This window comes from Bidens hawaiensis, unplaced genomic scaffold (genome assembly GCF_021521415.1).
Source record: "Bidens hawaiensis isolate Kalapana, Puna unplaced genomic scaffold, B.hawaiensis_p1.1 tig00004618_1, whole genome shotgun sequence".
Classification (NCBI taxonomy): domain Eukaryota; kingdom Viridiplantae; phylum Streptophyta; class Magnoliopsida; order Asterales; family Asteraceae; genus Bidens; species Bidens hawaiensis.
In genome coordinates this window covers 309,405-381,493 of record NW_027491282.1, presented here as the reverse complement: position 1 = coordinate 381,493, position 72,089 = coordinate 309,405, and the positions used below count along the sequence as shown (strand labels likewise).

At 37.2% G+C, this 72,089-nt stretch overlaps 4 protein-coding genes and 1 pseudogene across 5 annotated transcripts; 2 read left to right on the top strand and 3 right to left on the bottom strand.

Annotated features, from left to right (window-relative positions):
• The first annotated feature begins 5,897 nt into the window (after positions 1–5,897).
• Positions 5,898–7,852, top strand: LOC143627281 (SUMO-conjugating enzyme UBC9-like). The gene is made up of 4 exons (XM_077097137.1): positions 5,898–6,066; positions 7,096–7,223; positions 7,354–7,458; positions 7,552–7,852. Exons 1-4 carry the CDS (start codon positions 5,997–5,999, stop codon positions 7,693–7,695), a joined length of 447 nt encoding a protein of 148 aa, XP_076953252.1. The 5' UTR covers positions 5,898–5,996; the 3' UTR covers positions 7,696–7,852.
• Positions 7,853–11,017: 3,165 nt separating this feature from the next.
• On the bottom strand, positions 11,018–13,971 carry LOC143627215 (zeaxanthin epoxidase, chloroplastic-like). The gene is made up of 5 exons (XM_077097093.1): positions 13,517–13,971; positions 12,002–12,066; positions 11,853–11,913; positions 11,621–11,767; positions 11,018–11,376 (listed from the first exon to the last, which is right to left on the bottom strand). The coding sequence occupies exons 1-5, from the start codon at positions 13,779–13,781 to the stop codon at positions 11,243–11,245; spliced, it is 672 nt and encodes a 223-aa protein (XP_076953208.1). The 5' UTR covers positions 13,782–13,971; the 3' UTR covers positions 11,018–11,242.
• Positions 13,972–15,029: 1,058 nt separating this feature from the next.
• LOC143627278 (protein SPA1-RELATED 2-like) lies at positions 15,030–23,006 on the bottom strand (annotated as a pseudogene). The gene is made up of 9 exons (XR_013152566.1): positions 21,692–23,006; positions 20,395–21,369; positions 20,154–20,311; positions 18,498–19,158; positions 18,284–18,430; positions 17,101–17,418; positions 16,965–17,024; positions 16,801–16,892; positions 15,030–15,264 (listed from the first exon to the last, which is right to left on the bottom strand). The product of XR_013152566.1 is annotated as a protein SPA1-RELATED 2-like (transcript).
• Positions 23,007–56,573: 33,567 nt separating this feature from the next.
• On the top strand, positions 56,574–58,614 carry LOC143627277 (uncharacterized). The gene is made up of 2 exons (XM_077097136.1): positions 56,574–56,689; positions 56,779–58,614. Exons 1-2 carry the CDS (start codon positions 56,596–56,598, stop codon positions 58,458–58,460), a joined length of 1,776 nt encoding a protein of 591 aa, XP_076953251.1. The 5' UTR covers positions 56,574–56,595; the 3' UTR covers positions 58,461–58,614.
• Positions 58,615–62,838: 4,224 nt separating this feature from the next.
• On the bottom strand, positions 62,839–65,691 carry LOC143627214 (mitochondrial adenine nucleotide transporter ADNT1-like). The gene is made up of 8 exons (XM_077097092.1): positions 65,415–65,691; positions 64,448–64,496; positions 64,191–64,354; positions 64,069–64,106; positions 63,889–64,001; positions 63,683–63,804; positions 63,266–63,602; positions 62,839–63,176 (listed from the first exon to the last, which is right to left on the bottom strand). Exons 1-8 carry the CDS (start codon positions 65,567–65,569, stop codon positions 63,093–63,095), a joined length of 1,062 nt encoding a protein of 353 aa, XP_076953207.1. The 5' UTR covers positions 65,570–65,691; the 3' UTR covers positions 62,839–63,092.
• Positions 65,692–72,089: the final 6,398 nt, after the last annotated feature.

Below are 72,089 nucleotides of genomic sequence, written 5' to 3'. Positions count from 1 at the left end.
CCAAACACCCCTTAAGAGAGCTACCATATTGGGGCGTTTTCCAACAAGTTTATGAGCCAGAAAAACATCCTCACCTACTATGGTCAAGGCGTTTTCACCATTTTTGTCCTTGCATGTTTTTGCCATGACAACGTTCGGTGGGAAGGGGTTGGTCAAAGGATCAATCATAGCACTTCCTTTTTTAATATTTATTTTTTTGTTTTGTTAACTTAAATAATATTTAATCATTATAAGAGGCTTCAACGGTCCCCTACGCATAAAACTGCATAAAGCCCTCTTGTATACGTGGCGTTGATGACTTGACGTGGAATGAAAAATGAGTGTTTTTAGCACCTTCATTACGGATGCCCTTAAAAACAAGAAAACACAACTGTGCCCTAATAAAGAGATGTACGGCCATCTCAAAAGTCTCTAGCATCTTCAATCTTAATGAAGAGGTAGGTCCCAGCAGAGCCCAGTTGGACCCGCAAGACTCACCTCGAAGAGGGACGTCTGCGCAGTTGAACTCGCAAGACTCACCTTAGAGGGACGTCTGCGCAAAGACCAACTGGATCCGCATGACCAACCATGCTCAGAGATGACGTCCTTACACGCAGTACGCAAGCTGTTCCCGCAGGAAAAGCCTCCCAATGGTGACGTACTCCGCCTGTTCCCGCAGCTGCGGATACTAGCCATCAGGGAAGGCTACCCGCACTAACAGCAAGGCTACACGCACAAGGCCTTAACTCTCAAATAATTCAGTAATGTCACCTGAAGAGGGAATGAGCAAGCCGGGAATACTCCCGCCCAAAGCCGGGAATTCTCCCGCCCAAATGAGCCAGTCCGTACGCTACTGGAGGACCTTTTGTACTATACCTGCCAAGGTATGGACAAAAGATATGACCAAAGCTGCGACAGCTCACTGACAACAGTACGGCGAGCAGCACGCTCTAGTACTTAATGTCACTATCAGCCGCTGCCTACTCACCAACCCTTGTCGTGGCACGTACATAGCCTGCAGTTGGTGGAAAAGGAATAGTACACAGCCGGTCATGTCACTATCAGCCGCTGCCTACCCACCAACCACCAGCACGGCACGTGCGTAGCCCACAGTTGGTAGAAAAGGAATATTATACAGCCGGCTGTACCTTCTTGGACACCTACCTTCGGCTATAAATACTCCAACACCTTGGAACGGTATCATCATCTTATATCTTCATATATTATCTGATATCTGCTCTAGTCATTTCTCTTAATATACACTTATATTTAAGAGCAATCTAGTCTGATTCTCACGCCGGAGGGTGGTCACAAGGAGGTACCCCCCCTTCTCAGTGACGAGCTCACGGTGTCTGTTTTGCAGGTCATCAGAAGAAAAACATCTTTGCCGGACCTAACCCTCGTGGGAAACATCTATTTAACCCCCAGATTATCCGTAATCTGCCGGGGTCACTTAGTGTTTCTTCATTGGCGCCATCCGTGCATAAAAGCTAGAACTTAATTCTTTTTCAGTTTTTTCAAAACTTCTGGAAAGATGGTTAAAGTTACTCCGGTCCCAAGGCCAGCGAGTGACCAAGAAACCCCGGTAACCACAACCCCAGCTACTGGGGGGAACACCGGCGAGTATACAAATTTTACGAACACTACCCCGGTTACCCAAGCCGGGGCAAGTGCAGTAAATTTTACGAACGCTACCCCGGTTACCCGAGCCGGGGCAAGTGCAGTAAACAATCATCCCCTGGGATTCATTGATACCCAGGTGGAAAGACAACAGACGAGGCTCCCCCGCCAAACACTTGAACAAGTTAAAGCGTGGGCGGAAGCACGTCAGAAGGAATTCCAAGCTGAGTTGGACGAACGCTTACGTTCCATCTAACAGGCTGACGAATTTGGAAGCACTCGACAACAGCTCAACATGAGCAGTGAGTGCGAGTACTTGGGACGATGATCGGGAGGAATCCGACACCGACGCAAACCCTCGCCATAGGGCGAAAGGGAAGCGTAAGGAAACGAACTTCCAACCGAGAAGGAATTTCGAAGAAACCTTCAAACCAAGGAACGCGGGGGGAAACCCACGTGACTTCTCCAAAACCTTTAGACCAACTGCTGCAAATGCGGGAACGTCCAAGTTTGCAAGGGACATTGCGGAAGCAATCGCCCCGAGAAGTGCCAAACAGATGTCCAACATCGGCACTTATGATGGTATATCCGACCCAGACGATCATTTGAACATATTCATAGCGGGGGCAACCGTCAGCAATTGGACGGAACCCACGTGGTGTTATATGTTCCAGATGACGCTGGTTGGAGCAGCCAAAGCATGGTTTGACCGTCTACCGGTCCACCACATCTACGATTGGGCGGACTTCCAGCAGAAGTTCAGCCAACACTTCAGTCAACAAAGAAAGTATACCGAAGAGCAATGGACGATCCTCAACTGCATTCGAGAGGAAGATGAGTCTTTACTAGACTTCATCACGCGCTTGAATTCAAAGAAGCTAAGTCTGGGCACTATTAGCGAAGATCTTGTTCGCGCTGCTTTCATCCAGGGCGCGAAGGACCCAGAGCTCATCCGCACCTTAACGGGTAAAGACGGCATGCCATCCACGTGGGATGCCATCATGACAGCAGCTAAACGCTTCGCGGAAACGGAAAAGCAACTGGGTAGAGATCTTCCCCAGAGCACAAACCTCTACACCCAGAAAACAAGAGAAAACAACGTCCTCACCGCCCGACTAAACAAAAAGAGGAAGCTAGGCATTTGGCAGTCAAGGGTAAACTTTGACACCTCATCCAGCTCTCGCCCTCGGTTAGGCGGAAAGGATAACATGCAGTCGTCGAACCGGAACTCCAGATGGACGCCACTCACCAAAAGCGTCACCGAGATATTCGCCACCGAGAGAGGCTCCCATTGCCAGAGGCTCCAATTATCCGACAGCGTCCAAACGCTGATCAAAGCAAATTCTGTGACTTCCACAGGACAAGAGGCCACACCACCGAGGAATGCTTAGACTTGAAGGACATCGTCGAAGCATTTGTCAGAGATGGGAAACTCACGCACCTCGTGGCGTAATGAACGCTGAGCAGGCTAATGCGTGTAGAACCCCAGTTGGGGAAAACACGAATGAAACTGCAGCTTCAATGTTGGAGACTACATACTGCGTAAACAACGAGATTCCGAACCAGGTGAATATCGGCTCGAAAGGCTCGATGACACCCCCATCCCAAGAACATGGAATGGAGCTCAATTACGCAAATGTTACATGTAGATCAATTCCAAACTTATATAAAGAAACGGCCTGGAGCCACTTCTAATGGAAATGATTCTCCTTTATCACATTGTGTTGATCGCTTTACATATATACTTATGAACTTTCCGGACGGATATGCCGGTATTCACCGCATAAATATGGAAAGAAGTCGTTGCGTGTGGACGGCGGCAAAACCCGCATAAACACAAAAAACGGCAAAAGTTTCTAAGGAAAAGATGAGGAAAACCTTCACGCAGGTCAGTTATAGGTAAAGTTTGGTCATCCTACTAAATGAAAGTGACGGTCCTACCCGCACAACCATGATAGAGGAAACTGAACATTAACCTATTGACAACCGCGTGTCGAAAGGTTAACTTATTCAAAACACTGGGAAAATTGCTAAGTTAAACTAAAATATGCATGAGCAAGTCATATAACGTTTATAACGCAAGTCAAAAAGATTCAAAAGTAAGCGGGACTATACCCCCTTACCTTGGCAACCAAGTAACTATAAGACAGGTGCGGGTACAGTGTCAAGGCAAAACCCTTCACATACTTAGCACCCGCAGGGAATTGAAGCCAAGAATACCTTGGAAGTAAAGTAACTATAAGACGAGTGCGGGTACAGTGTCAAGGCAAAACCCTTCACATACTTAGCACTCGCAGGGAATTAAAACCAAGAAGGATCTTCTGGGCCATGCTTGCGGAAACGGAAATAACATCCCCGCATAGCGGGAACGTTGAGAACTAGATTGTTTGAAGCTCCAAGATGGAATTGGTTGTTTAACATAATTGATCACTATGTTTAAAACTACCAAAACCTCATGGAGAATCTACACAAGTGGAACTCAACGCTCCTGACTTGCGAGGAGGTTACAGACCTACCCGCATCATACCCAAAGATCAAGCAGAAAAGTCGGGAATTTCTGCACGTGACATTAGGACTTCCGCGGGAAGAATCCCCATGGAAAACCTTAAAACTAAACCCCTTTTCAAAACCCCTTGCTTAAGTCCAAAAGTTCACCTCACTTATTAACAATTCATGAGAAGAACATTGGACTGGGGGGACTTGAAGAGGTAGGTCCCAGCAGAGCCCAGTTGGACCCGCAAGACTCACCTCGAAGAGGGACGTCTGCGCAGTTGAACTCGCAAGACTCACCTTAGAGGGACGTCTGCGCAAAGACCAACTGGATCCGCAGGACCAACCATGCTCAGAGATGACGTCCTTACGCGCAGTACGCAAGCTGTTCCCGCAGGAAAAGCCTCCCAATGGTGACGTACTCCGCCTGTTCCCGCAGCTGCGGATACTAGCCATCAGGGAAGGCTACCCGCACTAACAGCAAGGCTACACGCACAAGGCACTAACTCTCAAATAATTCAGTAATGTCACCTGAAGAGGGAATGAGCAAGCCGGAAATACTCCCGCCCAAAGCCGGGAATTCTCCCGCCCAAATGAGCCAGTCCGTACGCTACTGGAGGACCTTTTGTACTATACCTGCCAAGGTATGGACAAAAGATATGACCAAAGCTGCGACAGCTCACTGACAACAGTACGACGAGCAGCACGCTCTAGTACTTAATGTCACTATCAGCCGCTGCCTACTCACCAACCCTTGTCGTGGCACGTACATAGCCTGCAGTTGGTGGAAAAGGAATAGTACACAGCCGGCCATGTCACTATCAGCCGCTGCCTACCCACCAACCACCAGCACGGCACGTGCGTAGCCCACAGTTGGTAGAAAAGGAATATTATACAGCCGGCTGTACCTTCTTGGACACCTACATTCGGCTATAAATACTCCAACACCTTGGAACGGTATCATCATCTTATATCTTCATATATTATCTGATATCTGCTCTAGTCATTTCTCTTAATATACACTTATATTTAAGAGCAATCTAGTCTGATTCTCACGCCGGAGGGTGGTCACAAAGAGGTACCCCCCCTTCTCAGTGACGAGCTCACGGTGTCTGTTTTGCAGGTCATCAGAAGAAAAACATCTTTGCCGGACCTAACCCTCGTGGGAAACATCTATTTAACCCCCAGATTATCCGTAATCTGCCGGGGTCACTTAGTGTTTCTTCACTTAATTAAATCTAAAACATGTACTCAACTAACCGTCTAACCGGAATCAGACCCACGCAACCTCCATAAACCTTGTGACAAGGTAAAGTACATGTTTAGAGTTTAAAAGGTAAAGTACATAAATTAGTTCCAACGGTCAAGTGGACATTTAAGGGTTTATTTTTTTTATATGGCTATTTTTTATGTCACACATATAGAAGATACCAAGTGGCATGAAAATATTATTGACTGACGGAATCCTAATCTTAATAATAAATACTTCCTCCTTCCCAATTTAATGTCGTAGTTTGATTTTTCAACTATTTCTTTTACAATTTTGATCGTAAATATTTTTATTCGTGTTATATAATTCTTAATGAAAATTATATGAATGAATTGAGTTTTAAATGTATTTTACATTGATATAATTTTCATCTAAGTATTATATGCACGAACAAAAATATTTACGGTCAAAGTTGCAAAAGAAAAACTTGAAAAGTCAAAATATGACATTTAAATTGGGACGGAGGAAGAAATAAATAATAACAAGAGGGGAGGTAATTTCCTCTTATTATTATTATTATTATTATTATTATTCTCTCTTTGATACGTAACGTAATACGTAGCTGTTACTTACGTCATTGGATTGGATTGGATTGAATTGAATTGAAGTTAGGGTTTGTAATTGTAATTGATCTTGGATGGCTTCAAAGCGGATCTTGAAGGAACTCAAGGATCTTCAGAAAGATCCTCCAACCTCTTGCAGTGCAGGTACCATCTAATCTATTAACATCCTCATTTTTTATATTTTATATATTTTTATTAGATCTTGTATTGTATGTGTTTAGGTTTATATGCCTTTTATTTGGGGAAACCTTTAATTAGTTTGTGGAAATTGTGCTGCAAACTTGAGCTGAGCTTTGGCTGGTTTAAGGCTTTTATTAAATTAAAATATATTTAAAAAGAATTACAAAACACATATATAAATTATCTAATAATTAAATAAATAATAAATGAGAGCCGCGTGAAAGGACAACTCACTAGCCAAGCTCGAGCTTTAGAAAATGAGCTCTGTAGTCAGGGCTCGGCCATGTAGATCATGAATATTTGTTGAGGTCTAACATACTGATTGTGTTGTCATAGTAGATGGATCAGCTTTATATAGGATTATTATTGAGTTAAAAATCTGTTTTTTCTTCTACTTTATATATCTCACAGAATAATATATACATACTGTTGTTTTCTGTGAAGTTTTTGTCGAAAGGGTAATAATTCTAGTGAGTGGTTTGAAACATGTTATGAGGGAGGGTGTTTGGTTTGCTAGCTAAAAAAAATAGCTTCTGTAATTTGTATTAACAAAAAACCGTCTCCGAGATGATTTTAGATAACACAGTTTCATACCCATAATAAGCCTAGTAAGGACTTATTCAAAACTGTTAGGATAAACCAACCCAACATAACCGTATGCCATGCATTCGATACTCGCTTCTTTTGTTGTTCTTGTTCGCCACTTCATTAATGGTTTAATCAGGTACACAGAGTCTGTAGATGTGTGTCCAAACTCCAAACTGCAAATGTGTACCGTCGTTGTGTGTGTGTTTGCATATGACCTGTTGGTTATTTTCTTATATGATTTGTTGAGGTTAAAAAGTAATCCAAATTGGCCGTATGCCACGCAACCGATGGAACAGTTTCGTGCAAGCATTTATCTGTATATATGTAGATGTTCATTGTATTTCAATGCAAGAAACCATCAATTCTTCATTTTATTTACCCAAAGTTTGTTGCTTATATTTTTAGGCCCAGTGGCGGAAGACATGTTTCACTGGCAAGCAACAATCATGGGTCCTCCCGATAGTCCTTATTCCGGTGGGGTCTTCCTAGTTACTATCCATTTTCCGCCAGACTATCCTTTTAAGCCACCTAAGGTAACCGTTATTAATAAGTTTTTATGAAGAGCCCATGTTTTATGCTAAATATTTTCTTCAGCTATACTTCATATCTTGTTCCATTCGGTTTGCTGCTTAACAGACACACGTTTTTGATAAACTTGTTTAGGTAGCTTTCAGGACGAAAGTTTTCCACCCGAACATCAACAGCAATGGCAGCATTTGTCTTGATATTCTCAAAGAACAGTGGAGCCCAGCTCTTACCATTTCCAAGGTTCGTGTTTTACTAAAGTTAAAATCAGACCATTATTGTAACAACCATTTTTTTTTGTAAGCAAACTTAATTTTTGTAATTTTTTATTTTTAGGTATTGTTGTCAATATGCTCCCTATTGACGGACCCGAACCCAGACGACCCTTTGGTGCCCGAGATTGCTCACATGTACAAAACTGACCGGAACAAGTATGAGACGACTGCCCGAAGCTGGACTCAAAAGTATGCAATGGGCTAATTGTGCTGCCTAAGGTATGAGGTATTATGAGGAAGGGCTTTGTAATTGTTATTATTCATGAAAATTGCGGAGTCGATGAAAACTGTGAATTATGTGTTTAATTGTAAGATAGACTTGGAAAAGGAAAAATGTCCTGTCCTCTTGTGATTTAATTTTCTATAAAAACTGTTAATGAATTGGTTTGCCTGATTTATACAAAGCATATCATTTTGTGAAATTTGCAAAACTAATCTTTTATGTATTAACAAATCTAATTTAAAAAGTATTTATATATGATAACATTTTTATGTTTTTGTTATTTTTAATTATTTTATTGCTTTATTATGTATTTTATTTTATATCTTGTAATAAGTTTTAAAATACATAAAAATAAAAATTTATTTTTACAAATATTGTTTAAAACAAGTTTTAAAAAAAGATTCAAGTTGATAGCATTTTTACATAAAAAAAGCATTCAGAAAATAAGTTTGGTGTAATGGTCTAAGCCCTGGCGCAAAAGTATGGACCTGCTACGCCATGTATAGATCTACATCGTTAAGATGGAAATCTATAGTGTCTGGTGTATGGATTTGCTACATCATGTATTGATGGGTAATTTTAAAAAAAATGGCAAGTCATTTTGTCAGCGTTTGGTCATTTTCTTGATTTCCCCTTTTTGTTAGTCTCTTGTAGCAGTGTAGCGCCTCTCAGAGTAAAAACTCCAATTATTTGGGTTCGGATGAGGCGCACACCACAAGCAGATCTAGATTCTTAGATACGATGATCCAATGTGCGATCTTGTTAATTTCTTGCTTTGTCTATTTGTTATTATTAACTCGCAATATTTCATAGAAAATATTTGGATGTTTATATTACAGGGTCCAACAAATGATAATCTAACATGATCTGAAAGTATTTCTTTCTATTAATTTTGCAAACCTATATTCATTCTCAAACTCATTTACAAACCTTATTATTTATCTAGTTAATATCTGATAGATAGAAAGATAGATATATTAACTTTCGTTCTAACTATGATCATGATATTTATATATAGATCCTCTATGTGATTCTTTTCGGTATAGCGTAATGTTCATCGTGTTTGATAGAGAACGTTACGTCGGCATCAACCTGTTTCTTTATTAAGTTAGATGGTTGACAAAGTAAGCATCTTCAAATTATGATGCCACATATAACCGTTCGAGTACTACATGCTAGTTTATAGAAAAGATAGGACGAAATAACCGTTTGATTCTTCATGTTCAAAAACACATCATGGTGAAGAGTGTTAGGTATAGTGATCTACACACACGAAAGCAATACACGTTCATGAGGATTTTTGACGTGGTTCAATCTAAACTCGTCTACATTCATGGTGACAACTAGGTATTCTTTATTGAGTGATAACGATTACAAGTATATAACGTGAAATATATAGAAACAAGAGTATGTTTGCAACTTATTAAACAAGAAAATTAAACGGAGTTCAGTTTTTTTTAACGGATGTCCAATGAAAACAAATAGTGTGAAAGGTAAGACCGGTGACAACTATTTTATGAGGTGAAATTATTATCGGTCAACCGCAAAAAGATGAGATTATTAAAATTCAAATTGCTTATAAAAGGGTAATTTGGTAAAACAGCAACCAAGTAATCATTTGTCTCCACTCTCCTGGATTTGAGTTCTTCTATTAACTTTTGTATGGTTAAGTTTGTCTTAGAATGTGATATGAATTGAATGGTAAGTAATGTGCTAGATTAGTTTATGTGGATGAGACTGTGTGGACAAATTAGACCAATAGATTGGTATGATCAAATTTACACCAAGGAATTTATGCTAACATGATTATGTGAATTTGTTTCGGTAATCAATTATATACATGAAATCTTGTCAACGGGTCATATGGATATATATATCTAGACTAGTATGTATAGTGAATACTAGTTAGTTGACTGCGCGATGCAGCGGTGTAATCGCAAACGCAACCGGTGTTAAATAGTACGTTTGTAACCCCACAACGGTATGTGCATAATCCAAAGGTTATATGCATTTAACGTGGCTTCGGATGTGTAACCAGTGCCAGTAAATGCGCCACATAATGCATATACGCGAGAAACCCGGTATGTATAAACAATGTTATCCACGTAATTGATGCTTGAACGCGCGTAACTGGTGGCGACAAGCAAGAAGCAAAGATGAAATGCACAGTAATTTCAAAACCCAGTCTGTTTTGACGGACTTGTTCCGACCCGAAAACGTTTTAACCCGAATCCCGTTTTGACATAACCCTTTCGATCTAAACTCATCCCGACATGAACTAAATTAACCCTTTATGTATTAACCTGTTCCAGCCCTAATCCTTTCCAACACCATTAGCCGAACCTGCCCGACCCGTTGTCGATAATAACTAATCACGTAACATGTTAGTTTTTTAAATATTAATAATACTATACCCAAATTAAAGAGAACAAAATTCTCGTTTTTTGGTGTAATTTTTTAGAAAAAATATTAACGTGTGAAAAAGTTACGGTCGTTAAAAAATCGCGGGGTAGGTGGTTTATAATTAGGGGGAAATGTGTAACTATTTAATATATTAACAAAACTTGATTGAAGTTGAAAGACCATTATTGTATATTATATTAAAATACGCAAAGACTATTTTACCCTTACATTTTTAAATTTATATGCATTGTAACTTGTACTAAAAGCAACAAGAGTGGTACCTTTTAAAATTTAAAAGGTCCCTCACTCCTATATTATATATAGTATAGATATAGATTACATGAATAAATAAAGGTCAGGGATATTTTGTAGCGGTTTTATTTTAATTAGTAAGAGCTTTCTAAGCTCGTCCTCAATTATATCCATATAATTACATTAAAGATTAATACATTTTCTCTATCTTGTTCAATTAGATAATATATTTATACCTTTATCATTATCTTTTCTTCCTTCTTATTCCTTCTCCATTCACAGTCATTTTTGGAAATATTATAAAATAATACGGTGCGAACAGTGTAACTCCAAATTTAACTTTATCATATAACATGTTTTCTCTCCTCTACTCACAACCACTCATAATCATACCATATAATTTTATGGAAGTCACATATTTATAGTAAAGAGCAGGCCACCCCAAACACCATCCTGGGCTTGGTGCGCATTTAGAGCACGGTTTCAATTCAGGCACAAAAGTTTTAATTTTATATATATAACAAATATTAAAAACATTAAGAAGTGAAATTGGGTCAAAAATATGAAAAATGACTTAGTAATTTTGCAATTAGTTTGTTTATGTTTAACTGGGCCAAAAAAATCTTAATTTTTTTTATACAATGCTCATTTTATAGTCGTCTTGGGCACTCGAAATCTCAAAGACAGCCATGGAAAAGAGTGGACCAACCGGTACAGTGTGGCAATGAACATTACCAAAAACAAAAGGTTGATCATGGATTCAATGCATCCAAAAAATACCCTTTTGATTAATCACCCAATGCCCGTAATTTGACTTATGCTATGCTGACATTACCGAAAACAAAAGGAAAAACCGTATATCAACTTAAACATTTTAACTTGTGCTCTCCACAACATTGCTAGCATCTCCGGTTTCTGATTCAGTCTCGGGCTCAGATTCGCTTATATTTGCAACAGGTTTCACGTTTTTAAGCTTCGAAACACGAAAGATGGCTAGATTGGTGTCACCTGCAACAATATTCCAAAATCATAATTACTTTAGTAAATACATACAATATACAAATTTAAAAATAATTTTTTATGTTTTCATAACCAGACCGGTCATTCAAACCAGCCTACCAGTTTCAAAAGCCAAATGACGTCATAAATAACTTAAAAAAATATATGAAACTATTTTATCTATTGATATGGATTTGCAATGCCAACAATATACAAAATGTGATAGTAATGATAGCAGGGATGAAAACCGTACCGAATGTAATGTATCTCCCTGGGGGAACAATGGCGGGCACGCCAGGTGTAAGCCGTTTTTCATCGATGAATGTACCATTCGTGCTGTCCAAATCTGTTACAAAAAGAGCACCTCCCTTCTTTTGAAATCGAGCATGTGTACCCGATACTACAATGATACCAACATGATATATATCAACAAAAAAGACTAGACTGCGACTTGTGAGCCATTTTAGTTATGATTAAATAATTACCTGTTGCGACCGGGATAACTATATCGGCTTTCTCAGGAACGCGTCCAACAGTCGCCTCATCCTAGTTCATGCCCACAAACTTTGCAGTAAGAAAGAAGTTGCATTTTTTTTAAATTAAAATTAGAAGTAAGTCTAAATAAACAACTTACAGATGCTATCTCAAATGCAGTTGGCATAGCAACCTTGAAACCTATGTGTTTTGAATCTCCATCACCTAAACCGTTTAATATAGAATCAGTTTTAAGTAGAGAACTATAGGCGACACCGTAGGCTTGTGGACGATAACCCAATAAATAATTTGCATGATTGAAATAAAATAAGACAACCTTCGGTGCACCGGTGTAGGATGTAACCGGGTGAGCTAGCAGTTAATTATGTTAAACTAGCTTGAGACCCGTGTACTACACGGATAATTGATTAAAATATTATATTTAATAATTAACCAAAGGAAAATTGGTGTTATATAATCCCAACTTAACTATGTCATGTTGGCAAATAACAATCTCAACTTCACACTAGGCTGGTAGTAGTTCCAAGTCCCAACTAAAGGTGTATTTTTTTTCCAACGGTCCACAACTAATAGATTGTTAGCTCCGTTAGTTTGTTGCTTATGTTGAAAAAAAAAATGCACATATTGCCACATAATGGCATGCCCAGTTGGAACTGTGACATGCCAATAGGTCATAGTTATGATTATTTAAAACCAATTTTCATAAAAAGATTGCCACATTGATGTTTATTGACAAGTAGGCGTGCCACACAAGCATCAGACTAATGGATGGTTAACTCCGTTAGTCGCGGACCAATGGTAATAATTGCATCTTTAGTTGGGACCGCCACCAGCCAAGAGTGAAGTTGGGACTGACATAGTTGAGTTTATTTAAAATAAATTTTCCATAAGCAAAATATAAAAAACAATAAACTTATCATACATTTTTAAGAGACAGTCGTTGTACAATAGTGTCTAAAACAATTATATTAAATTAGTAACCACCAAGTACAACCGCGTATCTACATTCAAAAACCCAAAATATTTTGGTTACCTGACTCAATTCAACAGAAGGAAAATTCTATGATTCGGCCTAAGAGTTTGATAGCTTGACTTAATTCAGCAAAAAGAAAATTCGTTTACACGACACAGTAAAAAATCCTCTTGAGTGATACATGAGAACCAAAAATTATGACTAGTTAAAAATATCCGTGGTTCGTCACTGTTAAGAATCACATAAACATTTGTATTTTTTTAACTGTGGTACGTAAGATAATTATTTAACTGCATAACTGCTTGTCTTTCTCTAACTATTGTCAAAACGTCACGTACAAATGCGTATGCGGTTGCCTTGTCATACTTAAAATGGCAATCAAATGAAAATCAAATTAAACAAACCTACATGAATCTCAAACCATTAAAACACCCAGTTGGGCAACATAAACAAGGCAAGTTGGATTTTAATGACCCCACCTTAAAAAATAGTTGTCATCGGTCCCACCTTTCACACTAAATGTTTTCATTGGACCGCCGTTAAAAAAAGCTTTATATATCTAAAACCGTTTTCTGAGTTAAGATTATTATCGGCCAAATGCAAAAATGTGTGATTATTAAAACCGAATTTGCCAATAAAGAAAAATATTATATATCTAAAGAAGCATGTAAAATTACTTACCCACAGGCTCAAGAAGCCATAATATATCTTCATCATCAGTTGCATTGCTTTGACCAGCTACTGAAGCCTTTACTGAACCTCCAACTCTCTTCTGTGAAAATATTATCAGCTTATCATGAACACAATACTGTAGTAGTTTGACTGATGGTTGGGTTGAGATGAAACTTGGTCTTCGGTGGATCAATGACTGGTTAAATTTTGATTTGAGAGAATGGTTTTTCAAGTTGAGAGATGAAACAGAGTGAGATGTGATGATTGTTTCCATTTTTGTTCAGTTGCAATTTTGATCAAGACTTTTAAGTTAAAGGCTAGAATGAACCAGTTAGAAGAACAAGAACATAAAGTATGTGATTGAAATCTTGGTAGTTATGTGTGGCAGAGAGTTATTGGTGTGGTGACGTGGATTTTGGATAATAATCATGATTTAATATTGGCCCATGTTGTTGGTTATATAGTTTTAAATAATACTAGCTATATGACTTGTATTACGTGAAAATTTGTTTTATACAACCCGTAGTATGTGTTTTAAAATAAATGTTTTAAAAATGTTTCATGTATATGTTTCGAACAAATGTTTCATGTATGTGTTTTAAAAAGTTATGAAATAATGACCAATAATATTGTTTCAATAAAATTACTAAACTCTTTTTTGTTAATTGTTAAAAATACAAGAACCACTCAAACTTTTCATACGAAACTTTATTTAGTAATTAATAATATTGAAACATATTATTAGGAATTATCTTAACTATTACTTTGGATTTGAAAAATAAAATAATAGTTATGCTGTAATAAAAAATCGTACATGCTTCATATAAGGCTATGCGTAGTGGAGGGGCTATAAATTGGGGCGTTTTGTGTGTGTGGCGCCCAGTCAGCAATGGGTGAGAATTTGTTTTTGGAGTGTAATGGTGTAGGGGCTACAATAGTAATATATATATATATATAAAACACACTCATATTAATATAATAATAATATTCTTCAAACCTTTATCGCGACAAATAGCCCCCGCCCAAATATCGCCGGGGGGGGGGGGTGTTCTACCTCCTCGCCGCATATCGTCCCAACCATCGCCCCACTACGTTCAGTCTAAGCCATATGATTATGATAAATAGTTAAAAACCTTACCATTTGTATAAAAATCACAAAAAAGAAGCTTAAGGTGGTTTTTTATAGTTATAAAAAGTAGAAATGAAATTAGCCTAACACTGAAGAAATTTGGTTAATGCTGAAAACTAAGCTTTAAAAAGGTTTTTTTTTTTTTTTTTGATTTAGGGCCGAAACTTAACACCTAAAACCAGTTTCTATTGGACATTCGGTTTCAGCCTAATTAACACCAACCCATCACATAGTTATGCATATTGCAGATGAACGCCAACCATACATCAAACACTAAACATAACCTTGTTGGTTTTAAACTATCCGATATACCTGTAACCATCTACCATACCTTCCATTTGTAAACTTTACTTTGCAAACTTCATAAAAAAAACTGCACAAACAGCCACTCTATACTTTCCAACAAAAAAAAACTGCAAAACTCTCGACCCGTCTCAATGTATCAGCACCATATCAGAATTGGGAGTTCCCTTTATTCTCAGCCACTATACACTTGGACTTTCAAACGGCTCAAACCATCTTCAACAACTTCAGGCAGCCACTGGAGTTGGCGGCAACCACCATGTCCGACTTCTGCCGCCAGCACACACTTGAAACAAAATGGTTATGTCCATCGTCGATTTCTTTACTGAAGAAACATTAAGTGACCCCGGCAGATTACGGATAATCTTAGGGTTAAATAGATGTTTCCCACGAGGGTTAGGTCCGGCAAAGATGGTTATTCTTCTGATGTCCTGCAAAACAGACACCGTGAGCTCGTCACTGAGAAGGGGGGGTTCCTCCTTGTGACCACCTTCCGGCGTGAGAATCAGACCAGGTTGCTCTGAATATAAGTGTATATTAAGAGAAATAGCTAGAGAAGATAAGATAATATCAGATGATGATACCGTTCCAAGGTGTTGGAGTATTTATAGCCGAAGGTAGGTTTCCAAGCAGGTACGGCCAGCTGTATAATATTCCTTTTCCACCAACTACAGGCTATGTACGTGCCACGATGGGAGTTGGTGGGTAGGCAGCGGCTGATAGTGACATTTTGTACTGGAGCGTGCTCCTCCTCGTACTATTGTCAGTGAGCTGTCACCCTGTGATTGGTTCATGGGCTGCTTTGGTCAGATCTTGTCTATTTTGTCCATACCTTGGCAGGTATAGTACAAAAGATCTTCCAGAAGCGTACGGACTGGCTCTTTTGGGCGGGAATATTCCCGCCTTGCTCATTCCTTCTTCAGGTGACATTGCTGAAGTATAAGAGTTAGTGCCTTATGCGTGTAGCCTTACTGTTAGTGCGGGTAGCCTTCCTTCTTGGCTTGTACCCATAGTTGCGAGAACAGGCCGGGTACTGTACCAAGGGAGGCTTTCCTGCGTGAACAGCTGGCTTACTGCGTATAAGGTCTTCATCTCTCACCATGCTCAGAGAGATGAAGACCTTACACGCAGTAAGCCAGCTGTTCACGCAGGAAAGCCTCCCTTGGTACAGTACCCGGCCTGTTCCCGCAGCTATGGGTACAAGCCAAGAAGGAAGGCTACCCGCACTAACAGTAAGGCTACACGCATAAGGCACTAACTCTTATACTTCAGCAATGTCACCTGAAGAAGGAACGAGCAAGGCGGGAATATTCCCGCCCAAAAGAGCCAGTCCGTACGCTTCTGGAAGATCTTTTGTACTATACCTGCCAAAGTATGGACAAAATAGACAAGATCTAACCAAAGCAGCCCAGGGTGACAGCTCACTGACAATAGTACGAGGAGGAGCACGCTCCAGTACAAAATGTCACTATTAGCCGCTGCCTACCCACCAACTCCCATCGTGGCACGTACATAGCCTGTAGTTGGTGGAAAAGAAATATTATACAGCTGGCTGTACCTGTTTGGAAACCTACCTTCGGCTATAAATACTCCAACACCTTGGAACGGTATCATCATCATATATCATCATATATTATCTTATCTTCTCTAGCTATTTCTCTTAATATACACTTATATTCAGAGCAACCTAGTCTGATTCTCACGCCGGAGGGTGGTTACAAGGAGGAACCCCCCCTTCTCAGTGACGAGCTCACGGTGTCTGTTTTGCAGGACATCAGAAGAATAACCATCTTTGCCGGACCTAACCCTCGTGGGAAACATCTATTTAACCATAAGATTATCCGTAATCTGCCGGGGTCACTTAGTGTTTCTTCATTTACCATAAACGGGATCTACCGACCCAAATTTGTGAGATGTAATTGGCATGGGCAGTGATCTATAATAAGCAAACACCTGCACAAACAAGTCTATGTTTGACATCTGAAAGTCAGAAGTTGACTAATATGGTTTCAAATTGAAGCGTACCTCGTTTGTTTCTGAACCACACGCAATGTACCCGTCGGCGACAGATAAACCGACAAAATTCTGTAAATATGTGATTTCCATATTAGAATAAATACTAAATCCAATATATGATTTCCATATTAGTTTAAAAACGAACCTTCTCATTTGTGTGTCCTCTAAACGTTAACACACATGCATTGGTCGATAAAGTACCATAATTGGTTTTCTTTAAATCCCAAAGCTTTAACGTGTTGTCAGTGGATGCAGAAACTAGGGTTTCAGAATCCAAAAACTTCACAGTACTAACAGTTTTGCCATGGCCCACCAATATAGACAACGGTCTGGAAACGTTTCTAAGATCATAAAGATACGTCCGATGATCGGCTGACCCAAAACACGGTAAATGAGAAGAGTAAGGAGAAAACTGAACACAACAAACGTTTGCAACGGTTTTTATCGTTGATAAGCTCTTCTTCTGCATTTCAAATAAATTTCACTGAAATTATTAGATCTTATATGCACAAAATCAAACCTTAAATTGATCTTAAGTTTTTTCAACAACTCATTTTGTTACAGCTGATTAACTAATTTAGAGCATTTAATGTCATGTAATCACTTTCAAAAATTAGACTTGTAAACGAACCGAATGAACTCGAAATGGAGCATGTTCTTGTTCGTTCGTTTAACTAAACACAAATAATCAAACGAACAAGTTTTCTTGGTCGAGTACGTTCGTTAAGAAAATGAACATGTTCGTGTTCGTTAACAATATAAACTAATGGTTCACGAACAAACAAAACTGAACATATATGAACAAATATAACTGAGCTGAAAGTAGTTAGTGTTTAGGTAAGCTTTTATAATTGCTTATTTGCTTTTTGAAAAGCAAAAGCCCTTTTGAAAAGCTCCATTTTGAAGCCTTTGGATGAGGTTTACCAAACACATTTTGCTTTTCAACAAACAAATAGCAAATAAGCAAGTTTTAGAAGCTCACCCAAACACCCCTAAAAAGTAATACGAAAAACAATGCGTTGAGCCTAAAAGGTTTAAATTAGTATATTAACAAACGTAAACCGGCGAAATTAACGTATACTAACAAACATAAATGAACAAACGAAAAATGTGTTCATGTTCGTTCATTCAACAATATGAACAAAAAAATTTGCTCATGTTTGTTCCTTTATTAAATAAACAAGCTTCCCACCGAACGGTTAATGCACTATTCACTTAATTTGTTCATTTACAAGCCTCCAAAAAATGCATCCAAACAACCCTGTATAGATTAGTAACAATCTATTTATTTAAAATCGATAATGTTATAACGGAAAGAGCAAGCTTGCCTCATGAATGCTCCAAAGTTTGACATAACAATCATCACTTCCACTCGCAAACTTTGTGGGGTCCACATGAGAAAAGTCAACCGACCATGCCCGCCTTTCATGCTCAACATGATGAGAAACCGCTTCACCACTTCCTACGTCCCATAACTGAAATCATACATTAAATTAGACAACATTTATTAAAAAAATAATGTAAAATCATAAGTAAACACACCTTAACTGCGCCATCATGGTCAGTAGAAGCAAGATAATTTTTTATATAACTATTCCAACAAATGCAGGTAAGCTTCGATTTATTCGACATCTCGATAGCGGGATAATGAATATCAACTGAATTATCCAATAACATATGAAAATCATAGACTTTGATCTTTTTCGACACGCCAGCAGTTGCTATATAATCCTCGTCCCGATCAAAGCCAAGAGAACATATAAGATTTACGGAGCTACTAAAATCACCCTTCCTTAAATTACCACAAACTTCAAACTTGTTATACCGAGCATATTTGCAAAAACCATCAAAAAATTCCCCGAGTCGTTCTAATGGCTTCTCAGAAACATTGATGCCTGATCTAATCGAGAAGTACGCATTTTCAAGATTGCTTAGGCTGGTTTTAGTTAAACTTGATGATGATGTTGCGTTTGTTTCAAATGTTGAAATACTTGAACGTCTTGATTCGATCTCTGAGATATCGGATTCAACGCAGTTAATATCTTCAATCAATTTGGTGGCATGCTTCTCTTTTTGCTCTTTTAATAATGTGAGAAAATGTAACAATAGTTCGGATTCGGTGTCCTTTTGAACAATGGATGATAATAATTTGTTTGTTGATATTTCTTCTATTCCACTTACAAGCTTGGATTTTAAGATATCTCTGTAAAATAAAATCACGGAGTTCAGGTAAAAACTAACATAATATATAATAATTATTAATTATCTGATGGCACTCCACACTTACAGCACCCGCTGCAAATCAATGCAAAGATAGTTATAATAAATGAAATCTTAGTATGCATGTGTGTTATTATATATATATAGGGGTGTGCATGAATCCGGAAAAACTATCCGAAACCAGAAAAACCAAACTGAACCCAAACAAAAACTAACACTTCGGTTTTATGTTTTTTTGAAAACAGTACTTTCTGTTCGGTCTTGGTTTTGCATGCAATTAAAACTGAAAATACAGAACAAAATCGAATTTATAGATTTTCATTTTTTATTTTGAATTTTAAGTAATTTATAAGAAATTAATAGATATCATAACCCGAATATTTCAGCCCAAGTGTATAATAATCAATTATGTATTAATTAACAAAAAAGATGGCCGAAATTCATATTTTGGCCTATTTTTTTCCCAAAAAATTTCAACCCCAAATGACAAAACCGAAAAAACCGAACCCAAACCAGAAACCGAAAAGAGCGAAACCCGAACAGTTTTCGAAAACTCAAAAACCTGGAATTTCAGTTTTGGTTCGATTTTTGCCCAGATCTGGCCCATGCACACCCCTAGTCAAAACCAATAGTATAACATTGTACTATTTATTATATATATTGACTAGAATGTATCTGAAAGATCGACCTATCTATTTAATAACAGGTCGATTCAAGCTATGTTATTTATTTAATAACAGATTATGTTTTATCTGTAAGTGTAACAGATCAAACGGGTAAACTTAAGAAATGCCGTGAAACAAATGATTTCATTCAAAATATTAATTTGTTACTAAAATAGAATAACTTTATTAACTGACACCATAAACTTTTAAAAAACAACATTTAAATACAAAAGGCGTTTCGCATCGGTTCAATAAATATAAATATCCCCCACCCCCCTCGGCGGTTTTGATCACCTCTAAAATGTATCATTACCTGGTCGTTGGTCGTGCGGAAGCTTCCGGATGAAGCAACCAAAGACAATATCCAGCTTCCTTAGAATTTTCAGAAAGGAAACGAGGTGGAAGAATCCTTTGACGTAAATTCATCATTGCATCCACATGTTCTCTTCCCGATTCAAATGATCCGAGAAGCTATAAAACAACGAAAAATGCATTTTTAAAAGTTGCAAACAAGAAGGAAAATGGGTGAACAATAAACGAAAGTTCATTCACACCTCAAACAGAAGAACCCCCAAAGAGTATATATTTGAAGCCAATGTAGGACACCTCTGAAAATCATCCTCGGGACCCGCATACCACTGTTCTTCTGATAAATCACTAGATATTTGATTCGGGAACTGTTGCCACCTAGCAAATGAGTAACTATTGTCCTCGTGTCTTCTCTTTTTGTTGGTTTCTATGAGTTCTTTGTTAGCAAGTGAGCCCAGGTACAACACATGGTTTGAAGGTGATAACTCAAAGCACGATGGTCTTAACGTTTGTATGGAAACACCTTGAGAATGTGATGAATCTACAAAATCTAATATTTGTTTAAATATAAATAAGCTTATTGAAGTATCGACTTTATTTCTGCGAGCCGTCAACCATTCTCTTAAACTCGCATTATCATTGTTGTTGGGAGCAACAATGGGCCTCAGGTTGGGAATAGCAACAGGAGGGGAAATGGTATCGCTTTGACCGCGGATATGAACACCGGCTCCACCTCGAGCTTTACCTTTGAAAATGACCCCTTTGTCATTTAATGTGTTCTTCACAAAAAACTGGGAAAAACCAGATTTTGAAAGAATCTTTGTTCGGATACCTCCATGAGACGGTTGCTTTTCATCCTGTGGTGAATTCTCGGTTTTCTCTTTTTGACTTTGACTTTGGTTTTCCTGTATTTTGTCCATAAATTCTGAGAAGTTAGCATCTGAATATTGCCAGACACTAGGGTTTGGTGTACTGGTGTCTTTAGTTACTTCTTTAATATTTAATGCATTAATCATTTCTAATTTCCCACTGCTGCAATTTGTAACGGTTAATTCTTGAACCAAGACCCCTGGATTATCGGTACAACGATGGCTGGTAGATGTACCGACCCGGTCATTGTTTTCATCATCCAAAGTATTTGTAAATTGGCCAGGTTTGTTATCTTGAATATCAATATCTTCTATGGCATTCACTTCACTATCCATCACTTCATTCAGATCCTGAAAAGAAACAAATAGCTCGTGATTGATTAACCACCATAACAGAAAAAGTAACAAGATTCAAGGGGGGCATGATCAAATAGCTAACAAATTTGAAAGTTCCTTCATTTGAGATGTTTTAAAAATGGATGCAAACAAGAAATCTGATTAAATGGAAGACTGTTTTAAATCACTCAAACATCAAAACGCAATAACTAGTTTAGATTCGCATACAAACGTCCTCTAATAAGATCTTGTATAATAAGCAACATGGATAAACTTTATAATAACATTAAATGCATTACAGGCACAAGACAAAAAACAATGCAAGTTTAGAAATTACCATTGATGTCTACCTCGAGTCTGTTCCACCAATGTAGACCTTTTCACAGTCAGCATCAACACAGGCAAAACCAAACCACTTCACTACATCATGTACATACTTCCCAGCCAATCATTTTCACACCAATTTCACCGCAGATTTCGTATAGCTAGTTCTAGTAATTCATACAATAATTAAGCTGTCAATAACACATGTAACAATTTTAATTTCAGTTGTGAAGTTTAGGGCAAATGATGCATAAACAAAATCAAATCAAACAAGAATAAGTTAAAATAGCACATAACTAACTTAGAAAAACTAATTTGAATCCCAAAGTAACAAAAAAACCTAATCCAACACAGTTCGAAAGTTTAAAATCCAACTATTGAATTCATACATTCAGTTAATTTACCACAAAATTAATCTAAATCAAAATGTTCTACTATCGCGAGCTGCAACTAATATTCTACCTCAAGTCCGTTCTGCCAATGTTAACCTTTGCACGGTCAACATCAACACAAGCTTCTAGTGATCCATATAATAATTAAGCTGTCAATGACACATTAACAACTTGATTTCACTTGTGAAGTTAAACCGCAAATCTAAATCATTAACATAATCAAATCAAACAACAATAACCGAAAATTACAACTATTGAATTCACAAAAAACCAATTCAAATCCAAAAGAAACAAAAAACCTAATCAAAACTATTGAATTAACATATTCAGTTAATTCACCGCAAAATTCATCTAAATCAAAACGTTCTACTATCGCGAACTGCAACTAATATTCCACCTCGAGTCCGTTCTACCAATGTTAACCTATCCACACAAGCTTCTAGTAATTCGTACAGTATTAACAACTTTGATTTCAGTTGTGAAGTTAAGCCTCAAATCCTAATCATAAACAAAATCAAATCAAACAAAAATAATTTAAAACTACACATAAGGAGCTTACCAAAACCAATTCAAATCCTAAAGTAACAAAAAAACCTAATCCAATGCAATTCGAATAATTAAAATTGACACTAATTGTTAATCAAAACTATTGAATTCACACAGTCAGTTAATCAACCGCAAAATTCATCTAAATCAAAACGTTCTACTATCACGAACCACAATTAATATTCCACCTCGAGGCCGTTCTACCAATGTTAACATTTACACATTATGCATCAACACAAGCTTCTAGTAATCCGTATGATATTAACAACTTTGATTTCAGTTGTGAATCCTAATCATAAACAAAATTAAATCAAACAACAATAACCGAAAATTACACATAACGAGCTTACAAAAACCAATTCAAATCCTAAAGCAACAAAAAACCTAATCCAATGCGATTCAAATAATCAAAACTATTGAATTCACTTATTCACACATTCAGTTAATTCACCACAAATTTCATCTAGATCAAAACGTAACACTACCGAGAACTGCAATCGATCAAAACCTAACGAAATGTATTGAAATTTCGATTGGAATTGAAACGTATGTTACGTAAGCAATGCGATGAAGTCGAAATGAATCGAAGTTGATGTAAGTTTGATATGATACCTCAGAGAAAGTGAAACCCTAGGGAGAATAAGTGTAACTATTAAACGGTGCGTTATGCGTTATAAGTTTGATGCTTGCTTTGCTTTGCTTTGCTTACTTGATCGAATCAGTTTCTGAATACCATCATCATCATATTATCGTCGTGAGGATTTTCAAAATGCTTGTTTTTCACCGACTCAATTATCAAAACCAGCCCCTCGGGTTTTATTATTTACTCTTCCGGTTATATATTCTGCATTTTTAGTAGCGTTCTCCATCGGTCCTCCGTTTCCGAATTCAAGATTACACTAAAAATTATTATTTTTCTCTTTTCTTTTAAGTTAAATAATATTTTTTATGTTTTTGTCATTGCATTTTCTAATTTCTTCACTCACAATCACTTCCAACAAATATTAATTAAATTATGAATGTGAACTATGTTTTTCCGAATTTAACATTGAACGCTTTCTCTTTACTCAACTCACAACCACACCCTAAAAAATGAAGAAGTCATAGTGAATGTTGCCCATCTCCATCTGTATAATTATCTAAAAAAACACTATATTTTTCTTTTATATTCAGTTAAATAATATTTTTATACATTTATTATTACAGTTTTCCTTTACTAACAACCAATTTTAACAAAGATTAAAAAATAAACAGGGGCAAACAAATTATCCACAAATTTACGAAAAATAACTAATATTTCTTTCTCTCCTATACTCACAACCACTCATAACCTCACCCTATAATTTGCAAAATTCTTTTAAAGAAAATTTAGAGGATGAGCTCAGAATGCTCTTGTTAGGGTGTAAACGAGCCAAAGCCTGACTAGACTCGAGCTCAGCTAGTTTCGAACTCTTTTACCGAAGCTTGATCTCGGTTTGTGAGTTGTTTTATCAAGACCGAGTTTAGCTCGTTAATTATTTAGTAATAGTAATGAATTTATATATGTTTTTAAATATTTTTATATATTTTGAGAAAAACTTTGAACGTGTATAAGCTCGGCTCGAGCTCGTGTTTTACCTTAAAGGAGATTCTCATGCAAGGCTCAAACTATGGCTGGAAAACCAAACGAGTTTTATTTGAAGATCAGGCTAGACTCGCGCACTAAAAAACTAGCTCGTTTTCATTCCTAGTTTTTGTGTCATATGGATTTGGTGTGGTAACCGATGAGCCTGTGTTTTGAATTGTTTATCTTTTATTTGGTTAGATTATTGTGACTTGAAGTAAGAGTTAAGAGTTAAATATTTGAATAAGTTATCCAAGTAAATGTTACTTGTTTTATTCTGGATATTTAAATATAGTATGGTACATTAAATAAGATTCTAATACAAGGTTTGAACTCAAGTTTAAACAAACTTTATTTGAAGATCAAACTTGACTTGTACTCAAAAAGACTGGCTTATTTTAAGCTTTTTATCAATTTGATCTCGAGTAAATCACTAGCGACTAGCCTTATTTCCATTCCTAGTCTGTCATATGGAATGATGTGGTAACCGATGGTTTGTGTTTTGGAATTGATTTTTTTATATGTTTAAATTATGTGACTTGAATCATGAGTCATGAGTTAAATATTTAAAAAAGTTATCCAAATAAACTTTATTTGTCATTTTATGAATATTTTAATAACTGCAACAAATTTTATATGTCCCTTAACTTCTTTTAAGGTCTTAGAAATCTATGCTCTCATTTTATATTAGATTTTGGATTCTTCCTTCGCTGTTATATCTTATTATATAAAATTTGAACTAGAAAAACACATGGAAGACAGGAAGAGGGACGGTGCAGAACAGGGGTTGGTTAATTTATATTTTATTTATAAAGATATGATGGTTATTTTTAAAAAAAGGAGTTAAGGTAAAAAACAAACAGACCTCCATAGAGTGAGGCTTTTGGGTGTAAAAAAACTATGAAAATGGAATTTTCTTTTTTTTTTCTTTGTTCTTTTTGCTTTTGTTGGATTCGAAGCCATATAAATGACGGAATAACAAAAGACGTCCATGTATATTTGATTTTTTTTCAATAGACGTCATTTAGTAAAAGAAATGACAACAAAAAATAATTTATGTTTATAACTTTATCACATTATGTTCTTTGGTCCTAACTCAGTTAACTTTTCTCGTTAAGCCTCATCATATGCAAGACACATAAGGCTATTCTTGTAAATCACATATTTATTTAATAATTAAAAATAAAAACACAAAGATATTTAAAAATAACTTCTCTGTCTTTCTTCTTCAATCTATTTGTATACCATCAGTTGTTTTGAACCCCAATTACTGCTTGGACGCACAAATCTGGGGCTTCCGTTTAAGAACACATCCAAGACACAAATGAACATCTGCATCATTTACCCCTAAATAGTTATGAAGTAAACTCTTAATTACCGTCCGAAAACATAGATTAAGGGCTAAGAACGTGCACTATTGTATCACGAAGAAGAATTACATGTTTGGGGTGGCTCCTTACAGTGGTGAGGCAGACGTTATAGAAGAAATAGATAGTGAGAGAGAGGGGGAGAGAAATAGAGTTTTTAATTATTTTTATATATACTTAATATTTTAGTTTTTATAATATACTAAAAATGTGTAAAGTTACAAAAATAGCCTCATGTGAGTCTTGCATATGACCAGATTTAACAAAAAAAGTTAACTAGATTATGATCAAATAACATAATGCGATAGAGTTTTTAAACGTAAAGGATATTGTATGTTATTTCTTTTGCTAAATTACGTCAATTAAAAAAACTATCTGGCATAAATGACGTCTTTTTTGCTACTCTGCCCATATAAATTTATTGGTTACTAAAATGTACTGTTGACAATGATATAGAACGAGCAAGTTATGTCGTTATACCTTTTTGGATATAACTTTTAAAACTATAATAGCATCTTATCATAGGGATTGCATGTATATATAGTTGTGTAAACTCTTTTAGTAAATATCCAACACCATTCATAAGATTTATTCTCTAAATGTTCATGGCTGTGGATTTTGTTTTGACCACTTTCATAAGATTTATCTTCTTTTCGTTTTATATATTTTTTATTTATAAACTATGTTTATCAATTGGAAACGGCATAATTCTCGAATTTTCAGTAATAGGTGCAAATCCACCTAGTTTGTTGTGAAGGAAATTATGACAAATCTTTTTGAATGGATCAAATTTATGTCTCTTCATAAAGAGATTGTTTGACATGATTCACCTTTATCTTGTATTTTAGCTTAAGGTTAGCTAAGGGATGTAGTTATTTTCCTTTAATGTCTTTTAGGTAGGCTTTGTATTAGGTTTTGTTTTTCTCCGGCTTCCTGCTTGAGTTTATTTTCTTTGTTATGGAAAGTTCTTTGCTGTTAAAAAAAAGGTAAAAGATTTGGAGAGAGAAGTATGACGTATTTTATTTTTTGCGATAAAATCATGAAATAACAAGGTTTTAGGGCATGTTTGAAATTGCGTTTGAAAAATGTTTATTGGTTTTTTCAAAAAAACCATTTTAAAAACTATGATTTGAGGCTTTTGAAAAGTTGCTTTTTAACTCTCTCAAAAAGCTAAAATAAAAAAGATTTTTATGATTGTTAAACACATTTTAACTTATTGTCTCTTTGAAAACACTAATAAACCAATAAGCATTTTTCAAACTCAATCTGAAACATGCCGTTAGTTTTGTCCAATTGACTTATTCATCCTTTTATTTTAACTAAAAGAATCACTCAAAGTTTCATTATTGTTTCAATGTTCATTTTTTTTCAAATGTTAACATTTTTTTAGGAATAAGTGGACTTCATGGGAATATGTAAAGTGGACTTGTTTGTTTCGGCCGGTTACCCGCCAGTGACGTTTTTAGGAGTAATTGGACTTGATTGGAATGCGTAAGCTTGAAAACCGAAAATGCAAACGTTAACAATGTGAGTTTACATATTCCGAAACGGGATGTATATAATATAAAAATAATTTGAAACGTGTATGTATGTTCGAACTCGTATTGCATGCTTAATTAACAATCATTCAAATGTATATGTGTGTGTATATAAGTGTACGTATGTGTACCATGTATTTCGTTGCGACAACCAAGAGGTCACAATAGCAAGCATGTGTGCGTAAAACTGTTGCATGGCATGGTATAAATGATGGTATTTGTTTCTAGTGGTCTTCCATGGTATACATGCATAAACTCATAAATGTTTTATATAGTCAAAATGGGTCTATAAACGTGTAGTGGGTGGAATGATGTGTACGTTTGAATGATTTTACATGCATAAAGTTGACTACAATTGTTCGATAGAAAAGAGTTCAAATAAAAATAAGAAGTTTCTTAAGAATGGTAAAAGCCAACAAATTTTTGACACTTGGCATTATAAATAATGGTGAAAGAACAATTCTAGGAAACTATGTCGGTTATGATGATGAAAGAGTAATTCTAGGAAACTATGTCGGTTTTTAGTAAATTTAAATCTCAACCATTGATTAACATGATCCAATGGTTATGATTTATTCCTAGTCTTCATAGGAAACTACTGTGACATTTGTCAATTTCGGGTCTCGTTTTATATTCATTTTTTTTAAATCATTTGTAATATGTTGATTTTTCGCGTTTTATTTTAATAAATTATACATCGTAGTTGTGGTTAAGCTTGTGAACCCGAGCCGACATTTTATCAAATTATTGATGTTATAACTCTAGCGTGTGTGGGGTTTGTCAAATACAGTTATTTATAATTTATGAGCTCTGTTAACTAAACATTAGGGACTAAAGTGGATTTCTTTAAAGTTATGCAAGTTTTAAATCTTTATAAACTAAATACCAAACTTGAGGGGCAATTTATGTAAATATGTATTATGTATATAAACAAAAATACCTAACCCTAATATACAAACCACCAGCCGCCCCCTAGTTTCCTCTCTATTCTGGCGCCGATTTCTGGCTGCCGCCGCTGCCACCCCTGCCGGCCACCACCACCGACACACCACCACCTCCGGCCATCCCTTTCTTCCCCTCTGGTCCGCAAACCATCAACCGCAGCCACCACCACTCCATCCCCTCTGTTTCGCTTTTCCGGCGGCCGGTTTTGTGTCGTGGCCCCTGGATGCTCTCCCATCCGTCTCTCGGCTCTCTCCCTCTCCCTCTTATCTCTCTCTCTCTCTCTCTCCGTTTTCGTTTGCCGGCCGGAATTGGCTTCGGCGACCCATGTTTCCCCATCATCTACAAGGTATTTAATATTGGGTTTAATTTACAAATGTTATCTTGGTTCGTTCGGCTTGTACGCTAGTTATTAAGCTTGAGGTCACGGGTTCGATTCTCTCCGTGACCAACCTCGGTTTGTTTTTGTTAACGGGTTACTCAAGTTAATATCACTATTTTTATTAACATTATACGTATTATCTAGATTTTTATTTATTGTTATTATCATTATTTATTATTATTATTATCATTATTATTATTGTTTAACAAAACAATTATTATTATCATTATTTTCATAACAATAGATTATTATTATTATGATTATTATTATTATCATTATTATTATGATTATTAAGTAATATTATTAAATTATATTATTGTGAATATTATCCACTTGTTTTTTTAAACCGAAACCTATGTCGGGCCTAGTTATCATTTAACGTCATCATCACTCGAATTATATCTTTTTATCACTAATACTACTATTTTTAAAATGTTATAAGTATTAGTTATTATTAATATGGCACATATAATTATTATTATAATAATAATAATTATTATTAAAACTTATAAATCTATTAATAACGTTTTCAACAATAAAATAATAATTATTATATCTATTATTACTACTACTATTATTAGTTTTAACAACAAATTTTTGATGAGTAGTATTTTATATATTATATTCACCATTATCTTATATATATATATATATATATATATATATATAATATGTTCTAAAGTTATTATTATCATAACTATCCTTATTATTAATAATATTATTTTATTTTAAATTACCAATTAAGTACGAGTCCCTAATCATTAACAAACTAACCGGTAACCCGATTAACAACCGAACCTTCTCATTCAATGTCCAATATAGTTTCATTGGTTTCAAGTTCATTAATATATATTACATTATTTATTTTAGCTAAGGTGTTTATCGTTTCAAGTCGGATCTGTTTGTTTACCGTTCGAGCTTCATTTATTTATCTATTTATTTCTCGGTTCATCAATCGAGGTGAGTACTTTCATACCCCTTTTTCCATCTTCCGTTTTGGGGTGACATTTCATACATATCAAACTAAATGCTTTATTTACTTGGATCTTTAAACCACACAAACGTGATTGTATACCTTACTTAAATAAATGCTCGATTTGGTGTTATATGCTTACATGCTTAAATGTTTATTGATTTTGCGGGTAGCCACACTTAAATGCTAAACTTTGAATGCTAAGGCAGGTTGGCCTCTGATGGTTGGGTATTTTGTATATATATTAGTGTATTAATTATGTAGTTTTGTTGAATATATTGTTAGAACTTTGGTACTTCATACGTGCTTTTGTATTTTACGTAATTGATCGTTAAATATGCTAAATGCGAGACCTGTACGAGCATGGAATGATATCTCGGGAAGACCAAAGCATGATTTTATGTCTTGGGAAGTGTTACAAGGATTCGGGAAGAGTATGGATGAGAAATCATAAGCCAATGCTAAAACTAAACAAGATGGGTTGACAAAATGCGACCTTGAAGTAAAACAAGCATATCCTGAGCTAGAAAATGAGTTACGGGAGCCATAATATATGAATTTTGGGTTTCTCGACGAGAGGAATCCAAATATGAGGTTTTCTTAGGTCGCGGTACGCGACGGGTAGGGTCTATCGCGATGGTCTTAAAAAAACGTGAAAAATTGGATTTTGACCTATATCTTCTATTTTCCTAACCCTAATCAGTATTGACGACCATCAGCAGCTATTAGGCGATTTTGGGTGAATTCCAGGGCTACCAATCATCTCTTGATCAATCCTAATGGCCTTCCTCATCATAATTGAAGATCTATCGATGACGATGCTCGGCTAGTCTTCTCCGAATCATACTTGGGATGTAAAGTTTGTAACAATTTCAGTTTCCTCATGTGACTAAGAACATTTATGTATAACTGTTTATGGTTAATCTATGATTATTGATGTTTAGTATTTCTGTGTGTTCAATCGGTTTAGGTTTACGTTGATCTGAATGATTAGTTACCAGTTGCTATTATAATTGATCATAGGGTTGTTTGATTAGGTTGAATACGACAAAGCATATAATTGCCCTTAACTGAGTCACACTGGCAGGGACCGTTTGATAACCAGTGCCGTGTGTAAAGCAATTATTGTTGCCTAAGGTTTTGTCTCGTTGATCCGTCTGTAGTTAACCGTTAATGATTAATCTGTTAGGTTGCATGAGATTACTGTAAGTTACCTACTTGAAGTCCCGGGTGTGATTTGCTTTGTTAATTGATTGAAACTCGTTTACTTGTTTGTTTGCTTAATTCTCTAAATTCAACTTAATTGCTTGTATGATCAGTACTAAAAACCAGTTACTTCATAATTAGAAATCTGTTACACGAATACATTGACCACATACTCCTGGTGGATACGATACCTTACTTATCCTATCTATATAGTTTAACTAGGTTTTTAATTGACTCAAACGACGGTCATCAGCCTCACAAAATCCGATCTATTTGGCATCCCCTTATAGACGGTATCGCGATCCGAATCGAAATATCGAATCCATTTGGTATTCTCTTATGGAGGGTGTTGTTAATGTATTCTTATTAACGATAACTATTTAGCATGAGGCGGGTAGCCTCATGGACACTATGATCCGAGTATACTTGGTTGTTACCATTTAGAAAGGGTCAGAACTATTTATCTTTTGCATATCTAAATTGTTGCTATTATTTATTGTTTTATATACAAGTTTTGTGGCTTTTTATTACTATATACTTATATGCTCAAACTTATGAATTGCTCACCAACCTTTGTGTTGACAAACTTTATTTTATGAAATGTTACAGGTTTGACTTTTGTTGACTCGAGGACTTGACGAAACGTTACCAAGATTATTAGGATATTAGTAAAACGAACAACATAATTGTCACTTGTTTTCAAATTTGTTTATATGAACGGGATGTGTTTGTTTATTGATTTATGAAATAAAATGAGTTGATTAAATATTGTCACTTTAAATAGTGTCTTGTGTATTTGGGCAATCGGTTGCACCCGGCATGTTCCGCCGCCTTTGGACGGGGAGTGACAACTATTTCTTTTTAGTATAACCCTCCCCTTATTCGATATATCATATAGGTGTTTTATAACGTTTTGATAATTGTGTCTATTACTTACTCATCAACAAAGATGCCGTGTGTGTATATATATATATATATATTAAGCTTGTATCTTAGGTAAGCTTATGATCTCCAATAGCATTGGAAAAGGCATAACATATTTGAAAGCAATTGAGTAAGGATAAAGATTGACACATTATGAAGTAATTCTCTTGTTAATTGTAATACGATTATTTTGACATCCGTTGTGAATAGTAAAGGCTTAAATACAAGTATGTGAAGTGTAAATCCAACTTTAGTCGCACCTCAAAAGACGAAAGCGGGATGTGACAAGATTCTCTCGTTTTTTTCCGGGTATGTTGTGGACCTTTTGGTCTCTTGTGGTGTTTTTATATGTATGGTTTCCGATTTTCCATTAATATGAATGTATAGGTGTGCATCTTTTTGCATTACAATTAGGTGTGTTGCATTTAATATTCTACAAACCGGCAATTGACTAAAACTTCAACTAAAGTACAGTACTACAATAACACCCATCATATGTCAATTTGTGTAGCTCCTACTAAGGACACCCCCAACACTCTCTTGTACATCTCATATAGGACTATACGGTGCTCTATATGCCCCGTATAGTGTTATAAATGACGTATAGCTAGGGTCCTGTATAGCCTCTATACTTGGCATATATGAAGGTGTTTGGTGTCCCTAAAAAACTCCTTTGTATAACACACATCACCAAAAACTGTGATAACATGCATGTGTTTATCAACGTAATTTGAGAAAAAGCTTAAACAAAAACTGACACAACTTTATTATATGTAACAACTAAGACCAATACCTGGTTCTACAATTTTATTTGTTGAGTCTTTGGCTCTTTGTACATACAACTGTGTCAATGTTTTGATAGTTTCCTGCACTTAACAAGGTGCGGCCCGACCTTTTATAGAGGTGGACCCAACTTAAAAAATTGTGTTATTTATATGCGAAAATCTCTATTGTCCCCTTAAAATTAGTGTTAATCCTCCTATCACCTCTCATTAAAAAAACTTGATCAACCACTACACTTAACCACGTCATATTCCAAGTGGTCGCATCCTTTTTTCGTATTTTTGTCTTTGCATTGGTAAGAGATATAAAAGGGGTCTTATTAGGGACACCCAGACACTCATCAATACGTCTTGTATAGGGCTATACGAGGCATATTGGGTCCCCGTATACGCCTCGTATAAGACTATACGAGACATATATGGGGGTCTGTACGCCCCGTATAGCTTTATACAAAACGTATTGATGGAGTTTTTTAAGCTAAATAATATGGTTTCTCTAGAATAATACCCTATAAAAGTGGTGTGAGTGTTGTAGGACATTGAAATATTTCAGACCACATATTTTTGCGATCTTATGGGACCAACGTAAATAGGTGGGCACAACTTTAAGTTGTATATATTTTATGATGAAATCATTTAAATTATACTTGGGAGTTCGTCTTGATATGAACAAATTTTTAAAAGTTGAACATGCTAAATCATCCTAGAATTATTTACTAAACTATTTAGTTATCAATGTATAATTACGTCATCGAGAGTGCATACATTTTTCTTTTCTTTTTACTAAAAGGTTTCCAAAGAATACTAAATTTGAAAGGTCGATGATCGTGAGTCTAGCGTGTTAAACTAAACTAATGAACGATAGTGTTTTTAAAAAAGAATCAAATTGACATTGTATTTAGACAAAATGACAAAAGACGTCCTTTACGTTTGCACGATTTTTCAATTGACGTCATTTGACAAACTTAATGACAGAAAACATCCTTTATGCTTGAAAACTCTATCACGTTACGTCCTTTGACACTAACCCAGTTAAGTATATTTGTAAATTTTACAATTAATTTAATAATCAAAACTATATTGTAAAAACATATAAAACACAATCACCACTCTCTCTCTCTCCCTCTCTCTCTCTCTCCCACCACCATCACCAAACAACCACTGCCTGCTGTAACCACTGCCTGTCGTAACCACCACCACCTACCGTAATCACCACTTGCGTAATAACCACCACCTGCCGTAACCACCACCTGTCGTAAACACCACCTACCGGTCCCGTCGACGCCCCCATTACACCACCCTCATCTACGCCTTGATTGCCGCCGTCCTCTTCCTCTCCGTCTCCATCCTCTACCTCCGCCTGACCTCCGTTATATAAACTAAAACTCTCCCCCCCTAAACACAATCTCCATCTCAAACTCTCTTATCCTAAATCACGACTGCCAGGCACCCCCCCCCCCCAACACACACACACACCACTAATCACCATCATCCCCGACAGACTCTCCAGCATCGTCGGCTCTCCACCAACGCCAACGCCATCCTTCTTCTCCCGATTTTATGCAACATCAAGTTGAGTAAAACATCATACGACACTCATTCGATACCCAAACCACCAAAATCAACCACTCACCAATCAATCGAAGATATTGTAAATATTGCCGCATAGAAGCCCCTTCCTGACCAATCAACTTCAACGGCTTATTACTCTTAAATCAGACAACCACCCGCTAAGCGCGTCCATCATTGTGCCGGAAAAAGCTTGAAAGGGTTCAGATCTAGAAACCACAAAGTGGCCGGAAGGGAAGAAACAGCCGGAACTGGTTTGGTGGTAACCGGTGGGTGGTTTCGGTTCTAAGCGGGGGTGGGGTGCGGTAGCAGGGGTCCCGCTATCCTAGTGGTGTAGAGACAAAAAGAGAAGAGAGAGGGATAATTAGGTGATTCCGGCGACGGTGGCTATGATGTTGGATATGAACGATGGTAGTGGTGGTGGCCTTGAACTGGAAAATAATGGCTGGTAGTGTGGATTAAGAGAGAGAGAGAGAGAGAGAGAGAGTTATATTTGGGGAAGGAGATGGGTTAAAAAGACAAATTTTTTTATTTATTTAAAGCCCAAAATTTTAAGTCAATTACACAAATAACCCTTGAGGGGGTAAAAAGACTGAATTGCCCTCACATGAGGTGCAAATGACTGGATTTAACGAGAAAAACTAACCCTCGTTAGTGAAAAGGACGAACCGTGCAACGTTTTTTGAACATAAAGGATGTTTTCTTTCATTAAGTTTGCCAAAGGACGGCCATTGAAAACCGTGCAAACTTAAAGGATGTCTTTTGCCATTTTGTCTTGTATTTATTAACCCATTGGCAGCTCTAATAACAATGTAATCAAAAAGAGTGTTAAGGTCAAGACAAATTAGTTTAAAACACTAAATTTATGAAAACATATGAAGGTTTGTATCAGGGTGTGCCTGTTAATAAAAAAGAAGCAACAACGTGTAAGAAAAAACTCAAATATTAAACTTTGTCTTAGTCACTATTCCATTAATTAAGGTTTAATGAAACTACACTTTAAAAAGAAAAAACATATAAATTTAGGGAAAGAAATAGAGCCATTGAAGAAACACGGATCTGATCCTCTATTCGGGTCCTAGATCCAATGAGTCCACATGGTAGGATATGATAACAACCAACACAATATGAGTATAAACTACCCAAAGTCCAGTGACCGGAACCTGCAAAACAGACACCGTGAGTCTCGTTACGGGAAGGACAAGAGGGGGGGGTCTTCCCGTAACCACCCTCCGGCGTGAGAATCAGTACCGTTCTTAAGAGAGAAAGTACTTAAGTAAATAAAGCAAGTACAGAGAGAGTATATGTGAGTAAATGTGTATGAGTGAATGAATACCTCATGCAGGTTGACAAGGTATTTATAGCCGAAGGATGTGGGGAGGTGATTGGGCCAGCTGTCCCCTTTCTAGAAGATCTCAATAACCGTCTGGACGCGTGTCTCTTTGTGATAGGTTGAGCTATACGTCCCATGTGCATGGGTATAACAACCTGGACACGCCTCCCCTTATGATATGATGGATCACGCCCTGGCCATGTGCACGGTTATAACAACCTGGCCAGGTGTCTTTCGCTCATTGGTTGGCGAGTCACGTATTCTTCAAGTAACAATCGTGGTTATTCTTCTAGAAGATAGTTAGTTATCTACAGCTTTCCTGTTGGCATTGCCTTCCGGTCATTTTGGCGGACAAATATTCTGTCACGCGGATGACTTCTGAGGGTGCCTAGATGCTTCCGCGTGTGTTGCAAGGATGTTCTTCCTTTACCACGTTGTGCGGGTGATCCACATGTTCCGCGGGTGACGTATGAGGGGTTCCTCTCTTACCCGCGGATGTTACTTAAGGATATTTGGGCCTTTTTGGTACCCTACCTCTATAAGTCCCCCAGTCCAGTGTTTCTTCCGCGTGAAATTTTTATGCGGGTGAAATTTTGGACTTAAGGTAAAATTGGGGGTTTTTGAATTTTGAAGTTAGGTAGAAAATATCTTCTGTTGGTGTGGATAATCATAAAAAAGGACAAGTTATCCACTCGTAGGCGCGTGAACAGATGATGGGATGTTTATGACGGCTTTCACTGTACCCGACCGTGCCACTTTTTCTCTTTTTTGAATTTCCCGCGTGACGTGGCGGTTTTTGATTGGGTGATGGCTTTCTCTCTGCACTGTTCATATCCCATCGCATTAATTGCGATGGGTATAAATAGTGAGAGTTATCTTCCACTCGAAGTTTAATCGCTTTTGATTTCTAAGTATCTTTCTTCTTTTCCTTCTTGAGATTTCCGATTAATCACTAAATCCCCTTCAAGTTTTATTGTTCTTTCTGTAATACGATGGCTCGTCAATCTGAAGTTGATGAAGTGGAAGTCCAATGGGATATGGCTGATTACTAGAAATTGATTGAGACGTATGGTATCCCACCGGAATGGGAATCGGAATTCCCTTTTCCGGGTTCTATAGCCAGCTTTCCACTGCATGGCAAAATGGCAGTATATTCCGATTCTTTGTCTATGGGAATTTCCGTTTTCCCATGACAAAATTCTTCATGAAGGTATTGAGTGCATATGGGATACATTTATCCCAGTTGCATCCGCGTGCCGTCATGCGAATTCGTGTGTACAGCACACGGGATGCTACCTCATCTTGACCGATTTCCGGTCTTTTACCGATTTGCCAACCGTGACGGTTGGTTCACGTGCCAAGGATTTTCCGATAGGAATATCGGCTACGAGGTAGAGATAGGGTCCAAAGATTGGCGTAACAAGTTCTTTTGGAATTCCGAGGACATGGTGCCCGTTACCATGGTCCGACGTCCGGTCACGGGAGCACTTCCAGAAGTTGTTACAGCCGCCCATGAGGGTCGTGATTGGTTTCGCGTCCTCGTGTCGAAACCGACGCCGATGTGGGTGCTACCTGAGGAAGCTCTTGTATGGGTGGGCATGAGACGGCTGTGGCCATTTGAGTACTTGGAACCCGTGTTTATTGGTCTGGACGACGTAAGTTATCCTCTTTGACTTTTCTCTTGCTTGAAGCTTTATAATTGTTTTTTTTATGTTTTTTCTTTCAGTTCAGGGTCCTATGATAAATGCTCTTTTCGAGGACAAGGGTTGTGTCTGAAAGAGTATCCGTGATGCGGGTGACAAACCCATCCTTGAAAAAACGAAGGACCGATTTCTTCTTCCGACAAAGGTGCGGGCCGAACCTTTATTTTCGGACGCGACCTTTGAATCAGGTGCGTAAAACCCTCCTCCCCTTAATGCTCTTAATCCGATGGGGGTGATCGCCATTCTATCCTCGAGTGACGATTTTGCATCCCAAGAAGAAGGGGGCTCTGATGATGATGCCTCTGAATTTTCCGCTGTCTCACGTCTATTGGCAGAGTTGGATAAAAAGAGGGCTTTCTCGCTCTTTCGGGCGAGTGATGCGGGTGTAAGTGCCGCGGACGCCGGGGAAGGATCCTCAAAGAAGAAACGGAGGACACGTCGTCCTAAAAAGCCGCAGTATAGTCTTGCTGAGCGTATGGATACGGTAGAAGGTATGTATTTCGTTTTCTATACTTTATTTGCTTTTAGTATGTTAACTAAGTGTAACTTTTTTTGTGCAGATCCATCGATTGTTGGGGATGATATACTGGAGAAAGTACCATCACCCACCCCGACATTCGAGAAACAGCCATCTCCTCCACCAGAGAAGGAGATGAAGGATAAGCCTTCTACCCCTCCAACTGAAGTGAATGTGGAGGGGTCCAATCGCCAGTCCGGAGCTAATGACTCCGTGTGTCACACCCCAACCTACGGCGGAAATGCCGGGGCGTGAGCTGATTGTCACGGCTCTCAAGGTACTATCATGCAATATTTAAATGACAATATCTATTAATTTTATTCAATTTTCAAATAAATCAAATACAAAATACAACTCTTTAAACAAACAATAAACACATATTTAATTCTTGATTTTATCTTTTCTAACACAATTCTTCACTAATTCTTCACAAAGTCTTGCAACTAATTCAAGCGATAACCTGCATATGCGTATAAAATAGAATTTTGTCAACAACACATGTTGAGTGAGCAACACACCAATTTAGTTGTACATATAGTATATATAACAAAATATGTAGCTGCAACAAGTCATATGAGAATAACAAAATAACCAAATGAGCAAGTATAACTGAGATGTCGAGAAGCACAAAGGCTAACGACTGGCGTATGATCATACTAGACTGAGATTATGTTGGACCTCTCCGAATGCGGAAGCATACAAAGCAAGTAAGCACATAAACAAGTAAGGTATAAGTTGTTAACACATAAGACAATAGTTGCAGTTTTGTGTATAAATATATATGAGAAAGTATATTTACGCATATGTCCCCAAAACATTGAAAGCGGTGAAATAGGGGAATGTGGTACTCACCTCGATAGACGAACAAAAACGAAAAGGGGAATATTATGAATGACGATTCACGAAAATCACGCGCGTTGACGATAAGGCCTAATAAGGAAAAAGAATACGAAGATATGCTAAGTAAATGAACTCGATCGGATAAGCGAGCTCGATAGTTAAAATTATTATTAAGTCAATAATAATCCCTTAATCGTAATTAATATAATATGTTATAATATGCTAAATCATTAATTTGTTTAAATAAAAGTAAAACACATCTTAAGATATTGTTAGTTTTATAAAGTATATAAATATATAAAGTATGTTAAAATATAAAAGTAAGATATATCTTTTAAAAAATATTATTAGTTTGTCAATTTAAATTATGTAAATATATTTATATAAAATTTGCTTGTTATATATATATATATATATATATATATATAATCTATCCGATCCAAAATCGTGACCCGTTGATGCACAACCCATTTACCCGTTTTCTTTCTTGTACCTTAATTCTCGAATTATATTTGGAATGTGTTCGTTAAATCATTTATTATACCAAAAATTGATTTAACCGTCATACTTATAATAGAAAACGAGATCAATAAGATTTCAATTGTCAAACTTAACCTAACCGGAAAGGCTACAATGTCAATTAACCCTCCCGAGGTAACTCGATTTCAATTAACCTTTTATGCACTCTCCTGGACAATTCGCGAAGCTAACCCCTGTAATTAATTGGGTTATGGTGGACTGCTACTATCGTCGCACTCATGGTTTCCGGCCGTCAGTTTCAGTTTGCCGTTCATCATCCAATCAAGATCGTTTATGGTAATTATTATGTGTTTCAGCATCGTATTGATTTAAATAGCGATAGCCCTAAATCAATTTTAACAAACTTAACAAGGATTGAACGATTTAGAAAATTAGGGTTTATAGATTTGGGGGTATTACCGGTTACCATATTTAACTTCTTGTTCGGGCTTTATAATCACGTGAACACACCAGCCGGTGGTATCAGAGCCACTCTTGTGCCGTTCGGGATGATGGGACACGCCTCATCGAGGACGATGAGTCCAAAGGGGGGTTGTTTATAACACCCTTGGCAAACACAACATCGTCCCACTCTTAGGCTATCCCACATCGGTCGTGGACAAGATAGATCCTTGGTTAATAAGTAATGTCCTGCCTCTTAACATCACCAACACGTTTTGGCAACCAAAAACAAATCCGTGAGCTCTTCGTGGGCAGAGCGGACAATATTGGTGGTACGAGAGGCCGGGGTGTTACACCGTGGACTATTTGTTTCAATCTGGGAACATTGCTGGTTCCCAGAATGACAACCCTGAAGTTAACGAAGAGGATTTCAGGATTAATGAGTCTCCTCCTCGATCTCCTCCTCCACTTTTCTCTACTTCCTCACCCTTAACTACGGGTTCAGGTGGAAGTTTTCAATTTGGACCATTTGTCCATGAGCTTGGAGGAGGCTCAACACATGGTGCTTCTCAAACGTCCTCCTCGATCCCTGTTCGCCTTGAAAATTCAAGTTCACATTACTACGGGGAGGCGAATCTAGGGGATGATTTTGACCTGTTCGTCCCGCCTTGGGACATTGTCAATGGGTCCCGGTTTTCTGATCCCGGGACTTGCATGAGTTTTGTTAAACACTGTGTGCCGCCTGCCGAAATCACCAGTGTTAACGTTCCCGCCATGATCTTCACACCGAGTTATCTTTTCCTTGGCTAACACTATGGCCTGTAGCCAGGAAATCTTACGCGAATGGCGTACCATGCGCGGGAACTGGGTGAAGCTTCTCAAGCTGTTGAAGCTGCGAAGAAAGAAGCTGAAGATCATCGCTTGGCGGCCAGCGCAGCCAAGTGGAAACAGACGGATGCGGATATCACCCTTAGGGGTGAACAGGAACGGAATGCCGCCGCCGCCCGTCAATGGAAGGAGGACTGTGAGAGGCAAAATGCCGTTCTCGAAAATGCTCGGGCTGAAGCTCAAAAGAGAAAGGAAGACTTGGCGGGAGCCTATGAAGCTAATTCGGCTTTAGAAAGCCAAGTATCCCGCCAAGGCAACCGTATCCAAGAGCTTGAAGCAGAGCTAAAGTTGCAAAGGGGGCAGGTCGAGCTTAAAGACAAAAGTGCTGCTGAGATACAAGCTGCCTATGACTCCCTTTTACAAGCTCGTGAGGAGGCAGAATCTCTCGCGACTGAAGCTTCCGCAGTTAATCAAAGAATGACCGACGAGATGCGGAGCTTCAGAGTAGGGCTGAGCGTGCTGAGCAAGATCGTCAGTGGTTCCTCACGCGGGGAATCGACCCTGTAAGTTTTCCTTACATGTTGTTCACTACGCATCTCATACTTTGATACTTAATGAATTATCTTTTTATTTTGTCAGGTCATCCGTCATATTAAGGGAAGTGCAGAGCTGACTGATAGCTTTGCTAACTTAATGACCGCCTCATCCCAACTTGGTCGCGTGAGAGGCTTCAATGAAGGGATGATCTATGCTCAAAGTGGTCGTTCTTTTAGAGATCATCCTCTTCATGGCCTTGATGTCAAGCAGGTTCGAGATATGCGGATTAAGGAACATGATGGCTTAGTGTTTCCTTTACAAAATATGCTTCCGAAGTTTGCTTAAGCCAGTGACGGCGTACAACAATTGAAGAATTACCTTGACGATGAATCTGAAGACGCCTCATATGAGGACTCTCCACCAACTCCTCCGGAATATATTGTAGCTCTTAATCCATAGACTAGGATAGGCTAGATTTTGAGATTTTGTAATTATTCCTCCATATTTTTTGTAATCGTATTTTGATTATTTAATGGAAAGAAAGGTTTTGTCTTGTTGAGAATATTATATTGTTTGTATGATAATATATTTGCGAGATATTTTGAAAATAAATTTGTGCAAGTTGGACGCTTTTGATGACGTGGCAGAGAGAGGAACTTTAAGGGACAACTGACAAGGCGTATATGACGCCTTTGACAGACTGTTCGCACTTTCTTGAATCTCCCGCCTGACGTGTCAGTCATCTAATGGTCCGCGTTTTCTCTCTCTTCTGTCAGTCAGTCCGTTGCATTTATTGTGATGAGTATAAATAGGTCACTCGTGGCTTCCAATTTACTCTTATCGCTTTCCAACTCTTTTTCTCTCAAACCTTCAAAACTTGAGCCTTCTGAGATTTGTCTCCTTCTTATATATGATCAAACATATTAGTTTAATGGCTGTAACAAGAAGTATACTCCAACAATTCATGAGGTTGTTGTAAACTTAAAACAGAAAGACTATGATGACGTTGTCAACGTGTATGGTCTTGCACCGGAGTGGGGACCAGAACGTCCGGCCGACGGTTCGATTGCAACTAGTCCCCCGCTGGGGAATATGGCCGTGTACGTTGATTTCTTTACGACGGGGAACTTCCGGTTACCCGTAACGAAATTTATGAGGGCCATTTTGACGTCTTATGGTCTTCATTTGTCACAGATTCATCCCCTAGGGATGTTGCGAGTTCGTCACTTCGAATTCTGCTGTCAGGCCCACGTTATTGAGCCTACAATTGCTCGATTTGCCGTTTTTTACAAATTGACAATCCGAGACGGATGGTTCGGTTGGGCTTCTACCAAGAAGGGTCCCATTGGTACCGGAGCTTTTATGAGTGGAAGCCCAAATTCTTCTGGATTCGGGAAGATGCAATCCCGTTTGTGATGGCCCATCGCAAAGCAGATGATGCTTCCCCATCCGTCACGACAACCACTAAGATCAACCTTCCGTGGTATACTACATTAGTCCAGACACCAACACCACTGCGGGCGATTCATGAGGGTGCTTTGGTGTATGCGAAGATGAGCCGTTTATGGCCATTCCCCGACTTGGAACCGTTCTTCGAGAATTCTGACAAGAGTAAGTCTTTGTTTTCACTGTTCAGAATTTCGCTTCATGGTCTTAACATTTTTAATTACAGGTGAGGGTTCTGTTCTTTCCTCCCTTCCGGATAAGGTGGAGGGTCTGATGGTGCGTCGGCCCATTCTCCCTAATGAGTTGTCGTTTCTCGAACGCACTCGGCACAATTTTTTGTTCTCTACCCGTCGCTTAGAACCTGTGGTGTCTGAAGCTATGTATGCGAAAGGTGAGAAGATCATCATAGAAGGTGAGGGCATCTTAAAACCTCGACCTCTTACTGCCATGACTCTTAGCGGGGTGATAGTGCTTCTGTCTTCTAGTGAAGAGTCATTACCCCGTGATGGAGGAGAGCTTATTGATACTACTGATTCTTCAAACGTCTTGCATTCATCTATAGGTTTGACCCGGAGACTTGGCAAGAATCCCGCCACTGCGGGTGATGATGACGCTAACGTTACTGCTGAGAGTAATCGTCCAACAGTTGATGACGTCGCCCCTGAATACGGGCATCAAACTGTTGATGCGGGCGTTTCCAAAGCAGCCGGTAAACGCAAGGTTCAACCTGCCAAGGTTGTTCCATCAAAGAAGTCAAAAAGGTAAAAACCTGCTGATTTGGAGACGCGCCTACACCAACTTGACTCAGAAGACATCTCCTGGGTAAGTTTAATACTTCTCAAAGTTGTCTATTGTAATAAATCAAATATATGTATCTGATCTACTATTAACGTTTTACAGTGGCCCTGAATGATTTCTCTGAAGATGTTTCAGGTTTAAAGAACTCAACTCCTCCTCCATCTCCACCGCCTAACACTGCCAACGATCCAATTGTTGTGACAGATACCTCTCCTATTAAGGAGGAGGTTGGTAATTTTGAGGATCCTGTTATGTCACCCTCCTACAATGTTCACCGTTTTAAGAATCAAGGAGGAGTTAGTGCTTTTTCTTATGGGCGTCAGAAGTCTCCGCCTCCTCAAGAGGAAGAGTCTGCGGTGCACCGTCCGCGATGGACTCTACGCTAGAATACTACCATTAGTGATTCGTACGTGTGCTTTAAATATTTGCAGGAAAGCCTTCTTCCTGCGGAGCGAGAGCCTCAACGCATCCGCATTCACCAAGAATTGTTGAATACTCATTCTATTGTATGGCGAATGCAGTTTCCGCTAGTCAGGACATATGCCGTGACTGGTTGGTGATGAGTGACGCGTGGGAGGAAATTCAGGCTAAGGTGGTGGAGGCCAAGAAGGAGACCCTTGAAGCCAAAGATGAGGCCAAGGAGAGTCGTCAAGCTTTAGAATCTGAAAAGGCCAATTGTCTTGCTACTGAGGAAACCAAGAACATCCTCCAGAAGCAGTTGGACGAACAAGCGGAGTTAATAAAAACTCTTCAAGCTGAATCAGCAGCAAAGGACAAGCGTTTGACTGACCTTGCCACCAAGAGCCGAGATCAGGCCTTGGAGTGTGCCGGTCATAAAATGGAGCTTGTCCGTGCTAAGGTGGACAAGAATTGATTGCTGGCGGAAGGAATTCCCAAGGTATGTGTCATTGTTGTAGATAACCAAATTTCTCATGATTATTTATATTTTTATTATTCCAACAGGTCATCGCCGATGTCCGAGCGAGTGATGAACTTGGGAATTGTGTCGACATTCTGTTGAATGCGTCCAAGCAAGCTGGCCGTCAGCAAGGCTTCCAGAAGGCTATAAATTTGCTTCGGAATCCAAGCTTCCGAAAGAATATGTTTTGTATGGCCAGGATACTGCTGCCGTCCTCATCCAGAAAACAAAAGCTTTTGATACTTTGAAGTTTTCTTTGGCGGAGCAGATATCTGATCTTGCGGACAAGGAGGATAACATTGAACAACTAAAGGACCTCCCTGATCTTGATGAAGGAGATGAAGAAAACGACGCGGAAGACGAGAACGAGGAGCATATAGATGCAGCGTTGTAAATACATCTTTTTCTTCCTTGTAATTTAGATCTCTCTGTAATCCCTTTTGATAAGTAATAAGAAGTTTTTTGTTATCCGGTACACTTTGTTTTATTCTTCATAATATAAGTGTTTGTAGGATCTTCTTTGTTTGTCAATAAAGGATTACATAATAACACATATTACATGATTGAAATAGAATTTTCATAGATGAGGTATAAGCCGAATTACAAAAGATGAAATTACATAACTTTGCTAGTCTATTTAGGCATGCAGGCAAAAAAAGAAAAAACGTACTATATGTAACACTTCTTTAATTGGGCCCCGTTCCAAGTTCTAGGAATCTCAGTTCCATCCAACTTTTCTAACTTGTAGGTACCTTTAGATAACACTTTTTTAACTCTATAAGGTCCTTCCCAAGTCGGTCCAACTTGCCCGGAGGCCTCATTGTTGCGGCAGATAAAATCTCCCGCATCGAACTCACATTTTTGGACCCTCGAGTTATAATATTTTTGCAATTGGCGATTATAATTGTGCTCGCGGATCGATGCTAATTCCCGCCTCTCCTCGAGGAGGTCAAGATTCATCCGGAGTTCATGATCATTATCATCAATCAATAAAACTCCTGCGGATGGAATTCCAATCTCGGGCCGAGAATCATGGCTTCTGTGCCATAGGTTAAGCTAATGGGGTTCTCAGAATTACTAGAATTCTTTTGGGTGCGGAAGACCCAAAGTACATGGGGCAACTCGTCAACCCAACTCATCCATTTAGTTCCTAACCTTGCTTTGATTCCTTCCTTGATTGTCCGGTTGGTTCTATCAACCTGACCGTTTGCTTGCGGGTGGGCTACGGATGTGAAAATTTGAGAGATCTGCAATTCTTTCAACCATTCCTGTAGCCCATTGTCCGCGAACTGAGTACCATTGTCACTAACTAGTTCTAGCGGAAGACCAAACCAGCATATTATGAATTTCCACATGAATTTCTTAACGCTTGCCACTGTTATGGATGCCACTGGTTTGGCTTCAACCCACTTCGTGAAGTAGTCGATGGCTACTATTAAAAATTTGACGCGTCCTGGGGCTTCGGGGAAAGGTCCCATTATATCGATAGTCCATTTCTGGAACGGCCATGCTGAAGTGACTGGAACGAGTTCGTTCTTTGGTCGCAGCATGTTGGGAGTATGGCGTTGGCATGAATCACACTCCCTGATTTCATGCACAGCGTCCAGATGCATTCCTGGCCAGTAATACCCGGCATTAATCAATTTTGCTACGACCATACGCGGGCCTGCGTGAAGACTACATATGCCTTCATGAACTTCTCTGATTAAATAGTTCGCGTCTTCAACATCCACACATCGAAGTAGTGGACCGAGGAAGGAACGTCGGTATAGAACACCGTCATGCATCTGATAGTTCAAGGCTTTGTGTTTTGTCTTTCGGGCCGCGGTTTTTCCTTCTGGGAGGGCTCCCGATAGATATGCTATGATGGGTGTCATCCAAGATTCTACACTGGTTTGGATTACCAAAACTTGATGTTGAAGAACAGATGGGCGATCTAGTATTTCAATGCGGATGTCTTTAGCGAAGTGTTCGAAGTTCGTTGAAGCCAGTTTGCTAAGGGCATCCGCTGACTTGTTCTCGCTTTGTTTTATGTGAATTACTTTGCACGAAGAAAACTGAAGCATCAAATCTTTCGCCCGTGACACATTGAAGCCATTATGTCATTCTTTGCTTTGTAAGTGCCATTGATTTGTCCCGCAATCAACATGGAATCCACGCGGGCTTCCAAATGTCTCACCCTAAGCTTTTTGGCTATCCGTAAGCCTGCCAGGAAAGCCTCGTACTCCGTATCGTTGTTAGTACTCTTGAAGTCTAACTTTATGGCTATGTAAATTCGTGGCCTTCGGGATTGGCTAGCCTAAGGCTCGCGCCTGATCCCTCGCTGCTTGAGGCCCCGTACGTGAACAGTGACCAAACTTGTCCTTGCTCTTGAGGTGCTTGGGGTTGCTGCTCAATCAAACATTCTTTCTCTTTGTGTTGCGGGACTTCAGTAACAAAGTCCGCCAACACTTGTCCCTTAATTGCTGGCCTGGGTTTATATTCTATCGCATGTTCACCCAGCTCGATGGCCCATTTCGCCAATCGCCCAGACAATTCCGTCTTACTGAGAACGTTCTTGAGTTTGTATCCAGTTAACATGTTGATGGGATGCCCCTGAAAGTACCTGCGGAGGCGTCGGGCGGCATAGACCAGTGCTAAGACTAGTTTTTCCAACATTGAATATCTAGTCTCTGGGTCTGATAATGTTCTGCTTACGTAATAAATCGGCGTCTGAACGTTTTTTCTATCCGTCAGGAGTACAGCCCCGATAGCAATTTCTGATGCTGACAAGTATAACGTTAAAGGTTCTCCCGCATAGGGTGCTGTCAACGTGGGTAATTCCGTCAAACATTTCTTAACCTCCAAGAAAGCTTGTTCCGCTTCCGCGGTCCATTTAAATTGTGCTTTCTTGAGGCAGTTTCTTAATGTTGAGACGAACGAATAGGATTTAGCTGCATGATTCGCCAAGAAACGATTCAGGTCAACCAATCGACCATTAAGCGTCTGGACCTCTTTGAGGGAGGAAGGAGAAGGCACGCGGGCTACGGCTTGGACCTTTTCCGGATTAGTCTTGAAGCCCGCACCAGTAACAATTACTCCAAGAAATTTCCCTTCTTCCATTCCGAACGAACATTTGGCTGGATTCAGCTTCATGTTGATACTCCTCAAAGTTTCGAATGTCTCTTCGATATCCCTCAACATTTGGTCTTCTTCAACACTCTTGATCACAAGGTCATCCATGTAGACCTCCAAATTTCGACCAATCCTTGAATGATATGTCTATCAATCGTTGATATGTGGCCCCCGCATTTTTAGACCGCATGGCATCATTTTCTAGCAAAATGTACCTTGATCTGTTCGGAATGCAGTTTTGTCTTCATCTCCCGCCGCCATGCGGATTTGAAGATAACCATTGTAAGCATCTAAAAAGCATTGGAATTTAAACGGAGCCACTGCATCCACTTTCAGGTTGATTTCTGGCAACGGATAACAGTTTTTGGGACACGCCTTGTTTAGATCCTTGAAATCTATGCACATCCGCCATGTCCCATTGCTCTTAGGGACAATAACCGGATTGGCGACCCATGTTTGATATTAAATTGGACGAATGATACCAGCATGGAGCAAATCTTGTACCTGATCATTCATGGCTTTCATCTGTTCCGGACCCAAATTTCGCTTTTTTTGGACAATTGGTGTAAACATTGGGTTTACCCTTAACTTGTGTTCCGCAATACTCCGCGGGACACCAGTCATGTCCGCAGGTTGCCAAGCGAAGATGTCCATGTTTTTGGTCAATAATTGTTTTAGAAAGTCCTCACTATTTCTGAAATAGCGGGACCAATTATGACTGTCTGATCGGGGAATTTTTTGTTCAAAACCCATTTTTCCGGTTCAGTCCTTTGGGATTGTTTTGGAATTTTACTGGGCTTTGAGCTTTCCGCTGCGAAGCAATGTCGATTAACGTGAATTATTGCTACACCGGTGCGGGTTGGAACCCCTACTGTGCCATGATCCGTGGACGGGTGAGCATTAAAGTCAGCGATTGCTTCCCTCCCTAAGATGATGTCATGTTTGGAAGTTGCTGGAAGAACCAAAAACTCAACTTCCTCAGTTCTTGGGTGGATCCCGTCACTTAAAGTGACTGGGAAGGAAATCACCTCTCGCAGGTGCATTACCTCCCCTCCAAATCCAGATACGGGAGCATGAATAGGCTTCAACCTCTCCTTATCTTCCTCATCGAGTTGTTCAAAGCAATGTTCGTACATGATGTCAGATGTACTACCAGTGTCAAAGAAAACATATTGGGAGCGATAGTGGCCGAAGAGAGCAGTGATGATCAAGGGGTTCTTGTTACTGGGACCTCCTTTGATTCGTGGAAAGATCACTGGCTCATTCTTCCACTCTTCTTCGTCGGACTCTCGTCTCTTCCCCCCAACCCTTCGCCCGCCTTGAATCATGTGCACGTTTAAGTCCTTGACTTGTTCTTTGGATGGGCTCTGGTTATCCCGCACGGGAATTTTACCAGTCCAGGTTTTCCATCTTTCACTAAGTGTCCAAATTTCCCAGACTTTACAGCCGCCTCAATCTCGATTTTCAAAGCGTTACATTCGTTCGTGTTGTGACCGATGTCATTGTGAAACGAACAATGTTTTGTGGCATCGAGGAATGATCTCCTCGTGAGTGGCTGCGGTTTTCTGAAGCTCACATTTTCTGTGGTGAGAATTTCAGCGGGAGTCTTTGAAAGTGGAGTCCAACTGTTGGGACCTCGATTCGAGGGTCCCCCTTGTTCTTATTACCAATGAGAGATCTTGCATCGAATGGCTTTGATGTTTCCGTATTTGGCTATAGTCTTGACCAAATTGGTCCATTTGCTTGTTTATTGGGTCGTGGAGTCTGGAACTCTACTTTAAAATTTTTCTTCGAATTATTATACCCCAGTGTTTTTTCAGTTCTAGCAAATAATTTTGCCGCAGTCATGATACCGTCCCATTCCTTTGGCATTCCATCTCTACCAGTGAGTGTGCGGATCAACGCGTCACACTTGACATTTTTGCGAAAGGCACCGCGAAGCATGTCCTTGCTGATTCCCCCAATGTTCAGGCTTTCGTCGTTAAACCGGGTAATAAAGTCTTCCACGGATTCGTTATCTTGATGGAAAACATCCAAAATTTCTGACTGGTCACACGTATGCTTCTTCTGCTGGCTGAACTGTTGAGAAAATGTTTTCACCAGATCATCCCAGCTAGAGATCTGACCGTCTGGTAGCTTTTCAAACCACTCTCTTGCTGCCCATGTTAGTGTCAATGCGAACATGTGACACCAATAGGGGAGAGTCCATCCGCTCACACCACCAACCGCCACAGAGTTTTGAAGATGATCGCTTGGATCAGTCATGCCATTGTATTTACCCACCGATGTAGGTATCTTAGCGTTAACGGGAAAATGTGTTGTAGCAATTCTTGCTATAAATTTTGACTTCTCGGAAAAGGTTGGCGGGCGATATGGTTTAGTGAAGTCTTTCTCTGCATCGCTATGATACTTAGTGCGGCGGACTACGTCCCGCGGACGACTGCTCCTTGCCTGCGAACTCATCCTGCTGTCACCCGTATAAAAACTGAAGTCTCCAGGGTGATAAGTTGAATCATAGCTATCGTACTCATCTACGTAAGATGGCATTCGCATGTCCATGCGAGGACGAGGACGCAACCTCCGTATTTCACCAAACTCCTGTTCCCGCTGCTGACTGTAACGGATTAAACTTCCTCTTATTGGAGGAGAAAGAGATCTCCGGGAAGATTCTTCATAAGTCAAAGCGCGAGCATGGAAACGTTCGTTGCGCACTCTACGCTCATATTCGGCTGCCAAACTTTCTTGTTGTACCCGGAGCCATTCCTCCGGAGATAGTGGTCCTCTAGATCTGGAATTATGTTGATGAGACCTCGCCAGATCAGAGTCGCCTGAATCATCTTCTGGATCCAATACTGACCGATTTCGGCGGGTTTCTCTCATAATTCGTCCGAGATCACCTAGATTGGAACCCTCCGGTGCTGTAACACGTCCCGTATCTATGGGAGTAGGACCGGCTGGTGCTGTAACATGCTCTAAGGTAAAACCTCCAGGAGTTATGTCAACGATTCGTGAACCAGGAACTATAACACGCTCAAGGGTATGACCACCCTGTGTTGTACCGGTGGTTCGTGATCTTGGAGCCGTGATACTTGCGAAAACACTTGAAGCAAAACCTCCGGGTATTTCCGTGTTAGTAACACGTGAATTAGGTGCAGGAGTTCCCGTCGGCCCTTCGGGAAGTTTACTCATACTTAAACGAACCAAAAAACCAACGACAACTTGTGTTGTTCTAACACCACCACGGATGGCGCCAATGAAGAAACACGGATCCGATCCCCAACTCGGGTCCTGGATCCAATGAGTCCACATGGTAGGATATGATAACAACTAACACAATATGTGTATAAACTTCCCAAAGTTCAGTGACCGGAACCTGCAAAACAGATACCATGAGTCTCGTTACGGGAAGGACAAGATGGGAGTCTTCCCATAACCACCCTCCGGCGTGAGAATCAGTACCGTTCTTAAGAGAGAAAGTACTTAAGTAAATAGAGCAAGTACATAGAGAGTATATGTGAGTAAATGTGTATGAGTGAATGAATACCTCATGCAGGTTGACAAGGTATTTATAGCCGAAGGGTGTGGGAAGGTGATTGGGCCAGCTGTCCCCTTTCTAGAAGATCTCAATAACCGTCTGGACGCGTGTCTCTTTGTGATAGGTTGAGCTATACGTCCCATGTGCATTGGTATAACAACCTGGACATGCGTCCCCTTATGATAGGACGGATCATGCCCTGGCCATGTGCAAGGTTATAACAACCTGGCTAGGTGTCTTTCGCTCATTGGTTGGCGAGTCACGTATTCTTCAAGTAACAATCGTGGTTATTCTTCTAGAAGATAGTTAGTTATCTACAATTGGCCTGTTGGCATTGCCTTCCGGTCATTTTGGCGGACAAATATCATGTCTCGCGGATGACTTCTGAGGGTGCCTAGATGCTTCCGCGTGTGTTGCAAGGATGTTCTTCCTTTACCATGTTGTGCGGGTGATCCACATGTTCCGCGGGTGACGTATGAGGGTTCATCTCTTACCCGCGGATGTTACTTAAGGATATTTGGACCTTTTTAGTTTAAAACACTAAAATTATAAAAACATGTGAGGGATTGTATCAGGGTGTGCCTGTTTAACAATAAAAAAGAAGCAACAACGTGTAAGAAAAAACTCAAATATTAAACTTTGTCTTAGTCACTACTCCATTAACTAAGAATTAATAAAACTACACTTTAAAAAGAAAAAAAACATACAAATTTAGGGAAAGAAATAGGGCCGTGATGAACAATCATAAATATGTAGTCGTGTCAAGAAATTCACAATACATTTTATCTACTTTTGAAAGATAATAAAACCAAACATTTAAATCAGTCTTTGAAGTCTCCAAAGTTTTAATTTTGTATTTATAGAAACACGACAACCATTTTGTCTTCACAACCCCATTTCACAATATATACAACTAAACTCCCTTTTGTTTTGGGTTCATACATATCAATCCCCTCAACTTCTTCTTTTCGCTTAACTATAATAAATTCTTTTTTTTTTTTTCATATAATGTTATATATAGTTTTTGAATGGCAGTAAGCCAGTAAATACTATATAAATAATGGTTTAAATAAACAATAGTTGTCTAAAGTAATTAAATATGAGAAAAAAGGAAAGGATTTTTCATATATATTTTTTTTGTGATCCAAAGTGAATGCTTACTTTAGTTGTTGTCTCGGATACACGGCACCATTGCTAACTTAGCTATACATATTAAGTTGAAACATTTGCTACAACAAATTTGTAAACGACTTGTAAACGAACAAAGAGTCTTTCTGATAGTAATGAGTTTCCTTTCTTATAGTGTTTCTGGATGAATCGAACTTGAAGGCTCAAAATCAATATGAATGATTTATATCCCGTATCAGAAAATCTCACTCAGGTATTGAAAGTAGTTCTAAACATTGTTAATTAAAAAGAAAAAGAAGAAACGTGTGTAATCAGAGAGCATATTATTTTATAAGTTGTGTTTTTGGCCACTATCCATTAGGTACAATAGAGTAATATATTATGTGATAACCTATAAGGAAGACCCATTTTTAGATTTGCCCAAGATGTTTAAAATACTATTTCTTACATGTGTGGTTGCTTTGTTTGAGGTACACTTGAGTTATAGTCTATAATAGATTATAAATAATACTTACTGATTAAACAATTAACTAGTAAATTTATAACTAAGCAAGATCATATTAAATATATTTTCTTTGATCTTTCTAAATGTTAGTTAATAATATTCAACACTTAAAGCTCATAAAGATAAATTGAAAACTATATAACCTTTTTTTTATGAAATAAAAGATGGTGCTATTGAGATTCACTTTTGATCTCCTACTCTTAACACAATGATATTACATTGGCCCATCCTCACTTTATCAAAAGCTCTAAAATACGAATTTAAATCTTTTTCAACAAATTACTTCGTCACATTTAACTTAAAAGTTTCAATTAAAAAAGAAAAAAAATCTTAATAACTACACCTAAATGCCTAATTAACATCCTCATCTACCTGTTATGTTATCAAATAAAGATGAGATTTTCATATCTTGTCACGTGATATCTCAACTTCTCAGCTATTCAATTCCATGCATGCAATTTTTTCTCTTTACCAAGTGTCACACAAAGTTTGCCAAATGTCTCCTTAACATTCTAAACCTTACTACATGACCCGATCATGAATTAAAACCGTTCATACAATTTAAAATATTATAATTATAATAATATTAATTCAACCCTTTAAAGAGCTCTTAAAGACAAATCGAAATATAATTATAAAACTTATTCAACAAATTACTTCGTCATATTTAGCTAAAAGATTTTTTTTCTTCAAAGACATATATATATATATATGGTGCAGTTATTGTACGCTAATACCTTAACGTACGGTAGTTACGCGAGACGCTCAAAGACAAAAAAAAAAAAAACAAAGGCAAAAACCTAAAACGCTAATTAAACGCTAAAAAGCGGTCTTTGTGAAAAAAAAGTGAAAAATTGATCGGTTAACCATCTAAAACAGTTTTTTTCGGTGAACCAATGATTGATTAGCTATGTATTGACGATTCCGAGATGTTTGGATGTGATTTCATGGATCGATTCGTGAAAAAATCATAGAAAGACTAAGAATAAATCATAACCATTGGATCATATCAATCAACGGTTGAGATTTAAAATTACAAAAAACCGTCATAGTTTCATCATTATAACCGACATAGTTTCCTAGAATTATTATTTCACCATAGGTTTTAATGCCAAATGTCAAAATCTTATTGGTTCTTACAATTTCTAGAAAACTACTTCTTTTTATTTGAACCATTATATATATATATATATGATTGATTTCTTTTGAGAACCACTTTGAGTTTTAAGAACTTGAAAGAACTCAACGTAACAATTTTTTTTTCCGAATTTTTTTTACACATGTGTAATACGTAAGTGTAAGTGATGTACAAAAAATTACGGTATATTTTTACACACCGAATCGACTTTTTACACATGTGTAACTAACGTTTAAACTTGTGTAATTATCAAAAATACTTTATTCTCTCTCCTGCTTCATTTTTTAATTACATTTAATCTCAGTCACATGTTTCATATCATTTAATTAAATGTATGGTCCAAAATTGAGTTCTTAAAGTTATTAAAACTCACCATGGTTCTCAAAATAACCCTATATATATATATATATATATATATATATATATATATATATATATGTTATTTATATAAAAAAAAGGTAAAGTCTAGCAAGACGCTATAGTAAAAGAGTTACATGTACAATACTGGCCGGGTTATTGACCCACTCGATTCTAGTGATTTTGTAGTTCTGATGCCTACTACGATACCATAGGAAAGAAAAATATAGGACATCATCAAAGATCGTTTGTTTTTTTGTCAAGGCTATTCTTAAATACCAAGTCGTTTCTAAATTCCTATAAAACCGACCAAACGACAGATATAAACAACTCAATCAAGTCGTTCCTGTAATTTGAAACTTTCAAAGTTTCCAACCACATCATCATCTCGTGCCACCAAATAGATGAAGTAATTTGTCTAAAAGATTTTATATTATATTTTTAAAAACAAAAACTTAATAAATACACCTAATGTCACACTCATCCACCTATCACATTACCAAAAATAAACATAGGCTTTTCATGTGGACACTTTATTTTCATTACCAAGTGTCACACATTTAAAACCCTGCAAAACACAAAAAAAAAAAATGTGTTTCCCAATGAGAGATCCATGTGTAAAGGTTAGGTGCATTTATTATGTGAAAAAAATACAGGGGTGTAAAACGCTAATTTCAAAAGTACAAGGGGGTGTTATGAATCTCTTCAATGCATCTTATAACCATAAATATATACAAACAAATATCGTTACACTTTCTCTCTCGAAGCCAATTCAATTGAAATGAATACAGTACAGTACAGTACTTTGATTCCATGTAGAATCCGATCTTCTGCAACTGTTCAACAACTGTTTGATCTGAAGGTATAACGTCGATTAATTCATCAATTTTAAGTTCAATTTGTTATTATTTGTTCATTTAATTTGTATGATAGTTGTTAGTTTCAGTTTCTGCATGTTCCGTGTAAGCATCTACGATTTGAGAGGTTAAAGCTCGAATTAGATTCGTGTTTAGTTGTAATTTAATCTAATTTGTTGTTAATTTTACTTTAATGTTATGATTTTATCTTACTGTTACAGAATTAGGTTAACTGATGTTGTTTTAGTGTGACTAATACTTGAGATTCATCAAATTTAAGTTGAATTTGTTGTTATTTGCTCATAATTTGTATGATAGTTGTTAGTTTCGGTTTCCGCAGGTTCCGTGTAAACATCTGCGATTTGAGAGGTTAAAGCTCGAATTAGATTCGTGTTTAGTACAGATTTTATATAATTTGTTGTTAATTTTACTTTGATGTGATGATTTTATCTTACTGTTACCGAATTAGGTTAACTGATGTTGTTTTAGTGTGAGTAACAGTTGCGTCGTTGAGATTCATCAAATTTGTATGATAGTTTCGGTTTCTGCATGTTCTGTTTAGACATCTACGATTTGAAAGCTTACAGTTCGGATTCGATTCATATTTAGTAGAAATATGTTGTTCATTTTACATGTTTACTTTAATATGATGATTTTATCTTACTGTTACAAAATTAGGTTGACTAGTGTTGTTTTACTTTGATGAACTTTGCTGATAGTTATGACCTTATGATCTTCAGATTTTGGATTAATCGGTTGCATTTGCAGTTCGATATCGATCGATTCATCTAATTTGTATGGTAGTATCGTGTTCTGCATGTTTCGTGTAAAATCTACAATTTAAAGGCATAAAGCTCGAATTAGATTCATGTTTAGTAGAAATTTCATCTAATTCGTCACTTTTATATGGTAATTTCATCTTACTGTTACAGAATTACGTTAACTGATGTTGTATTACTGTGATTAATACTTGAGATTCATAATTTGTTGATAGGTATGACGTTTTGATCTTCGAGTTTTAGGCTTAACCGGTTGAATTTGCTGATTGTTTTAGGTTTAGTTCAATCGGAGCTCTATCGATCTCGGTAGGGTTTTGGATTTTGATTATCTGATTCTGTTGTGTTTAATTTTAATGTGTTAATTTGCTTATTACCGTTCGGTTTCAGTTTTGCTATTTCAGCTTGAAATTTTTGGGCCTAAATCTTTTTGTTAATTAATAACTAATTAATTATTATACATTTGGGCTAAAATATTTGAATTATATATGTATTAAATTCTTATAAATTACTTAAATAAAAAATGAAAATACATAAATTTGGTTTGGTTTTTCTCGTTTTTATCACATGCAAATCCAAAACCGAACCGCAATCTGTTTTTACATAAACATAAAACCAAACCGTTGGTTTTTGTTTCGATTCTGTTTTTTTTTATTTGATTTTCTCGGTTTTTTGTTTCGGCTCAGTTTTTTGGTTTTCATGCGCACCCTTATAAAGGGCCTGAATCATGATTTCGGACAGTGTCTAGACAAATCCGATTGGATCAGTGAAGAACTGATGAAAATCATCATTACAATTTGAATTTTGAAAGTTCAGTTTTCTGTTTTTCTTTGATATAATTAATGATAAATAGACCTTTCAACCTGATTTTTCAGGTGCTGATTTTTCTCATAACTGATATATTAAATTATTAATAATAATAATAACATCATAACGTCATTCTCTGGTTTTATATTATTTCAGAACAACAGTTCATTTTATTGATATTATTAGCTGTCAAATTTTAAATTCAAGTTAATGAATAATGGCCATCTGTGTCATTGTGTGGACTTGATTGGTAAGCAGGCAGGCACCATATAAATATATTAATGCTATTTTAAAAAGTAAAATACCCTTTTTCCTTTTTCTAGACCAACTGTTTTGATTGTGAATTACAATGATGCAATCATGCAAACAAGGAAATTGAATAAAAGATTTCAATTCTATTTATTTTATTACATCAAGTATTTGCAAGACATCTGTTTAACAGTAAGATATCTTTGTACAATAATTTTATTACTACAAAAGAAATACCATTATAGTTTTGATCGTGATATCGTTCAACCAGTTTATTATTTTCTATACTTGTTTCCATTGTTTATTCACTTAAGTAATTCGTTTTTGCTTGATTTTTTGTTCTCTTCGTCAAGATTTGAGAGTGTTTATGAAAAGCTAAAAACAAATGGGGAAACATCGTATGAGAAACAGAATTAAGTCGATAGTTGGAAGTCTTGTTGATCCAGACAAAGATGAGCAACTTAAAGACAGTAACATAGGTATATTTATTTAATTTCCTTGTCACATCAAATTGTTCTTCATGAACGTAATGATAAGTTTTCAATCATGTGTTAATTGTTACATGCAGAAACGGAAGAAAACTATAACAAGATTATAGAATTACTCAAAGATGAAGATCAAGAAGATAAGAGCAAACTTGTGGAACTAATTAACGAATTTCACAATCGTTACAAGTCGGTCTACGAACGCTATGATCAAATAACCGGAAAACTGAAAGAAAAAGTTAGATCAAAGAAGGAAAAAGACTCGTCTTCTTCATCCAGTTCTGATTCAGATTCAGATGGTACTGCGAAAAAAGAAAGTAAAAATGGGAAATGGAAAGACAAGAATGCAGAGATTGATGAGTTACATAAAAAGTTAGCAGCTGAAACTGAAGAAAAAGAAGCATTAAATTCACAACTTCAAGAAACAGTCAACATGTTAAACCAGTCAAAACTTCAATCTGATCAATTGCTTGAAGAAAATTCCAAACTTGTAGCTGAAATTAGAGAACTGAAGTTGAATCTTGAGAACACAAAAGCGGTTGAATCTGAACTGATTCAGCAAATTGAAGATATCAAAAAGGAAAAAACCAGTTTAGTATTGGAAAAAGAGGCATCCATGGCTGAACAAGAATCAAAAGTACAGATCCTACAAGATGAATTCTCTGAAACAAAGGAGAAATTGACTGATGAGTTGTCGAATCTGATTCAAAAGTTGGAAGCTGTTGAATATGAGAAGGAATCTTTAATCCAAAAGTTGGTTGATCAGAAAACAGAATTTGAAAAGCAGAAAGAAGATGAATTATTGGCTCTTGGGACGAAGTATGAAGAAAAGATTGAAAACTTACAAAAGGAATTGGAATCGATTGTCACACAAAAACAAGAATCTGATAACCTGATTGAGTGTTTAAGAAACGAGATCACCGACAAGAATTTTGGTCAAGAAAGATTACTAGAAGAGAATAATATCCATGTGGCGGAGATCGAACAACTACAGAAGAAAATAAACGAATTGTCAGAAGAAATCGAAAACAGTCTCCGGTCAAAAGGCCAGATTGTTGACCAACTGGAAGAAACCATTGAAGACCTAAAAAGTGATATTGAAATCAAAGGAGACGAAATCAGCACGTTGACCGAAACTGTCCGAAACCTGGAAGTCAAAGTCCGGTTAACATCACAGAAGCTTCGTGTAACTGAACAAACGTTAAACGAAACGGAGCACGAACACGCAACCAAAGAAGAGAAGCTGCATCAAGAAAACAAATCTTTGATCGAAAAAATCTCGACTTTATCGCAAACAATCAACGATATCAAACGGGAAGTTCAAGATAAAGTCAACGAGACGTTAACCGGTGTTGACTCACTCACAGTAAAGTTTGAAGAAGATTACGGGCACGTAAGAACACGGGTTATTGAAATCACAAACGAAGTCCAAGCCACACGGATTCAGTTGAAGCAAGTGAAAGAAGATATGAAACAAAAGTTGGAAGAAATGGTGACAAAATTAAAGCTTTATGAAACTGAGAATAACAAGTTGATGAAATCATTGGAGGATATGAAGATTGAAAATGTGAAAAAAGATGAGAAGATTAATGAACTCGAAAACACAATTAATGTGAAAGACGAATGGATATCGGGTTTTAGTGAGGATAAAAGGGAAGCGATAAAACAGCTGTGTGTGTGGGCAGATTATCACCGAGATCGCTCCGATCATCTTCAAGAATTATTGAAAACCGCAGCCGGTTCACGGAGGCAGACGGTGAGGTAAGTGAATGAAATAAAATATGAATTATATGCATTTTGAGTAGGGGATTTTGGATTGATTGGAGTGGTGGTTTGTTTTGGCATATAAGATATTGGAGTAGATGAGTTTGTATATGAAGTTGAATTCTTATTTCTCATTCTCAGTCTTTGTTTGTTTATTTTGTTTTTTTATTTTGTTTATTTGTATGTTTAGATGTTTATGTAGTATTATTTAAAAAATTGGTTATGTTGGAATATGCATTTGTGACATTGGAAGATCATAATCCGTTTTGAAAATAATTTATTGAATGTTAGTTGTTGTCTTTTTATATATTTATTATGTGTTTTTATCTTTTTTCTGTCTCTTTGACATCTAACTTTTACCATATCTGTAAATAAATTCCGGTAACATTCAACACCAGTTTACATTCTGTTTTAACCTTTGAACTCTAATCTGGTTTATCCTATTTGAATTTCACATTAAAGATGAACTGTGTGAACTCGGTGGATTATACGTGTTTGACAAAGAAACTGGAACAAGATTATAGTTCTAAGAAAACGTGTTGTTCCGGACACGCAAACCGGCTCACGCCAGACCGTCCCAGGCCCATCACGTGAGAGGTAAATCAGCCTCACTCAGCGGCAAGGCGATTGGCGCTTAGGACCGGTTTCGAACCCACGACCTCTAGGTTATAGTTCCAAGTCTTACGCCTCCTTATAAGAGTTGCATATTGGGTTATGCAACGGAAGCTGTTATCGTGTGGATCTTGCAGTGGTATTACCCGGTTTCAAACCTTAACCGTTGTTTAGACCAGCTTGGGACCCTAACCATTAAAACCGGTTTGGAAAATGATAGGGTTAGGAAGGGATGAAGAGACTTGTTAGAGAAGAAAGAATATTTTAAACTTCTGATATGATTTCATTCATAATACGTACCAAAATAAATAGCAAAGCAAGTTACTAAGGACACCCCCCAACTAACAAAAATAGCCACTAACCCCTTACATAAACAAAATAGATTAATACTTAATAATAATAATAATTAACGTAACAATACTCCCCCTTAATCCACTTTTTGCCCTCAAAAAGTTATTCATGTAACATGGTCTTCATCCTCTTCCGTTGCTTGTTTTTCATCCTCCACCTCGTATGTAAATCTGTTTTTTTCTTACACTTGTGTCCCGGAAAAAACTTTTCTGTACACCAGAAACATTCCCCTTTAGCCCTTTTTAACTCGAGTTCATCATTTGTTAAACGCCTCGAGCTAAGAGTACCGGGTTTAGATGTCGGTGGCACGGTTGTTGGACTTGGTAACAAGGGAAGTTTTGAAGCATTAACCGGAGGTGTTATTTTGACATCTTCATCTTGCGACCCATCTTCTACATCCTTAAGTCGATTCATTAAGCTCGTATTGTTGATATTTTGCATTCTCGCCAACCCATACGCCTCATGTAGTGTTTGAGGCTTGAACATCTTTACAGACCCCCTAATTTCTGGTTTAAGGGCCTTAAGATAGAGACTAACAGCTTGGGTTTCACTAAGTGTTACCTTATTCAATAGTGAATCAAAAGCCGTGTTGAGATTGTGAAGCGAACCTGTCTGGTTGAGGGAAGCTATCTCCTCCAAGGGATCCTCAAACATTGAACTAGAAAAACGGGCCGAAATAGCTTGCACATAGTCTCCCCACGAGACATCAGACACGGTAGCGTTACGTGTGCGCATGAAAGCTCTGTGCCATTGGATCGCGTCCCCTTCTAAATGAACAATAGCGGACCTGAGTTTCATCTCCACGGGAGTCGCATCAATCGCGAAAAAGTGTTCGCAACGGTAAAGCCAACCTTCTATATCTTCACCCGAGAACTTGGGAAATTCAACCTTCCCGATTCGCATGGGCCGGGTACCCTTTGAGTCTGCATCGCCGAGAGAGGACGATGAACTCGAGCTAAACCCACCCCCGCTAACCTGGACTGATCTATCCCGCACCGCCTTCAAGATCTCTTCTTGTTGTTTGGCTGATTGTTCTTGTTGTTTCATTAGTACCGATAGCGCGGCTTGGATCTCTGTGATTGCTTTCTCATGATTCTTCAGAGTGTTGTCAACATCTTGGTTGCGTGTGTTCGTCATGATAAACGAAATAATTCCGACCGGAGATCGAAACGGCTCTGATACCCTTGATAGGGTTAGGAAGGGATGAAGCGATTTGTTAGAGAAGAAAGAATATTTTAAACTTCTGATATGATTTCATTCATAATACGTACCAAAATAAATAGCAAAACAAGTTACTAAGGACACCCCCCAACTAACAAAAATAGCCACTAACCCCTTACATAAACAAAATAGATTAATACTTAATAATAATAATAATTAACGTAACAGAAAACGAGCCTTCATTTATTTTTGGTGTTTTCTAATCGGTCATAGAGCCGTTTATAGCCGTTCTTTTTGTCTTCGTTTAGTAACACCACTCAAAAACACTCTAATCTGGTTTCTAAGGAAAAACAGGAAGATATAGATTAGAGAAGAGTAATTTGGTTGTAAAAACAGTTTTTAAGTTAATTGGTGAGCTATTGCAATTAATATTATATCAAGATAATTAGAGCACTATTAAGAAAATTTAATTCGAAAAGAAAAAATCAATTATCAGAGACAGGTTTCGATCCTGTGACCTATGGGTTACAAAGCCAAAAAAACGTCTTTATATACGTATACACATGTATATATTTAGATTGAAATTTAAGAAAGTTATGAAATGGTATTTTCCTGTCATAAGCTTAAAAACCGAACCATAGCTACACTATATCAACATGGGCTAGCTACTTATGAATCTCTTTATTATTAAAAACTGATGACTCCAAGATATCAGTGGCAGTTTGACCTCCTTACCCTTTTGCATGCATATTAACTAGCACGAACGATTATTTAACGTGACACTTGTTTCATTAATCAGAAATCCTCATCCCTACCTTGAGTACATCCTTAACCACCTCATATGTCACCAATGCAATCGCTATTGACGTAACCACTTGAAAAACAAAACTTGATATCGTGAAAAAATGTTGTTCGTCCAAAAGGGTATTTTTGATATTTGATTGATAAGTTAATAACATACTCAAACAACAATCAGTCAATCATACCTAGTGAAATCCCACTGATAGCAAAGCTATAAGTAGGGTTTGGAAGGGTGGGACGTAGGTAAACCGTACCTCACCTTAATAGAATTTGGGACCAAACCCCTGTACAAAGCACCAAATCCCTCATGATGAATGGTTTTTCTTAACGCATGAGTGTATTCAAGTGTTGGCATTGACTTTCCTTCACCAGTAACAATTACTGAAGCAACATGTTTCCAACCAACCATTTGTATTCGTCTATGTATGAGATCAAGTGGTCGTATGCAACTATTTATCCAAAGTACTATTGGCTTCATTTTATTTCAAAGCGCGCTCCATATCCACCAAAGATGGCTAAAGACTATGCATATTGTTTTAATGAGTCGTCATCACTTATTGGCAAGTCCCGTTTGTGTCCAACATTAGTCTTCGGTTTTGTTATGAAGCTTGTCTAGTGTAGTGGTGTCCGCTGATGGATGATGAGGCAGCTAGGAAATGGGAGATACAAGAAAAGCAAGAAGATAGAGAAGAGTAATATGTGGTTGTACAACTGGTTATGTTAGATTAGTTGAGAGCAGCTATTGCAAATTTGCAACTATACTAAAATAAATCAGAAGAAAATATCCAAATAAAATAATAATAACTTTAAAGACAGGTTTCGATAAATCGGGCTCAAATTTTACAAGTATAAATCTCAAATCTGGCTAGTAAGAAACTAGACAAGATGAGAATTTTACTAGTATAAACCTGGCTAATAAGTAATAACAAACTAAACATGACGAGCAGATCATATTACAAACTGACCCGGAACTAACTACACATGAGAATAGTATTTAATATTCACTCAAATAACTAAATCCAATTGAGAGTATTGGAAAAGTTCAATACCAAAAATTTTGAGAGCCGAACATATACGTTGAGTATGTTTGATATGAAAAATAATATATCATTTATGTAGGATGTAGCGTTAATACTGAAAAATAAAAAAGAGCGGTATGGTATGGTTAAATTTTTAAACAAAAAAGTATGGTTCGGTATGGTTAACTTTCTAACAAGACTGAAACAAATCAAGAACCTATATTTAATATCTTTTTCAAAATCAACTAGTTTTTAAAACATTCTAAAACCGAAAGCCATATAACGTTGTTGGCAGTTGGCACCATTCCAGTTTAGTCGCGAAAAATTCTAAACGTGTTATAATTTCAAAAGCGCAATTGCATAAACATAGCAATACATCAACTACCAAAATGATATAAAGTTATAAACCAAAACCATTGAACATTTGAACCAACATATAACTCCATAACCTCTCTATTATATGTCAAATCAAACCAAGTCTAAACTCTGTGAGCATCTCTTTATTATCATTGTTCATAAATACGAATCATAGAAAGCTTAAAAACCGAACGACGGCTAAACTATACCAACACCCGGATACCTACTTCTAAATCTCTTTATTATCAAAAGCCGATAACTCCAAGATATTAGTGACGATTTTAATCCCTTACCCTTTTGCAAGCTATCAACTAATGCGAGCGTTTGTTTCATTACTCGGATATCCTCATCTCTACCTTGAGTACATCCTTAACCACCTCATACGTCACAAATGCAATCGCTATTGACGGGACCACCTAAAAAAGGAATCTCGATATCATAAAAAGTGTTCTTTTTCTAAAAGGGTATTTTTGGTATTTAATTAATAACTTAATAACAAACTAACCTTGACTGAATTTGGTACCAAACCCTTGTACAACGTGCCAAAACCCTCATGACGAACGGTTTTCCTGAACGCGTCAACCATACCAGTGTATTCAAGTGTTGACGTTGACTTTCCTTCACCAGTAACAACCGAAGCAGCATGTTTCCAACCAACCATTTGCATTCGTCTGCGTATGACATCAAGTGGATACGCAACTGTTTGACCAACGGTCCCAGCTATGGCCCCAAACCCGAGCTTAGTTATCACACCTAACTCCTCTCCTTCAACTAACCCAAACGGTCTTGTTTTCACCAAATGGTCTTTTAAAGATTCGTACACCGCAAAATTAAGCCCCACAAGTAAAGTTTTGTTCATTGTCATCAATTATTAAAATTTAAAATTAATTAATTATTAACACATATTTGGATGTTAAGTTGTTAACTTACAACGCCAATAACAGAAGGAAGCCACCCTTTGTATAACGCACGTGGGCCTTCTTCACGGAGGACCGTTGTAAGAGCATGCGTCATTCCTCTATATTGAGTAGAAGATTTATCAGTCTGCAAATGCCAACACATTATTATTAATAAAGAAATAAAAATATAATCTGAGTGAACATGAAGATTTTTAACTTTAAAGAATACCTGAACAGTAATGCGACCACGAACCAAGTCCATCGGATACGTTGCAGACATGGCAATTATTCCAGCGCATGCACCAGCTCCAAGGCGTAAAAGAGGAGTGAGTTCAGCATCCTCTGAAATATTTACATTTAAATAGATTTATTTGAATTAAATAACTAAAAGGAAAGAATATTACTGTACCGTTTCCAGGTTGCTGTCGATATAGCCACAAGATCCCCCTATTAATATTGAAAATTAATCAACTTTGATTTGGAAAAAAAAAGACAGTTTTGACCATGAAAGGAAGCAGGCAATAAGCTTACTTGGATGCCTCTTCATAGCTAAAGAATTTGACTGCAGAGTTCGGGACAATGCGCGCACAATTAGTGCCATTTCCTTTAAACATTCCTCGCAAACCTTCGGTTCTCCATATATACTTTAGTCCCTGAATAGTACCATTGTATTTGATGGCATGTGGATTCTGAACCTGTTATTTAACAAAAAGTAATACAACTTTATAGACTGAAAACAAGTGCAAAAAAGGTAAATAAGTAAACAGATGATTTGTTTCTAATTCTACCTGGAGTAAAATTTTCAATCTTTCTAAAGGAGCAACCGCAGTGCGCGATCTGAAACATAATTAATAACCAAATAAAAACTTATCAGTCATAAATATTAAATAGTTAATGAAATCAAGAATTAATGTCAAAGATTACAAGTCAAAAGCAAAACACAAATAAAATATCACAATTGTCTATGTGCTGCATGACATAACTAAACCATAAACCGAAACCGAAAAGAAAACCAAAGAAAACCGAATTAACGGAAAACAGATTACCCGAAAATCGGTTATCGGTTTTTTTTTACCCTTGGTTAACCGAACCAAACCATTCATATTTTCACATATTTCTAGCTTTATCCTCCATTTAATGTTTAAAGTAAAATGTTTAGCCCAAGTTTGATTTTGGTTATTAACCGAACCAAAATCCAACAAACTAACTGAATAAAACCAAACCGATTAACCGAAAACCGATTGATTAATAAACTACATTAACCAACGACTCCGGTTTCGGTTGAGACTAATAACCAAACCTAACCGTGCACACTTCTAAATCTATCATAACTGATCTTATTAAGCATAACTATGTCCAATGTTAAATGAATCCAGAAATTATTCATATCCAGGTTTAGCTCCATAATCTATATATTAATCTCATCTGTCCACCAATATTTGTGTATCTGGAATCCGGATGTGTGTGTATTTATTATTATTATTTCAAATATATCTTAAAAGCATAAAGTAGATGCAACTTCTAATGGTTATCCACTAGAATAATAACTACTTTTGTTGACAACTAAGAACCTATTTATGCCAATAATAATAATAATAATATTCATTTACAAAACTTAATCACATATTTCTAACAGCATGCATCACTAATCCAAGAGCTAATCACAATACATCATCATAAATAATAATAATAATAATAATAACAATTAATAATAATAATAAATAAAAAATAATAAAGAGAAGAATAAAGACTAACACTCCACCGGCAACACCACCGGCGACGAGAGATTTGCAGATTCCGAGCAACGTCTGACGACTCGGAGCCTTCACACCTTCACTCGCAATCTTAGCTTCTTCCGCGATATTTGCGATCGTCACACTCGTCTTCCCGGCCACGTCCTCTGACGTCATCTCAACCACGTAAATAAACTAATAACCCTAACTAATTAATTTCCACGGGAATCGCCGTCGTAAGCTTTACTCCGGCGATATGAGCGGTAGGAATAAATAAAAAATGAGAGACTATTACTATTATTATTGTAAGTTTAAAGGATATAAGATAGTGAAAAGAAATGATGATGGTGATATATATAGGAAGACAAAGAATTCAATGCGTGGGAGTTTTATAATTTAAAATTATAAAAATAGTTAAAGTTCATAGTTTTAAACAATCAACATCACATAAATAAAATACATCAAGTATAGACTTGTAACATTTTCCCATGCCATAGTATATCAACTTTTGTGGAGTTGACGAGCTATCTCCCGAATTTGCGGGACCCTCAATGCGAGCTCCTTTTGCTCCGCTCAGGTATGGGAGTTGGAAAGTTGTTGTTCGGTCTCAGAACATGCCAACCTATGTATGTAGGGGAAGCAGTTTCTGTGTTTGACAATGGGCTTTGGGGGGCGATTGAGGACATCGTAGGTTGTGGTGGTGCCTTCTTTAGAGATTTTCAATGGAGGTTGGTATCACTTCTCACTCGTTTTGGAGGTTTGGGTTTATGTTCAGCTTCAGACGTTTCTACTTATGCGTTTGTGGCCTCGAGGACGCAATCTTGGGAATTGCAAGACCACATTCTTCGAGGTTGTGGTATTGATGGGTTTGACTCCGATTATAGGAGTGCGATAGATCGGTTGCACATTTCACTTCCCGATTTTGATATTAGCGGTTTCTCTAATAAAGACACTGCCCCCCTAAAGCCCAACATGCTTTGGCGAGTGCCCTTTATAGTGGAATCATCAAGAGTTTGGAAATGAAGTTTGATTTATCCCCTCGTCAGAAAGCGGTGTTCGAGTGTCTTCGGGCTTCTCGGGCTCAAGATTTCTTAAGTGTTCTCCCTATTGAAGGATTGGGCCAACATATGTCGGCTTTGGAGTACCGGGCCATCCTGAAGTATCGGTTAATGATCCATTTGTTTCTGGTAGATGAGTCGTGCCCGGTTTGCCGTAAGGTTTGTTTGGATTCTTTTGGTGAGCATGCGGTTCACTGCAAATAGTTGTCTGGGTTTAAGTACAGGCATGATTTGGTGAGGGATGTTCTATGCGATGTTCTTAATCGAGCCGGAATTTCGGCTAAAAAGGAAGCCCCCCGTAAACTTTCTTACGGATCCTCAAGAAGGAAGATCTACATTACGACCGGCCGATATTCTTGTTTTTGGGTGGGTAGGGGGGAAACACGCTTGTGTCGACCTTACAGGAGTGTCCCCTCTTGTTGGGATTAGAGACAATGGGTTTGTAGCAGCCAGACAGCATTGAAGGCAGCATCGGGTAAGGTTACTAACTTACTAAACACGAGAGAACTTGTTTGGAGAATCAACACGTGTTTATCCCCTTTGCCTTTGACACTTTTGGTTTCTTAGCTCCGGATGCTGTGGACCTTTTGAATAGGGTTCAGAAAGTTGTGCATAGTAACGTATCGGCCCACTTCATTGTAAATTGTTTGGATGTTTCTATGATATTTAAGATATACAAAAGACTTAGATTTTTTCTTAACATGTCGAATTGGATCACTTATGTTTAAAACAACTTCAAAAGCTCTCACTTATGTTTCTTATGGGTTGAGCGAGTCATCGATGGAAAACTAGAGTTCGCTCAGATTTTAAATGCAAATATAGTACATATATTTTTTTCCGGGTTTACTGGTTTTAAAATCTTTGATCACCATACAAATGATGTTAAAAACAAAATAGAGTGTGGGTGTCTATCAACTAAAATCTTCTCTAACCTCATTTCTCTCTATAAAACTCGTAAAATAGAAATCAGATATTTGTTCAGAGCTATCATACATAGTTTGTTTTTACCATTTTCAACTGATACCATTCAATATAAGATTCTATTAATGATGGTCGGAGCAAAATAGAGTGCGAAAAACTAAAATATTCTCTAACCCCCTCTCTCTCCAGAAAACTAGTAAATCAAAATTAAAATTTTTTTATTACAGCCCGAACTTTGACTAATGATTTTAATTTTCTAGTTGGTTTTTTCCATCTTAATTTGCCCTCGTGGTTGGTAAGATCATATATATATATATTAATAATAGACTGTTATGTTTATATTTAAAATAACACTAGCAATGAATTAAGTAATTAGCAGCGACGTGTAATTTATGATTATTATTTTGAACTACTCTTAAATAACATTATAACAATAATAAATTCCCAACTATATGTCACGGTGCACAAGTTTTATTTATTAAATGGGAATTGATGAAAACCCAATAACTTTAAGAGAGCAATGGTTGTTAAAAAATACTCCCTCCATCCCATTATAAATGTCCTAGTTTGATTTTTCAAGTCTTTCTTTTACAAACTTGACCGTAAATATTTTTGTTCATGTCATATAATACTTGATGAAAATTATATCAATGTAAAATACATTTAAAACTCAATCCATTCATATATTTTACATCAAGTATTATATAACACAAACAAAAATGTTGTCGATTAAAGTTAAACAAGAAAGACTTGAAAATTCAAACCATGACACTTATAATGGGACGGAGGGAGTACAAAATTACAAAATAGGGGGGGCTTGGAAAACCAATAATGGCATAGAAACACTAAGAATACAAAAAGTAACATTCAAAGTCATTTTCTCAAAGAAAAATATGGCAATAAAGCTAAGATTCGTACAAGCATGAAGTATAAGACCCTAGTAATAACACATTAAAACACATAATTAAACTTACTAAACTTGGTATGAAACTTAATTTGAAAAATTACCTTAAAATCATATAATCATTCTTAACGTTAATAACTTCTTATCTTTTTCTAATAACAAATATTTCTACTTTTATTATACACCAATGTTACACGCATTTGTCCAGGTTTGAACATGTGATCTCCTCTCTAAGAGGCATGTGTCTCTACCAAGTGGGCTAGCCTTACGTTGGCAATAACTTCTTATCTAACTTAAAACATTGTGATGCCTTACAAAATTGATTTAAGAATAGTTAATTATGGCTCAAGGTAGAGTTGTTACCCTTTATTTATATTTTTATAAGGACTTGTGTTTGTACCTTGTATGTTGGCCGGGGCTTCGACTTTGTATTTCAATTTCAATGTATACAATGTATCTAAATTGTAATCAATTTGTATGCATTTAAATTGACAACTATTAATTTTGAGTCTTTTAGATTTTTGAAGCCCCAAACTATAGTAGAACATTATATATTTCAATTCGTTTTTAACTTTTTAGGCACTGAGAATCACAAAAGTTAATTCGTAATCATATGACTTCATTAACTGAGGAGGTCGATATTCGCAAAAACTACCATGAATTTGAAAGATAATAAGTAACAGATATCTAACAAGTATGAATCATGATATGTAACGTAAACTTATTATATAATCTAAACATTATATACTTTGCTCCCAGTTAAATCCAACAATAATTTCATAAACAGATGTTGTCGATATCCGCAGAGACTACCATGAATTCGACATGTGATATTTAACGGATAACTAATGAGTAGGAAACCTGATATGCAACGTAAATATATAATCCAATCTAAAGCATTATATACTTGGTCCTAATACATAATCCAAAGAAATGAACAGTTTTCAAAACAAAATCGTTGCTTTGGTCCAATTCATTTCAAAAATAAGTTCATAAACGGATTTTGTCGATATTTGTCTATCTACAGACACCACCATAAATCCGACATATTATAACTAACGAACATCTGACACGTATAAAACACGATACGTAACATAAATTTATAATCTAATCCAAAACATCATATGATTTGGGCAACTCCACACATTCACAAAACTTCAAAATTTACCTAATACAACTTTTATAGGGCCAGTATATAGTCCAAAGATCACAACCGCTTCATTTTATCAATTTTATTTAGCATTTAACCATCACTACCATAGATTTCAAACCAAAACGATCTTATTACAATAGAGAGACAAGTAAGCATGTAACAAGCTGCGCCACCCTATTTTGAATGGCAAATCCGATCTTATTGAAAACAAAGTCATAGTTCTCTGGCCTCGATAAGTTACTATGCACGACCCAGATAACTATTTTTTAGAAAACGTAGCAACATCAAGGGCAAGAGATAACCCGGACCCAACGGGAAAACCCGAAACCAGACATAATTGGGACATGTAATACCATACCCATTAGGGTTTGGGATTAATTTTGAAAATTTTCGTGGATTTTGCGACGGGTTTGGATTTGTAATATACTCGATTACCGGATAACATTGACCCATTTTCACGATTATATACCAAATGCATCTGACATACCTTTTTTTATACTTTATATATAGTATATTTTAAATATGCTAAATATATAATGTGTTTTGTTTATGGCAATTCTTTAAGTAATTTTATTTTTATGGTAATTATTTTTTGTAATCGTTTATTTATATTTTGCCAAAACTCAATAGAAACCCGGTAGGTTTTGGGACGAGTATACCAGGCTAGTATTAACCCGAATAAAACCCGACGGGTTTAGGACAGACTTTAATAATCAAGTATAAGTGCATGTTTTTTGCTTTTTTGAGAGGTAAAATGTCCAAAATATCCCTTCAAAAGCACCCAAAAACACCAAATTGTTGCTTTTAGGTGCTTTTGGAGGGACATTTTGAACATTTTGCCTCTCTAAAAAGCAAAAAAAATATTTTAAAAAAGCAATCCCGAACACCCCTAAATTTGAGAATAATTAAACCCGACACGTTGTGATCCCTATCTATAACCCAAATGTATCAATTAAAAAAAATAATAAAAATAAGTTATGGCAAAGCATATGACATTCAAGATCTTTTATGTTGAGTGACAATGTACTTGTATGTTGGATTCAATCATGTCAGAATATGGTACGGTATTGTTTCCCCTTACCCATCAAACAACCAAACAAAAACAATGATGTTGGAACTTAGAAACGGATAAATGTCGTGTATGACAAATACCCGACACCAAGTTTTATTTTATTTTTTAAAATTTTGCATTATCTATTATTTAGAAATCAAAGACTATATAGATTATAATTTTGATGTCATAAATTCATAAGGTAGTGGAATAAATCCTATTCTAACACTCAATGGTTCATGGTTCATATCATGTGATTGTAGCCTCAATCGAACAGTCAAAGGATCTCCGATAAATAATCGATGACCATCCAAGTTGGGGACTAAATGTGTTGCCGCTTCCAAAGTTTTTGACTCCACCACTAATTTCCGATAAATATGTATGAAATCCACGACAAGCCACATAATCGACTTTGTAATTAATTGATTAATTCTAATAATTTCCTCAAATGATGGTTTCCAAGCCTTTCAAGAAACATGTGCTCTACAATTGCGACGATAAATAAATTATGCTTCGAAATCAGATGAATAAATTATGATAATACGTTATTAGCTATTTAACACCATATTATTTTGCTGTCTTTGGCAAGGAAAAAGGAAATATCATTTATTCCAAAAAGATCATAAAACAAACTACCATGCACAATAAAGTTTAAGAGTGACAAAACTATATAAAAAACTTTATGGTTACAAATACTTTAGTTACAACCTAATGGTTTTAAAAGTCACATTAGGGATGCTGAATTTTGATCATGGGACATTCAACAACCCTGGTCTAAAGCAAAGACAAGATAGGTATAAAAATTGTTTATTACAACCACTACATTTGGTCATAAAACATTAAAAAAATCGTTCAATCTTTTATGTATGCATGAGTTTTAGCTAGTAAAAAAAACTGATGTTAACCAACATGGCCTCTTGACTATCATTTTTGAAGAGCCTGCCTCAAATTTGGGCTTTTGAGGTGGCCTGAATGAAGAGGTTAGCATAAGGCCTATAAAGAAAACCCATGGAGGTCCAACAAGAAGAAGATAAGGATTAAGGAGAATGATTTAGCAACTAGGGTTCCAACAATCTGTACTAATGTTATTAAAAAAAATCTGCAAGAGATAATTAGGAAGAAATAAGTAAAAACAAAAATATTGTTTTTAGATCAACAGATAATTAAAAACATTTGTTAAAGAACTAAACCAACCAGACCCACCCGTTGAAGTGGATTATAAAAATTGTTTCTTTAAATGATTACCTTTTGTGGGCTCTTAAGTTTCTATCTTAAGGTGCAAAAGAAATTAATAACACGAACTGATGGATGATCACGAGGCTATGGCAATCATTGATCAACAATAATATGCAAAATGTGGGCGTGTTAATAAAGCTTACGGCGTGTTTAGCTGCATACTAATTGTTTAGCTGCATACTAATTGTTGAAATATATACGAGTTCAATTTGTATAATACTCAAAATGTCAGTGTGTTTTAAATGTATGGTTTTGTTCTAATTCTTTGCTCTTTTGTTGTTAATACCAGGGTTGGTGAAATGACAAATGGGTCTAGAGTTGAACATCAACTGACGGGATTGGGCAACTGATGGGCTTGGAACTTGGTCTAGAAC

Bases quoted from the DNA above. Each gene is read 5' to 3' on its own strand.
- LOC143627281 (XM_077097137.1), top strand. From the start codon at position 5,997: ATGGCTTCAAAGCGGATCTTGAAGGAACTCAAGGATCTTCAGAAAGAT. The intron at 6,067-7,095 runs GTACCATCTAAT...TTATATTTTTAG, and splicing joins TCCAACCTCTTGCAGTGCAG to GCCCAGTGGCGGAAGACATG. The intron at 7,459-7,551 runs GTTCGTGTTTTA...TTTTATTTTTAG, and splicing joins CAGCTCTTACCATTTCCAAG to GTATTGTTGTCAATATGCTC.
- LOC143627277 (XM_077097136.1), top strand. From the start codon at position 56,596: ATGGGGAAACATCGTATGAGAAACAGAATTAAGTCGATAGTTGGAAGT. The intron at 56,690-56,778 runs GTATATTTATTT...TGTTACATGCAG, and splicing joins ACTTAAAGACAGTAACATAG to AAACGGAAGAAAACTATAAC.
- LOC143627215 (XM_077097093.1), bottom strand. From the start codon at position 13,781: ATGGAAACAATCATCACATCTCACTCTGTTTCATCTCTCAACTTGAAA. The intron at 12,067-13,516 runs GTAAGTAATTTT...TAAACGGTTTAG, and splicing joins ATGGCTTCTTGAGCCTGTGG to GTGATGGAGATTCAAAACAC. The intron at 11,377-11,620 runs GTACGGTTTTCA...ATATTGTTGCAG, and splicing joins AGGGAGATACATTACATTCG to GTGACACCAATCTAGCCATC.
- LOC143627214 (XM_077097092.1), bottom strand. From the start codon at position 65,569: ATGACGTCAGAGGACGTGGCCGGGAAGACGAGTGTGACGATCGCAAAT. The intron at 64,002-64,068 runs GTACAGTAATAT...TAAATATTTCAG, and splicing joins TCGACAGCAACCTGGAAACG to AGGATGCTGAACTCACTCCT. The intron at 63,177-63,265 runs GTTAGTTTGTTA...TTCCTTTTTTAG, and splicing joins TGGTACCAAATTCAGTCAAG to GTGGTCCCGTCAATAGCGAT.